Raw genomic sequence first — 72,089 nt, 5'->3', positions numbered from 1 at the left:
CACAGGAGCAAGCCGAGGTAATGGCCAGGTTGAGAGAGTTATGAGTACCTTGAAAAAATTTATTAACAGCTGTTGAAATGAGTTCTCGATCGTGGCAAGAGGCATGGGTGACGTGCAATTAGCTATTAATTGTACTGCTAATAAGATAACAAAAGCGAGTCCATTATTATTATTAATGGGAAAGGTTGCTCGACCTTTAGGCCTTGTTCCCATTCATGAACCAGAAACTGAAATAGATCTGACTAAGATAAGAACCCAAGCTTTAGAGAATATAGAAAGATCAGGAAAGTATGAGAAGAAAGATTTGATAAAGGCAGAGCTAAGATAGTAAATTCAGTGTTGGAGATTTTGTGTTGCTAAATAATAGTGAGAGAACCAGACTAAGTTAGATGCTAAATATAGAGGACCATTTGAGATTATTGAGGTATTGGATAATGACAGATATACTTTAAAGATTTGAAAAGTAATAGGCGGTATAAGTATGCGCATGAGAGATTAAGAAGATTGCGAGATGGGCAGGTGCCAAGCGAGCTGGAGATCGATGTTAGCCCGCCAGGTGAAACTGTTGAAAGAGACAGTAGTGATGTTGATGAAAGAGATGAAATGTAAACTGTTGAAAGAGACAGTAGTGATGTTGATGAAAGAGATGATATGTAAACTGTTGAAAGAGACAGTAAGAGAAGTTGTTGAAAGAAATGGTATGGAAACTGTTGAAAGAGACAGTAGGCGGAAGGTTTATGGAAGTACACAGTTTATCGATAGCTACGTGGCGGTACCTGACCCTGAGTGGTAAAATGATAATGTTGTTAGAAAATGAGAAAAGAAAATGAGAGAAGAAATAAGAGACGAAAATGAGAAAAGAAAATGAGAGAAGAAAATAAGAGACGAAAATGAGAAAATAGAATAAGTAAAGACGAGATGAAAGAAGGAAAATTAATAAAATTTTGATTTGAAAAGAAATTGCTTAAATGAACGAAATAGTCAAGAAATTGAAGAATTCTAAGAAATGAATAATTAATGTTAAAGATTAAGATAAAAAATTCAAAGTTGTTAATGAATAGGATTGTCACATTAAAAGTACAACTGAAGGTTGAAGGTTGATTATTGCAGAGGGTAGCTCATACACGAGGGCGTGTAATTTATCAGAATGGCCGTGTCGGAGAAGGGAATGATATTTTAAAATAGGCGCCCTATCGATGGTCAACTGTTCACGAGACTTATCGATAGGACGAGTTGTAATCGATTGTGAGATTTCAATAACATTGAGATCGAGTGTGGCCCTGATAGTAGTGTGTCGCTTCACAATTTGGATTAAATCTACGCTACGTCATACTTAAATCAGCAGCTGCTTTCACCCTGGAAAAAAGAAGCATGGATTATATCGAACTGCACTAGGCGGCGACACACTCACCAACAGCAGCAACAACAACAACTGCGGCAGCAGTAGCAGGAAAAGATCTCACCGCAAAATCCAATTGGCACTTTCCGAATTTCGTACTTCTCGCCTGGCCCCTGGCCAGTAACAGGAGCTAGCGCGATGGAGATGACGACGATGATCTGCCATATGGACGGTCTCAAGATGGAATCGGCCCTGTAATGCACACCTGATCTGTGCCAGGATAGCAGCAACGGCAGCGGACCATGGATGCAAGAGGCGGCACTGGCGACTGTCCTCAGTTATGCGAGTTGGCGGGGTGTAGGCGCAGAAATCAACGGCAGCAACAGTGGCGGCAGCAACAGCGAATGTCGCTGAATGGCAATTTCCTGTCAAGTTGAAATGGACCTGCAAATGTTTAAAAGAAACAACCATTAGACTCGGCTCAAATTGGAACATCAGCCAGACTGTACTCACGCATACACTCAGACAAACCTAAGCCTATAGACGACGCGGACTGCGGCCACGCCGGCTGATGCTTGCTGCATACCGGCATCTCCGCAGCATCGACTCTTCCAGCACCACTAAAAGCAGAAACAGAAATATTACAATAGGAAATAGCACGCAATTTTTCTGCTTCGTTTCCGCTTGGAGAAGTGAGACCCTTTTCCCTATATGCCATTACACTGACAAACGCGAGTAACTACGGAGAAATACTGGAATCCCAAAAATACTAACTCGAACAATTCTAGTATTTCTGCCCGATAGGCGATAGACTGGCGGCAAAATAATAGCCGATAAGCCCGCCAAAAAAGGCGCGAAGTTTCGATAACGAGCTGGCAAGAAAATAGCTAGCATATCGACCATCCGCCGTGCCTTTGAGCTATCGAAAAGCCCACCTACGCGCCTAGCCCAAATTTGCAAGTCAGTTGAGATTATAAAACCGACAGAGGCGCGCGCGCAACAGTAACCAAAAGTGAAGCCAGCAGCAACAACAACAACTAATGGACGGCCAGAACGTGAACCAAAGCGGAGGATGGGCATCGGTTTTATCCATCTCATCGGACGATAGCAACTGCTCATCCTCGCCGTCATCAGCTATAGTCTCATCGCTGGATTCCAAATCATCGTTAAGCTATATTTTAAATTACTTACCATAACTATTTTCTCCTATTCCATAAGCTATTTCCTAAGTAACGTAATTTTCAAATCTAAATTCCACACTAGAACCATGGCGCGCAAAACTGCCGCCAAGTAATTTCAAAAATGTCTCCCGCAAATTTTAATCATAAATTTTTACTTTAACTATGGCACGCATATCTACAGCCAAAAAAATCCGAAAATTTAATTTGCCACAAATTGTCACTATATATTTTTAAGCAAAAATCAGAGGACAATAAAAGGTCAGCGTCATTTGACGTTGAAAATATATAAAAAAAAAAAAAAAAAATCAGCAGCAACTGCAGCGACGCAGTCACCACCAACAGCAACAACAGTAACGACGCAGCCGCCACCGGCAGCAGCAACAGCGGCGACGCAGTCACCACCATCAGCAGCAACAGCAGCGACGCACTCACCACCATCAGCGACGCAGTCACCACCAGCAGCAACAACAGCAGCGACGCGGACGCCACCAGCAGCGGCAACAGCAGCGACGCAGCCACCACCATCAGCAGCAACAGCAGCGACGCACTCACCACCATCAGCGACGCAGTTACCACCAGCAGCAACAACAGCAGCGACGCGGTCGCCACCAGCAGCGGCAACAGCAGCGACGCAGCCACCACCATCAGCAGCAACAGCAGCGACGCAGTCACCACCAGCAACAACAACAGCAGCGACGCAGTCACCACCAGCAGCAACAGCGGCGGCGACGCAGTCACCACCATAAGCAACAACAGCAGGGGCGGCAGCGACAGCAGTAGCAGGGAATGTTTCTGCCGCAGTCGCATTCCTTGCCAATCGGCTTGCCGTACGATGTATGAGACGTCGATTATCCTGCGGACAAATCCTTCTTTCTGAGTATTATGGCGAGTCTGCTGATCATTGCTTTTCCGACTCCTTACCTGACCACTGGACAATCATCTCCTGGATAACAATCACCGACGCTTAAAATCTGGAAGAAAGAAATCTGGATCAGTCTTTTTCCCTTCAGATTTGAATGAAACTGCATTCCTGGCAAACCGGTGCGTTTCCTGCAGACGACGCTGGACTGCGGCGCATTTTCCACCCGCCACAGACTGGACGCTTGCATCAGGCCTGACGGGCCAGATTGGCCGATGCCTGGTACACGAAGCAAGATATCGGTAACGTTTCTGGCGGGAAAAATGCCAGAACATCGATTACCAGCTATGTTGCCTTTTACCTCCGATTTATCGAAGCCCAGGAATAGTGAGACCAGCTACTGATAATGACCAATAACATCGGCCAACGCGAAGCGAGATATCGGTAACAATTCTGGCGGGAAAATCGATAGAACACCGATTACTAGCCGTGCTTTTTTCCCTCCGATTATCGAAGTCCAAAAGCCCGCCTAGGCTTCCCGACCAGAAAGGCGCGTCAGTGGTGATTAAAAATCCGGCAGTGGCGCCAGTGCAACAGCTACCCAAACTGAACAAGACGGAACGCAACATAGAAAATGGACGGACATAATGGAGACCAAAGTGAAGGATGGGCAACAGTGCTATCTATCTCCTCGGATGATAGCAAGTGCTCGTCGTCGCCGCCATCAGCTAGAGTCTCATCGCTGGAATCCTATGCCACAACAATTCAGTTTTAGAATGTACATCCACTCAAAATCTTTCCCCATAATACTACAAATTTTCTTCTTACTATAACTTAAAACTACTACCAAAACTGCTACTACCTATAAAAATTGTAACTACCATAAGCTAAGGCTAACTTAACGTAAAATCCTAAATCGTAGATTCCAATTCAAATCATGGCGCGTATAACTGCTGCCAAGCTTATCAAAATTTTCCTCGAAATTGAATTTTTTAAATAACTCTTATAACCATGGCGCGCACAATTGCCGCCGATCCAAAACTTTAAAATGCCATAAATTGTAACTATATATTTTAAAAACAAAATCAGAGTACAATAAAATGACAGCACCAACAGGCGCTGAAAATATAAAAATAAGTCAATGTTGGCGCCAAAAGCAGCATCTCGAAGGGGAAATCGCCTTCTTCTCATCCATTCTCTACACAAATACACAAGGGAAATTCACTCCCCACAACGACTCAAACAAATACAGCCGCACTTACAAACACCGACGCTACTCAAAGAGAGTTTTTATCCACCACAGCGACCTGCACTAATGCAGCCGCAGCCACTAATACGGACACAGAATTAAGAGGCGCCAAACCGAGCGACGCTATGGGAAATTTCCCCTCTCTCCCACACACCGACAGCGCAGAGAAAAATCCCAGCTCATCCACCAAAATCGGACCTAATGCTTCCTCCCCTCCTTCTTATACACACACGCAAATAAATAAAGCCACCGAAACAAATTTAGAAAGCTGATCTAGATCTCCCGCGCTTGCCAATTCAGAAACTCAACTCAACAAAGTCAATGATATTGACAGTGGGGAAATTGCTCCACCACTTAAACAAATTAACGAAAGCAAGCAGCAGGAACGACCTAGTACAACTGTCAAAGCTTTTTGGTCAATTTTTAACCACAAGCCGTTTGCTTCTAAACTTAGTTTAAGCAAGAATCCAACCAATCGCTCCGTAAATACTGGGAAAAGAAGCATTTCCCTTCATCAAAGGAATGCTTCTTTACGCCCTTAGTCGGCCTGCTGCCAAACGGGACTTATTCAAATCACCGTCCAGGAGCCCAGACGAGCAGCTCATGAGTTTCTCGGAAATGGTTGCTGGAACTGGTCCAATCTTGGTGGCACCCACAGTTCCGGCTCCTCTAACGAAAACTCCGGCCAAGAGGACAAATGACGACATGGACTGCTCCAGTTTCAAGACGCCAAATAAACGATTATGCGTGACCAGCAATTTCAAATCTCCCAGCATTTTTCCACCCCTCACCACACCCGTTTTCCAAAGCAAGGCATCCAAATCTGTATATAGGAATCCAAAACCAGGAATCGACACACCAGCCGTTACCCTGCAGCACCAATGCTCCTGCACGCAGCGCAACGTCGCCACCCCCTCAAAATACAGATTCTGAGCTGCCACCTTGGAAACTTGTGCCACTAAGCTGCAGAGCACCACCCATACTCGTCGACGACGTCAAAGAAATTGTCCCGCTCCTGGAAAAGCTAAACTATACAGCAGGAGTCTCCAGCTACACTACAGGGCAATTGAAGGGAACGGGGTCAGGATCGAGACCAGGGACATGACCGCCTACCACAAAATCAAAGATGTCCTTATAGCAAACGGCTTTCCCCTATTCACCAACCAGCCAAAGTCCGAGAGGGGCTTCCGAGTAGTAATCAGACATCTCCACCACTCCACTCCATGCTCGTGGATTGTCAAGGAGTTGCTGACGCTCGGATTCACAGCGCGCTTCGTCAGAAATATGACGAACCCGGCTACAGGTGGCCCCATGCGCATGTTTGAAGTGGAGATCGTCATGGCCAAGGACGGCAGAGATCCATAAGGCGGCGACACATTCCTGCAGCAGCAGGAAGATTTCATTGCCACAGTAGCCAAATAGCATGCATCCTACGACTCGTCTCATGGTTTGACCCTAGGCTGATCTCCATATACTTGTCGGAGAAGGGATATTTTGAAATAGGCGCCCTATCGATGGTCAACTGTTCACGAGACTTATCGATAGGACGAGTTGTAATCGATTGTGAGATTTCAATAACATTGAGATCGAGTGTGTCCCTGATAGTAGTGTGGCCGTGCGTGGCTATCGAGAAGAGAACGAGGAAAAGCACACACACGCAGCGGCAAGAATCAAAAAGAGGAAAACTTCAGGGACTCGCTTCACAATTTGGATTAAATCTACGCTCCGTCATCAGAAGTGGGATTGTGCCTTCGTCTGCACACCATGGAGGACCAACTGCGCATCTTGATGGAGCACCAAAACCAAAGTTTCTTGGAATTGGCAAAAACACTGCAAGCGTCTGTGCGAGAACCGGCACAAAATGGCGTCGTCACATTGCCAAAGTTTAACGCCGACATTCCAGGCGCCGACGCTACTCAATGGTGCTCTACGGTTGATATTATTGTGGCTGAAAAACCTCTGGAAGGCAGTGCATTAATATTGGCCTTAACAAAATCGCTGGAAGGAAGTGCGTACCAATGGCTGTCAGAAGTGTGATATGCTGGTGTGACATGGTTGGAATTTAAGCAGTTATTCCAACAACGCTATGCAAATGCAGAGACGCCAGCCGCCATGTTTTTACAGTTACTGAACAGTCGCCCAGGCAACAGTGAATGCCTTGCCATATATGCTAGTCGTATGGTGACGTCACTCGTTTGCAAATGGAAGGGCTTGGATACCGAGAAGAGAGCTGAGCTGTGCGTGGTGGATGAACCAAAGACAAGTATGCTGCTACGAGGTGAGAACTTTCCAATTATCTTTGACTCTGGAGCAGAGTGCTCTTTGATTAAAGAGAGTTTTGCTAAAAACATAAGCGGTAAAATAATAAATAACGTAGTAAGCCTGAAAGGTATTGGAAATGCAAATGTTTGCAGTACAATTCAAATCGATAACAATATTCTCATTAATGGAAACAGTTTAAATGTAATATTTCATGTAGTACCAGATGATTGTATGTCAAATAATATCGTACTAGGACGAGAAGTATTAGCTCAGGGATATGCTGCTGTAGTGTCTTGTAAAGGAGTAGAAATAATTAAGAATGAAACAAAAACTGTTAATTCGTGCTTTAAGTTCATAGAAAACTCATTCGAAATAATAGAAAACAATGTATGCGGTGAAAACAAAAATGAAATAACAACATTGTTGAAATCCTACTCAGATTCTTTTATACAGGGGACGCCTCAGACTCGCGTAAATTCGGGAGAAATGAAAATTCGATTGATTGATGAGACAAAAACGGTACAGAGAAGATCATATAGATTGAGCCCCAGTGAGAGAGATGTGGTTCGAAACAAAGTTCAAGAATTATTAGATTGCAAAGTTATCAGACCGAGTAGCTCCCCTTTTGCGAGCCCTGTTCTATTGGTGAAGAAGAAGAATGGATCAGCTAGGCTTTGTGTGGATTATAGAGAATTGAATTCGAATACAGTAGCTGACAAGTTTCCGTTGCCTTTAATATCTGATCAGATAGCCAGGTTGCGTGGTGCAAAGTTCTTTACCTGCTTGGACATGGCAAGTGGCTATTATCAGGTTCCTATGCATCCGAACTCTGTCGAGTACACGGCATTTGTCACCCCTGACGGCCAATATGAGTTCCTGTCGATGCCATTTGGACTTAAGAATGCGCCATCAGTCTTTCAAAGAGCAATTATAAAGGCATTAGGCGAGGTCGCTTATTCGTATGTCATTGTGTATATGGACGACATAATGATTGCAGCTCCAACCAAGGAAACGGCACTCGAAAGGTTAAAGATTGTTTTGGATATTTTATCAAAGGCAGGATTTTCGTTCAATGTTGAAAAATGCTTCTTTCTGAGGACTTCTGTCCAATATTTAGGATTCGAAGTACGAGCAGGTGAGATTAGTCCAAATACTCGCAAAGTTGAATGCCTTGCCACCTCCTAGGTCAGTGACAACATTGAGACAGTTCATTGGGTTAGCATCGTACTTTCGTCAGTTTGTTCCAGGATTTTCACAGCTAATGAAGCCTTTATATTTTCTCACCTCAGAGAAAAATAAATTTGAGTGGAATATAGAACATGAGGAAATTCGTAGAAAAACTATTCACATTCTTACTAATAAACCAGTTTTGATTATCTTTGACCCGCAATATCCAATAGAGTTACACACCGATGCGAGTGCAATCGGATATGGTGCTATACTCTTGCACAGAATTGAAAATAAACCGTATGTAGTGGAATACTACAGTAAGACAACAAGTGTATGCGAATCTAAATATACTTCGTATGAGTTGGAAACTCTTGCGGTGGTAAATGCAGTCAAGCATTTCCGGCACTACTTACATGGCAGAAAGTTTGTAATGTTCACTGATTGTAATTCTTTAAAATCATCACGAAATAAGATTGAGTTGTTGCCTAGAGTCTATCGCTGGTGGGCTTATTTACAGACATTCGATTTTGACATACAGTATAGAGAAGGCAAGCGTATGGCTCATGCTGATTTCTTTTCCAGAAATCCACTTCCTCCGGAAAATTCCCCTGAATATGCGAAAGTTGTTGAAAAGCGAATCGACTTAACTGAAGTATCTGAGGATTGGATTTGTGCAGAGCAACAGAAAGATCAAGATATCGTAGAAATCGTTGCCAAGCTGAACAATGATGAATGTCCATTCGATTTGGCTAAGACATATGATTTGAGAGCTGGAGTTTTGTATAGAATCATACAAAGAAATGGCAAGACCCTATGTTTGCCAGTGGTGCCTCGTGGATTTAGATGGTCAGTTATTAACCAAGTACATGAATCCATAATGCATATGGGCTGGGAGAAAACACTTGACAAGGTTTACGATTACTATTGGTTTGAGGGCATGGCCAAATACGTTCGAAGATTTGTTGAAAATTGTATAACCTGCCGAGTGTCCAAATCATCTTCTGGAAAATTACAAATGGAATTACATCCTATTCCCAAAGTAAACATTCCGTGGTATACTGTTCACATAGACATATCAAGCAAGCTTAGTGGTAAAAGCGATCGTAAAGAATATGTTATTGTACAGATAGATGCATTTACCAAGTGTGTTTATCTCTACCACACGTTCACATTAAGTGCAGAAAGCTGTGTAATGGCGTTAAAATCAGCAATTTCGTTGTTCGGAGTCCCTATTCGTATTGTGGCTGATCAGGGAAGAAGTTTTACAGGTGCTGTTCGTTGAATTTTGCTCTTCACAAAAGATAAAATTACATTTGATAGCAACAGGAGCAAGCCGAGGTAATGGCCAGGTTGAGAGAGTTATGAGTACCTTGAAAAATTTATTAACAGCTGTTGAAATGAGTTCTCGATCGTGGCAAGAGGCATTGGGTGACGTGCACTTAGCTATTAATTGTACTGCTAATAAGATAACAAAAGCGAGTCCATTAGAATTATTAATGGGAAAGGTTGCTCGACCTTTAGGCCTTGTTCCCATTCATGAACCAGAAACTGAAATAGATCTGACTAAGATAAGAACCCAAGCTTTAGAGAATATAGAAAGATCAGGAAAGTATGAGAAGGAAAGATTTGATAAAGGCAGAGCTAAGATAGTAAAATTCAGTGTTGGAGATTTTGTGTTGCTAAATAATAGTGAGAGAAACCAGACTAAGTTAGATGCTAAATATAGAGGACCATTTGAGATTATTGAGGTATTGGATAAAGACAGATATACTTTAAAGAGTTTGAAAAGTAATAGGCGGTATAAGTATGCGCATGAGAGATTAAGAAGATTGCCAGATGGGCAGGTGCCAAGCGAGCTCGATGGAGATCGATGTTAGCCCGCCAGGTGAAACTGTTGAAAGAGACAGTAGTGATGTTGATGAAAGAGATGAAATGTAAACGGTTGAAAGAGACAGTAGTGATGTTGATGAAAGAGATGATATGTAAACTGTTGAAAGAGACAGTAAGAGAAGTTGTTGAAAGAAATGGTATGGAAACTGTTGAAAGAGACAGTAGGCGGAAGGTGTATGGAAGTACACAGTTTATCGATGGCTACTTGGCGGTACCTGACCCTGAGTGGTAAAATGATAATGTTGTTAGAAAATGAGAAAAGAAAATGAGAGAAGAAAATAAGAGACGAAAATGAGAAAAGAAAATGAGAGAAGAAAATAAGAGACGAAAATGAGAAAAGAAAATGAGAAAATAGAATAAGTAAAGACGAGATGAAAGAAGGAAAATTAATAAAATTTTGATTTGAAAAGAAATTGCTTAAATGAACGAAATAGTCAAGAAATTGAAGAATTCTAAGAAATGAATAATGAATGTTAAAGATTAAGTTAACAAATTCAAAGTTGTTAATGAATAGGATTGTCACATTAAAAGTACAACTGAAGGTTGAAGGTTGATTATTGCAGAGGGTAGCTCATACACGAGGGCGTGTAATTTATCAGAATGGCCGTGTCGGAGAAGGGAATGATATTTTGAAATAGGCGCCCTATCGATGGTCAACTGTTCACGAGACTTATCGATAGGACGAGTTGTAATCAATTGTGAGATTTCAATAACATTGAGATCGAGTGTGGCCCTGATAGTAGAGTGGCCGTGCGTGGCTATCGAGAAGAGAACGAGGAAAAGCACACACACGCAGCGGTAAGAATCAAAAAGAGGAAACTTACAGGGACTCGCTTCACAATTTGGATTAAATCTACGCTCCGTCATACTTAAATCGGCAGCTGCTTTCACCCTGGAAAAAAGAAGCATGGATTATATCGAACTGCACTAGGCGGCGACACACTCACCAACAGCAGCAACAAAAACAACTGCGGCAGCAGTAGCAGGAAAAGATCTCACCGCAAAATCCAATTGGCACTTTCCGAATTTCGTACTTCTCGCCTGGCCCCTGGCCAGTAACAGGAGCTAGCGCGATGGAGATGACGACGATGATCTGCCATATGGACGGTCTCAAGATGGAATCGGCCCTGTAATGCACACCTGATCTGTGCCAGGATAGCAGCAACGGCAGCGGACCATGGATGCAAGAGGCGGCACTGGCGACGGTCCTCAGTTATGCGAGTTGGCGGGGCGTAGGCGCAGAAATCAACGGCAGCAACAGTGGCGGCAGCAACAGCGAATGTTTATCTGCAGTCGCTGAATGGCAATTTCCTGTCAAGTTGAAATGGACCTGCAAATGTTTAAAAGAAACAACCATTAGACTCGGCTCAAATTGGAACATCAGCCAGACTGTACTCACGCATACACTCAGACAAACCTAAGCCTATAGACGACGCGGACTGCGGCACACTTTTTTCTCCACAAAAGTTGTGCGTGCACCAAAGTTGACAGGCCACGCCGGCTGATGCTTGCTGCATACCGGCATCTCCGCAGCATCGACGCTTCCAGCACCACTAAAAGCAGAAACAGAAACATTACAATAGGAAATAGCACGCAATTTTTCTGCTTCGTTTCCGCTTGGAAAAGTGAGACCCTTTTCCTATATGCCATTACACTGACAAACGCGAGTAACTACGGAAGAAATACTGGAATCCCAAAAATACTAACTCGAACAATTCTAGTATTTCTGCCCGATAGGCGATAGACTGGCGGCAAAATAATAGCCGATAAGCCCGCCAAAAAAGGCGCGAAGTATCGATAACGAGCTGGCAAGAAAATAACTAGCATATCGACCATCCGCCGTGCCTTTGAGCGAAAAGCCCACCTACGCGCCTAGCCCAAATTTGCAAGTCAGTTGAGATTATAAAACCGACAGAGGCGCGCGCGCAACAGTAACCAAAAGTGAAGCCAGCAGCAACAACAACAACTAATGGACGGCCAGAACGTGAACCAAAGCGGAGGATGGGCATCGGTTTTATCCATCTCATCGGACGATAGCAACTGCTCATCCTCGCCGTCATCAGCTGGATTCCAAATCATCATTAAGCAATATTTTAAATTACTTACCATAACTATTTTCTCCTATTCCATAAGCTATTTCCTAAGTAACGTAATTTTCAAATCTAAATTCCACACTAGAACCATGGCGCGCAAAACTGCCGCCAAGTAATTTCAAAAATGTCTCCCGCAAATTTTAATCATAAATTTTTATTTTAACTATGGCACGCATATCTACAGCCAAAAAATCAGAAAATGTAATTTGCCACAAATTGTCACTATATATTTTTAAGCAAAAATCAGAGGACAATAAAAGGTCAGCGTCATTTGACGTTGAAAATATATAAAAAAAAAAAAAAAAAAAATCAGCAGCAACTGCAGCGACGCAGTCACCACCAACAGCAACAACAGCAGCGACGCACTCACCACCATCAGCGACGCAGTCACCACCAGCAGCAACAACAGCAGCGACGCGGTTGCCACCAGCAGCGGCAACAGCAGCGACGCAGCCACCACCATCAGCAGCAACAGCAGCGACGCAGTCACCACCAGCAACAACAACAGCAGCGACGCAGTCACCACCAGCAGCAACAGCGGCGGCGACGCAGTCACCACCATAAGCAACAACAGCAGGGGCGGCAGCGACAGCAGTAGCAGGGAATGTTTCTGCCGCAGTCGCATTCCTTGCCAATCGGCTTGCCGTACGATGTATGAGACGTCGATTATCCTGCGGACAAATCCTTCTTTCCGGACGTCTGAGTATTATGGCGAGCCTGCTGATCATTGCTTTTCCGACTCCTTACCTGACCACTGGACAATCATCCTGGATAACAATCACCGGCGCTTCAAATCTGGAAGAAAGAAATCTGGATCAGTCTTTTTCCCTTCAGATTTGAATGAAACTGCATTCCTGGCAAACCGGAGCGTTGCCTGCAGACGACGCTGGACTGCGGCGCATTTTCCACCCGCCACAGACTGGACGCTTGCATCAGGCCTGACGGGCCAGATTGGCCGATGCCTGGTACACGATGGCATCTCCGCGGTGGTGCGATGGGCAGCGACGCTGAAAGCAATAATAATATTTTATTTTGCGGCACCAAAAAGGGGAAAACTACATCACAATTTACAACAAAGCTAACATATGATAACTTTTTCCTTTTTCCTAGTAGTAGTGAGACCAGCTACCGAGAATGACCAGGAATACCGGCTAATGCGAAGCAGGATATCGATAACGTTTCTGGCGGGAAAAATGCCAGAACATCGATTACCAGCTATGTTGCCTTTTACCTCCGATTTATCGAAGCCCAGGAATAGTGAGACCAGCTACTGATAATGACCAATAACATCGGCCAACGCGAAGCGAGATATCGGTAACAATTCTGGCGGGAAAATCGATAGAACACCGATTACTAGCCGTGCTTTTTTCCCTCCGATTATCGAAGTCCAATAGCCCGCCTAGGCTTCCCGACCAGAAAGGCGCGTCGGTGGTGATTAAAAATCCGGCAGAGGCGCCAGTGCAACAGCTACCCAAAGTGAACAAGACGGAACGCAACATAGAAAATGGACGGACATAATGGAGACCAAAGTGAAGGATGGGCAACAGTGCTATCTATCTCCTCGGATGATAGCAACTGCTCGTCGTCGCCGCCATCAGCTAGAGTCTCATCGCTGGAATCCTATGCCACAACAATTCAGTTTTAGAATATACATCCACTCAAAATCTTTCCCCATAATACTACAAATTTTCTTCTTACTATAACTTAAAACTACTACCAAAACTACTACTACCTATAAAAATTGTAACTACCATAAGCTAAGGCTAACTTAACGTAAAATCCTAAATCGTAGATTCCAATTCAAATCATGGCGCGTATAACTGCTGCCAAGCAAATCAAAATTTTCTTCGAAATTGAATTTTTTAAATAACTCTTATAACCATGGCGCGCACAATTGCCGCCGATCCAAAACTGTAAAATGCCATAAATTGTAACTATATATTTTAAAAACAAAATCAGCGCCAACAGGCGCTGAAAATATAAAAATAAGTCAATGTTGGCGCCAAAAGCAGCATCTCGAAGGGGAAATCGCCTTCTTCTCCTCCATTCTCTTCACAAATACACAAGGGAAATTCACTCCCCACAACGACTCAAACAAATACAGCCGCACTTACAAACACCGACGCTACTCAAAGAGAGTTTTTATCCACCACAGCGACCTGCACTAATGCAGCCGCAGCCACTAATACGGACACAGAATTAAGAGGCGCCAAACCGAGCGACGCTATGGGAAATTTCCCCTCTCTCCCACACACCGACAGCGCAGAGAAAAATCCCAGCTCATCCACCAAAATCGGACCTAATGCTTCTTCCCCTCCTTCTTATATACACACGCAAATAAATAAAGCCACCGAAACAAATTTAGAAAGCTGATCTAGATCTCCCGCGCTTGCCAATTCAGAAACTCAACTCAACAAAGCCAATGATATTGACAGTGGGGAAATTGCTCCACCACTTAAACAAATTAACGAAAGCAAGCAGGAGGAAAGACCTAGTACAACTGTCAAAGCTTTTTGGTCAATTTTTAACCACAAGCCGGTTGCTTCTAAACTTAGTTTAAGCAAGAATCCAACCAATCGCTCCGTAAATACTGGGAAAAGAAGCATTTCCCCTCTTTAAAGGAATGCTTCTTTACGCCCTGATGCTCAGGGTGATTTAAAATTAAAACCCAACAATAGCGCCATGCCCACTGTGGGGAACTCAACAACAGCCCACACCCTTAGTCGGCCTGCTGCCAAACGGGACTTATTCAACTCACCGTCCAGGAGCCCAGACGAGCAGCTCATGAGTTTCTCGGAAATGGTTGCTGGAACTGGTCCAATCTTTGTGGCACCCACAGTTCCGGCTCCTCTAACGAAAACTCCGACCAAGAGGACAAATGACGACTTGGACTGCTCCAGTTTCAAGACGCCAAATAAACGATTATGCGTGACCACCAATTTCAAATCTCCCAGCATTTTTCCACCCCTCACCACACCCGTTTTCCAAAGCAAGGCAGCCAAATCTGTATATGAGGAATCCAAAACCAGGAATCGACACACACACCAGCCGTTACCCTGCAGCACCAATGCTCCTGCACGCAGCGCAACGTCGCCACCCCCTCAAAATACAGATTCTGAGCTGCCACCTTGGAAACTTGTGCCACTAAGCTGCAGAGCACCACCCATACTCGTCGACGACGTCAAAGAAATTGTCCCGCTCCTGGAAAAGCTAAACTATACAGCAGGAGTCTCCAGCTACACTACCAGGGCAATTGAAGGGAACGGGGTCAGGATCCAGGCCAAGGACATGACCGCCTACCACAAAATCAAAGATGTCCTTATAGCAAACGGCTTTCCCCTATTCACCAACCAGCCAAAGTCCGAGAGGGGCTTCCGAGTAGTAATCAGACATCTCCACCACTCCACTCCATGCTCGTGGATTGTCAAGGAGTTGCTGACGCTCGGATTCACAGCGCGCTTCGTCAGAAATATGACGAACCCGGCTACAGGTGGCCCCATGCGCATGTTTGAAGTGGAGATCGTCATGGCCAAGGACGGCAGTCATGACAAATTATCTCACTTAAACAAATTGGTGGGCAACGGGAGCCGGTCCAGTGCTACAGATGCCAGGGCTACAGGCATGCCAAAAACTCATGTATGAGGCCACCAAGATGCATGAAATGCGCTGGCGATCACCTGTCATCCTGTTGCACCAAGCCAAGAACCAGGGCGATTTGCCCTGGAAGAAAGAAAGAAGCATGGACTAGTTTTTTCCCCTTCAGCTAGTGTATTAAATCGCTTTCCTGGACAACCGGCGTATTCCTGTAGATGACGCTGGACAGCGGCGCATGCTCTCCCTCCCGCCACTGATGAGATGAGCGCATCAGGGCTGACGGGACAGACGACAGGACAGACTCAGGAAGTCCTGAGTTAGGATACTGGAGCGCCGAGAACTAGAGTAGCCGCCAGCGGATGCTTATGCAGCGGCGAGGCGTCGGAAATCTGATGGACGGAGCAGCATGTTGGGTTTTCTCGCCCCAGTAGCAGCAGATGGGGGCAGCAAAGGCAGCGGTAGCAGTGTCAGCGCTCCTGGCAAACCGGCTTTTTTCCTTTTGAAGACGCGGGACTGGCAACTGGCGCCTCACCAGCGCTCCTCCCTGAAAGAAGAAAACATTAGAATGAGCATGAGACCAACAACAGCCTTAGCTTACCATGGCAGCGGCAACAGCAGCAGCAAGACCAGAAACAGCAACAACAGAAGCCCGGCAACTTTCTGATAACATGCAGCTCAGAATAGCGATTGGAACAGCATTTGCCGCATGCTCCCAAAGCAACGGCGCATGCAACTCTCGACACAACAGCGGCAGCGGCAGCAGCAGGAAGATTTCATTGCCACAGTAGCCAAATAGCATGCATCCTACGACTCGACTCATGGTTTGACCCTAGGCTGATCTCCATATACTTAAATCGGCGGCTGCTTTCACCCTGGAAAAAAGAAGCATGGATTATATCGAACTGCACTAGGCGGCGACACACTCACCAACAGCAGCAACAACAACAACTGCGGCAGCAGTAGCAGGAAAAGATCTCACCGCAAAATCCAATTGGCACTTTCCGAATTCCGTACTTCTCGCCTGGACCCTGGCCAGTAACAGGAGCTAGCGCGATGGAGATGACGACGATGATCTGCCATATGGACGGTCTCAAGATGGAATCGGCCCTGTAATGCACACCTGATCTGTGCCAGGATAGCAGCAACGGCAGCGGACCATGGATGCAAGAGGCGGCACTGGCGACGGTCCTCAGTTATGCGAGTTGGCGGGGCGTAGGCGCAGAAATCAACGGCAGCAACAGTGGCGGCAGCAACAGCGAATGTTTATCTGCAGTCGCTGAATGGCAATTTCCTGTCAAGTTGAAATGGACCTGCAAATGTTTAAAAGAAACAACCATTAGACTCGGCTCAAATTGGAACATCAGCCAGACTGTACTCACGCATACACTCAGACAAACCTAAGCCTATAGACGACGCGGACTGCGGCACACTTTTTTCTCCACAAAAGTTGTGCGTGCTGCTGCATACCGGCATCTCCGCAGCATCGACGCTTCCAGCACCACTAAAAGCAGAAACAGAAATATTACAATAGGAAATAGCACGCAATTTTTCTGCTTCGTTTCCGCTTGGAGAAGTGAGACCCTTTTCCCTATATGCCATTACACTGACAAACGCGAGTAACTACGGGAGAAATACTGGAATCCCAAAAATACTAACTCGAACAATTCTAGTATTTCTGCCCGATAGGCGATAGACTGGCGGCAAAATAATAGCCGATAAGCCCGCCAAAAAAGGCGCGAAGTATCGATAACGAGCTGGCAAGAAAATAGCTAGCATATCGACCATCCGCCGTGCTTTGAGCTATCGAAAAGCCCACCTACGCGCCTAGCCCAAATTTGCAAGTCAGTTGAGATTATAAAACCGACAGAGGCGCGCGCGAGTTACCAGTCGTGGGTTAGGGTAACTATGTTTCCTAGTAGTATTGGTTATGGAATGTTTAAACTGTTCTAATTAAACACGTCTTCGTTGGTTGAAGTGAACAAAACGAATGTTTTTTAATAGTGATAATTGTGCTGCTCACAGGCAGCTCTTATATATATATGTGTGTGTTTTGCTACATAGTTCCGCAAGTAGATCGCTCTGTCTCTGTCTCGCATACTTCTGTAAGTTGTGTGTGTTGGTGCTGCTCATAGTCCCGGTTGATGGCATAGGCGTAGTACGGGAAGTCTGCAGGGGAACACTGAAAGTGGTAACTCTCTGTCCCTGTCTCGCATACTTCTGTAAGTTGTGTGTGTTGGTGCTGCTCAGAGTCCCGGTTGATGCATAGGCGTAGTACGGGAAGTCTGCAGGGTAACACTGAAAGTGGTAACTCCTCCCCCCTAGAATGTCGTGACGGCCAGCGAGATGGAATGCTTGACGGAACGACTTGCGGTGTAGCTAGTGTACTTATAATTAACATTAATATTGTAGTGCTTATATGTATATATGTTCGTGTGTGTTTTTTGTAATAAATATTATTATTATTTACATTAATAATGCTTATCGTGTTGTGTGTTCTATTTGCTTCTTGCAACAGGGTGATGTGTTTTTTTTTTTTTTTTTTTTTTTTTTTTTTTTTTTTTTTTTTTTTTTGTATTTTATATCTTTATTTATTTATTTTATTTTTATAGAACTGTTTGTCTATCTTTAAATTTTCTTTTTATTTTTTCTTTATGAACTTTTTGTCCTTTTTTCGTTTCAAAAGTTATTCCGTGGTCTGTTCTAACTATATGCTTAGAAAATCTTGGCGTTATCTTATTTCTTCTATTTTCTTTTCTAAATACTATATCTTCTGCTGTTAGTGGTAGTGGGTCTGTCCTTGTTTCATTCTGTTTCTGATTTCTCTCTATGGCCTTTGCTGTCATTTTCTGTTTGAACTTGGGTGTATAATTTTGTCTTAAATTCGTTAAGTTTCTGTAAATAATCGTGTTGATCTGAATACTCTACTGTTCTATTGAATACATGGTCTTTCCTGTAAATAATTCGAATGGTGTCAATTTGTTGCCGAATGTATTGCATTGTTGTAGGTTATAAGGTTTCGGTTAGTATTTTCGTGGTCACAGTTTATTTTATGGTCTTTTTTACTTTGTAAATTATTCTGTACGTTTCCGTCAGAGTGGAATGTAGTCTTTCTACTGTGGAATTACTACTAGACTGCTGGAATGAAGTAAAATGAAGTTGCATGTTATTTTGTTTACAAAAATCTTTGAATAGTTTAGAGTTAAATTCTGCCCCTGATCACAAATAATTAGTTGAGGTATCCATAATTTAAAACGAATTTTTCAATTCCGTAATAATAGTAATGGTATTTCTATTCTGGATTGTGTATGCTGCTGCAAACTTAGAAAACTTGTCTATGATTGTTAACATAATTGCCGCTGTTAATAAAATACAAATCTATGTGAACTATCTGTAGCGGTAATGCTGGTATTTGAGGTACTTGAAATTAAGTTTCTGAGGTTTCTGTCGTATTTCATAGTCTGACAATGTCACAATTATTAATTATTTTTGTTACAACTCTTTACTCTTGGGAAATAATACAATCTTCTACATGCAATATGGTCTCATCTATTCCCTGTGATTACTATTTTCGTGATCTTGTATTAATATGGAATTTTGTTCTTCAGGGTTTAACACCTCTTTGAGGAACAGTTCGCACGAATGATTTTACAACCCTTTTTTTAAAGTAATCCTTATATATCATAAATATTCTGTGAATATATCGTTGCTTGTCATAACGCACAAAGCCTTCCTGATTTAAGGTGTCCTTAAGTATTTTTAATATATTGTCGTCCGTATATTGTGGCTGTACGAATGTTATCCTTATTTTGTTTTTAAAAGGTGTTTCAGTTATCTTGTCTACAATTTCTCCTATTTTCAAAATTAATTGCATCTTAAAATCGTTTATTGGTTTTTCCGTTATTTTCGCGATTTCTCCTGAATCCCAGGGTCATCCCCGTTGACTGCTTCTACTGACTCACTTTCATTTACAAATGTTTCGACTTGCATTCTACTTAATGCATCTGCGTTAGTATTAAATTTGCTTCTTATAAACGATATCATATTCGTACTCCGTTAACTGTAGTCTCCACCTTATTAGTTTAGCGTTATTTTTTATATTATTTAAATAATTAAGGGCTGGTGATCTGTATAAATCGTAAACTTTGTCCCGTATAAGTATTGTCGAAATTGTTTAACCGCCCAGACTATGGCTAGCATTTCTTTTTCTGAAGCGGAATAATTAACTTCAGCCCTATTTAGCGTCCGACTTGCATATGCTACTGGTTTGTCATTTCCTACTTTTCCTTGTGACAACACTGCTCCTAGTGCGTAGTTACTAGCGTCTGTCGTTAGTAAGAACGGTTTGTCATAATCTGGATATTGTAAAATCGGGTCGTTGCATAGTAATGTTTTTTGCGTACTGAAAAGCTTCTCTAAATTCTTGGGTTATCTCCACCGCTTTGTTTTTTTTTTAGTTGTACAGTCAAAGGTTTTATTATTTTTTGCTAAGTCTTTTATAAATTTCCTATAGTAATCAACAGCCTATAATGATTTTATTTGTCTCCTAGTTGTCGGTAAGACAAATTTGTATTGCCTATTTTTTTTTGGATTAGGTTTTGTACCTCGGGTGTCACTATGTGTCCCAAGAATCTAACTCTTTCTTTAAAAACTCTGATTTATCTTGTTGTATTTTAAGATTAGCTGATTTTAATTTATTGAACACAACTTTTAAATCCTGCATATGTTGCTGCAACGATGCTGAATAAACGATGATATCGTCCATATATACTAAGCAACTTTTTCCTATGATTTCGCCTAATAACTTGTTCATGATCTTTGGAAGGTGGCTGGGGCATTGGTTAGTCCGAAGGCATTCTTATAAACTCATAGTGCCCCCCTACCGCTGTGAACGCTGTTTTTGGGATATCTTCCGGGTTCATTTTTATCTGGTGATACCCGCTCTTTAAGTCTAATGAAGAAAAGTATTTAGCTTTGCCTAAAGAATCTAATACTCACTGATAAGTGGTAAGGGATACTTATCCTTAATAGTTTTCTCATTGATTTTTTCTGAAGTCTACAACTAATCTACATTTTCTTTCTCCGGAAGCGTCTTCCTTTTTAGGCACTAGCCATACAGGTGCACTCCATGGTGAATAACTATTTTTTATAATATCCTGGTCTAATAGGTCTGTAATCTGTCTTTTGAATTTCTTGATTTTCTTTCAGCGAATATCTAAAGGGTCTTACATAAATTGGGTTTTCGTCCGTTAGTTTTATTGTATGGTTGGCCGCTTTGTTACTGTTAATTTGTCCCCTTTTTGGTAAAATAATTCCTATATTGTTTGCATAGTTTTATCACCGCGAATTTTTCTTCTTTATTTAGGTGTTCTATTCTTAATTTTAACTTGGTTGCTTTTTCTGTATTTACTCCTTTTCAGTTATCTCATTTATAAATAAAAACTCACAGAAGTTTTCACTGTCATACCGGTGTGCACTATTGGTTTATTAATTGTGATTGTCAAATCTTGTTCGGATGCGTTAATTATTTCGACTTTTGCCTTGTAGTTTTTTGCTCTATAAATTCCTTCCGTAATGGACAATCCGTCTTGTATATATATTTCGTTTATGTATATATCTCCTTCTTTATTTATCACTGGTATTTCTGTCAAGGTTTTTGTTTGACCCTGTATTAACGTCGACGATTGTGATTTCTTCTCCTTTTTAAATAACTTAATCGTTGCGTTTATCGTTTCTAACTTTTCTTCCTCAATATCGATTTTAGCTCTACTTTCGTTAGGAAATCCATTCTAATATTCCGTCAAAAAATGGATGAAATTTAAATATAAGAATGTAAGTCTCCCTCTTGTTTAAATTCATTAAAAATCTTATACGTAATTCTATTATGAATATCGTGTGTATTCAGTACTGTTCGAATTTGTACTGGGTTTCTAAGTGATTGTTGAGTACCTTTCTGAACGAATTCGGGGCTAATTATAGATATAGTGGATCCCGTATCAATCAAGAATCTCACCTGTCTACCAAATGGTGAATTTATCTGGACATAAAGGAGTTCCTTTCCGAATCTTGATTGTTCGGTATAGTCTGTGGTTCCGAGGCATTTACTGAAAAATTTTCAGTTTGATTAGTGTTGCTAGCTTCTGTGTGAAACATATTGTTGTGTCCACTACTGCCAGATTGTTGGCTCCTGTCAGAATTAGTACCATTTCCAGATCTAGTTGATCCTTGATAATTCCGTCCTCTGTCCGAAGAACCTGAAAACCTTCCTCTCTTTTGGTGTTGTCCTCTGTTACTATTACTATCGTCATTTGACCTGTCCCGTCCTCTCTTGTAATTATTGTTTCGTTGTTCATCGTTATTAGTTGTGTTATGTATTGTTGTTGTTCTGAATTATATCTATAACTATTATTATATTGTCCTCGTCCACGTCCCCGTCCTCCAGGGTTGTGGTACTCATCTCTATTTCTGTCTCTTATGTAGTCATCTCTCAACTCCTTTGCTATTTCGTTAGCCTGTCTGAGAGTCTTAGGGTTTTGTGCCTTTACTGTCCATCTCAATGGATTCTTTAAGCGATGAATTTTTGTATGTAAGTTTTTTCATACGAACTTTCTTTTATTTTTCTTATTTCAATATTAGTTTCATCTCTCTCTAAAACTTCTAACATTGCGACTCTTATTCCTGCAATCTCCTGATATAGATTCTTAATAGCTAGTTTTTTATAAGGAATCTCGCGGAGATCATCCATTAAATTTTCCTCGCTTCTCGATTCCCCAAAATTATCCGTTAAGGCTTGTTTAATGTCATCCCAGTTTAACGGCACTCTCTCTCGAATTAATATTTTGTCTGCATGTCCAATAACTTTGTCTCTAATTACTCCTAATAGTAATTCCCCATATGCTGTCTTGTCTATATTCGTGATCAACTTCAATACTCGTTCTACACTTGTAATGAATTTGTTTAGTAATTCTTTGTCTCCGTCATAAGTGGGTAATAGTTTTATTGCGTCGGGTATTTGTAGTTCGTCCATCACGTCTCTATTGGTTCTTTGTGTCATAGTGGTTTGGTTTATTAGGGATAAATTGTTTTCTTCTTCCTCTTGTTCTGTAAGTTGCAAGTTTCTAATTGCTCTTTCTCTTTCTGCTGCCCTAACTTGGTTTCTCGTTAAAGGTATGGTTCTTCCTTGTTTAGCTGACATGTATTACTATATGAGATTGATAAAAGTAGATATCGTAATGCGGATGTAGTGAAATATTATATATGTGTATGTGTGTGGATATATATGTGTGTATGTATATGTTTTTCAAATAAATGTGTATGTGTTTAGTGTACTATGCTTAATATAATATTTGTATCTATATATGTGCGTTAAATTTATATGTATGTATGTGTATACATGTGGATATATATATATGAGTATATTTAGGGATTTATATATATGGGATTATATATATATATATATATATATATATATAGATTTATGCGTGTGCTTATTTTTATAATATATATATATTTTTGTGTGTGACGAGTAAATGTATATCTTTATTAAAATAAAAAAATTATTAATTTTTGTCTGAATATTTGTACACTGATTGCTATTACCTTTTCACGAATATGGTATATTTTGATTTTAACTTATTGTAATATGGTTTGTTGTTTGGTTGTGATAAATGGCGAAGAATTTTGTATCGATTTTACGATTTAGTTTCTTTGTGCACTTTGTTTCACTGTTAGCGTAAACACTTAAATGCATTTACAAATGTCACTTTCACGTCTTTTGCGTATAGATGTTTGTGTCACAATTAATGTTACTATATATTTTTATATTTGATTTGCGTTTTTTGCATACAAAATTGATATTTTCACAACGATCTTGCTTCACTGGAGGACAACTCTTGAATGATCTAAAGAATTTTAATATTGCCTTACCATAGCTGTGGTCTGTGGCAGCGACGTAGACGACGCTGGCTTAGGCGCCATAGATGTCGCGCCAAAATTTTTTATTATATATATTTTTTTTTTTTAATTTTTTCCGTTACAAACCCTGTGGTAGTAGTTGTGTAATACCCGTGATCGGACGACATTTACCGTTTCTCGGCTTAGCTGTATTTAGCTGTTAGTCGTGAGTCGGCGGGGCGACTCGCAACGCCAGCCAGGCGACGTCGTCGACGCTAGGTAGGCGCCGGAGTCGTCGCGCAGAACTGCCGAATTGATATACATGCTTATATGTGTATGTATGTATTATATGTGTGTTTGTATATATGTATTTTTTTGTACGTTTTGTATGTATGTTCACATCAGCTACTGTAATGTAAGCGAACTATTCGACCGATATGAATTCGGCACCTCACACTGCCATATAGAGGATAGCGTGTGAACAAATAGAACACGGCTAACGAATACACTTGCTGATTGAACATTTCGTTGCGGATGGGCATAGGCGCCTGTTTCATCCGTGAGCCTAGGTGGCCCTTTGTTGATCGTTGCGAGTGGGCATAGGCGCCTGTTTCACTCGGGAACCTAGTTGGTTCTTATGCGATGCACTTAACTTGTATACATTTTGCTAATAATATTATTCCAATCTGCATTGCGTGGGGTCTTCGTCCTCGGCTCTTCTTCTAGTCCAATGACGAGTCCGACTGCGCCAGTTACCAGTCGTGGGTTAGGGTAACTATGTTTCCTAGTAGTATTGGTTATGGAATGTTTAAACTGTTCTAATTAAACACGTCTTCGTTGGTTGAAGTGAACAAAACGAATGTTTTTTAATAGTGATAATTGTGCTGCTCACAGGCAGCTCTTATATATATATGTGTGTGTTTTGCTACATAGTTCCGCAAGTAGATCGCTCTGTCTCTGTCTCGCATACTTCTGTAAGTTGTGTGTGTTGGTGCTGCTCATAGTCCCGGTTGATGGCATAGGCGTAGTACGGGAAGTCTGCAGGGAAACACTGAAAGTGGTAACTCTCTGTCCCTGTCTCGCATACTTCTGTAAGTTGTGTGTGTTGGTGCTGCTCAGAGTCCCGGTTGATGGCATAGGCGTAGTACGGGAAGTCTGCAGGGTAACACTGAAAGTGGTAACTCGCGCAACCAGTAACCAAAAGTGAAGCCAGCAGCAACAACAACAACTAATGGACGGCCAGAACGTGAACCAAAGCGGAGGATGGGCATCGGTTTTAATCCATCTCATCGGACGATAGCAACTGCTCATCCTCGCCGTCATCAGCTATAGTCTCATCGCTGGATTCAAATCATCGTTAAGCTATATTTTAAATTACTTACCACAACTATTTTCTCCTATTCCATAAGCTATTTCCTAAGTAACGTAATTTTCAAATTTAAATTCCACACTAGACCATGGCGCGCAAAACTGCGCCAAGTAATTTCAAAAATGTCTCCCGCAAATTTTAATCATAAATTTTTACTTTAACTATGGCACGCATATCTACAGCCAAAAAAATCCGAAAATTAATTTGCCAAAATTGTCACTATATATTTTTAAGCAAAAATCAGAGGACAATAAAAGGTCAGCGTCATTTGACCGTTGAAAATATATTAAAAAAAAAAAAATCAAGGCAAGCAACTGCAAGCCGACGCAGTCACAAAACACTGAGCACATCATCCTGGGAGTGAACAATCGACCGGCGGCTTAAAATCTGGAAGAAAGAAATCCTGCTGATGCGAGGTCTTTTTTTTCCCTTCAGAGTATTGGAATAAAACTGCATTCCTGGCAAACCGGAGCGTTTCCTGCAGACGACGCTGGACTGCGGCGCATTTTCCACCCGCCCACAGACTGGACGCTTGCGTCAGGGCCCTGACGGGCACCTGATTGGCGCCGTATATAGAAAGCAGGATATCTATAACGTTTCTGGCGGGAAAAATGCCAGAACATCGATTACCAGCTATGTTGCCTTTTACCTCCGATTTATCGAAGCCCAGGAATAGTGAGACCAGCTACTGATAATGACCAATAACATCGGCCAACGCGAAGCGAGATATCGGTAACAATTCTGGCGGATAATCGATAGAACACCGTTTACTAGCCGTGCTTTTTTCCCTCCGATTATCGAAGTCCAATAGCCCGCCTAGGCTTCCCGACCAGAAAGGCGCGTCAGTGGTGATTAAAAATCCGGCAGAGGCGCCAGTGCAACAGCTACCCAAAGTGAACAAGACGGAACGCAACATAGAAAATGGACGGACATAATGGAGACCAAAGTGAAGGATGGGCAACAGTGCTATCTATCTCCTCGGATGATAGAAACTGCTCGTCGTCGCCGCCATCAGCTAGAGTCTCATCGCTGGAATCCTATGCCACAACAATTCAGTTTTAGAATATACATCCACTCAAAATCTTTCCCCATAATACTACAAATTTTCTTCTTACTATAACTTAAAACTACTACCTAAACTACTACTACCTATAAAAATTGTAACTACCATAAGCTAAGGCTAACTTAACGTAAAATCCTAAATCGTAGATTCCAATTCAAATCATGGCGCGTATAACTGCTGCCAAGCAAATCAAAATTTTCGTCGAAATTTAATTTTTTAAATAACTCTTATAACCATGGCGCGCACAATTGCCGCCGATCCAAAACTGTAAAATGCCATAAATTGTAACTATATATTTTAAAAACAAAATCAGAGTACAATAAAATAACAGCACCAACAGGCGCTGAAATATAAAAATAAGCAATAAAAATAATGTTGGCGCCAAAAGCAGCATCTCGAAGGGGAAATCGCCTTCTTCTCCTCCATTCTCTTCACAAATACGCAAGGGAAATTCACTCCCACAACGACTCAAACAAATACAGCCGCACTTACAAACACCGACGCTACTCAAAGAGTTTTTATCCACCACAGCGACCTGCACTAATGCAGCCGCAGCCACTAATACGGACACAGAATTAAGAGGCGCCAAACCGAGCGACGCTATGGGAAATTTCCCCTCTCTCCCACACACCGACAGCGCAGAGAAAAATCCCAGCTCATCCACCAAAATCGGACCTAATGCTTCTTCCCTCCTTCTTATACACACACGCAAATAAATAAAGCCACCGAAACAAATTTAGAAAGCTGATCTAGATCTCCGCGCTTGCCAATTCAGAAACTCAACTCAACAAAGCTAATGATATTGACAGTGGGGAAATTGCTCCACCACTTAAACAAATTAACGAAAGCAAGCAGGAGGAAACCCCTAGTACAACTGTCAAAGCTTTTTGGTCAATTTTTAACCACAAGCCGGTTGCTTCTAAACTTAGTTTAAGCAAGAATCCAACCAATCGCTCCGTAAATACTGGGAAAAGAAGCATTTCCCTTCATCAAAGGAATGCTTCTTTACGCCCTTAGTCGGCCTGCTGCCAAACGGGACTTATTCAAATCACAGTCCAGGAGCCCAGACGAGCAGCTCATGAGTTTCTCGGAAATGGTTGCTGGAACTGGTCCAATCTTTGTGGCACCCACAGTTCCGGCTCCTCTAACGAAAACTCCGGCCAAGAGGACAAATGACGACTTGGACTGCTCCAGTTTCAAGACGCCAAGTAAACGATTATGCGTTTCACCCCCTCACCACCACACCCGTTTTCCAAAGCAAGGCAGCCAAATCTGTATATGAGGAATCCAAAACCAGGAATCGACACACACACCAGCCGTTACCCGGCAGCACCAATGCTCCTGCACGCAGCGCAACGTCGCCACCCCCTCAAAATACAGATTCTGAGCTGCCACCTTGGAAACTTGTCCCACTAAGCTGCAGAGCACCACCCATACTCGTCGACGACGTCAAAGAAATTTCCCGCTCCTGGAAAAGCTAAACTATACAGCAGGAGTCTCCAGCTACACTACCAGGGCAATTGAAGGGAACGGGGTCAGGATCCAGGCCAAGGACATGACCGCCTACCACAAAATCAAAGATGTCCTTATAGCAAACGGCTTTCCCCTATTCACCAACCAGCCAAAGTCCGAGAGGGGCTTCCGATTAGTAATCAGACATCTCCACCACTCCACTCCATGCTCGTGGATTGTCAAGGAGTTGCTGACGCTCGGATTCACAGCGCGCTTCGTCAGAAATATGACGAACCCGGCTACAGGTGGCCCCATGCGCATGTTTGAAGTGGAGATCGTCATGGCCAAGGACGGCAGTCATGACAAAATTATCTCACTTAAACAAATTGGTGGGCAAAGGGTAGACATTGAAAGAAAAAACAGGACACGGGAGCCGGTCCAGTGCTACAGATGCCAAGGCTACAGGCATGCCAAAAACTCATGTATGAGGCCACCAAGATGCATGAAATGCGCTGGCGATCACCTGTCATCCTGTTGCACCAAGCCAAGAACCAAGTCGATTTGCCCTGGAAGAAAGAAAGAAGCATGGACTAGTTTTTTTCCCCTTCAGCTAGTGTGTTAAATCGCTTTCCTGGACAACCAGCGTATTCCTGTAAATGACGCTGGACAGCGGTGCATGCTCTCCCTCCCGCCACTGATGAGATGAGCGCATCAGGGCTGACGGGACAGACGACAGGACAGACTCAGGAAGTCCTGAGTTAGGATACTGGAGCGCCGAGAACTAGAGTAGCCGCCAGCGGATGCTTATGCAGCGGCGAGGCGTCGGAAATCTGATGGACGGAGCAGCATGTTGGGTTTTCTCGCCCCAGTAGCAGCAGATGGGGGCAGCAAAGGCAGCGGTAGCAGTGTCAGCGCTCCTGGCAAACCGGCTTTTTTCCTTTTGAAGACGCGGGACTGGCATCTGGCGCCTCACCAGCGATCCTCCCTGAAAGAAGAAAACATTAGAATGAGCATGAGACCAACAACAGCCTTAGCTTACCATGGCAGCGGCAACAGCAGCAGCAAGACCAGAAACAGCAACAACAGAAGCCCGGCAACTTTCTGATAACATGCAGCCCAGAAGAGCGATTGGAACAGCATTTGCCGCATGCTCCCAAAGCAACGGCGCATGCAACTCTCGACACAGCAGCAGCAACAGAGATCCTTAAAGCGGCGACACATCCACCAGCAGCAGCGTTAACAGCGGCAGCAGCAGGAAGATTTCATTGCCACAGTAGCCAAATAGCATGCATCCTACGACTCGACTCATGGTTTGACCCTAGGCTGATCTCCATATACTTAAATCGGAGCTGCTTTCACCCTGGAAAAAAGAAGCATGGATTATATCGAACTGCACTAGGCGGCGACACACTCACCAACAGCAGCAACAACAACAACAGCGGCAGCAGTAGCAGGAAAAGATCTCACCGCAAAATCCAATTGGCACTTTCCGAATTTCGTACTTCTCGCCTGGCCCCTGGCCAGTAACAGGAGCTAGCGCGATGGAGATGACGACGATGATCTGCCATATGGACGGTCTCAAGATGGAATCGGCCCTGTAATGCACACCTGATCTGTGCCAGGATAGCAGCAACGGCAGCGGACCATGGATGCAACAGGCGGCACTGGCGACGGTCCTCAGTTATGTGAGTTGGCGGGGCGTAGGCGCAGAAATCAACGGCAGCAACAGTGGCGGCAGCAACAGCGAATGTTTATCTGCAGTCGCTGAATGGCAATTTCCTGTCAAGTTGAAATGGACCTGCAAATGTTTAAAAGAAACAACCATTAGACTCGGCTCAAATTGGAACTTAAGCCAGACTGTACTCACGCATACACTCAGACAAACCTAAGCCTATAGACGACAAACAAAAGTTGTGCGTGCACCAAAGTTGACAGGCCACGCCGGCTGATGCTTGCTGCATACCGGCATCTCCGCAGCATCGACGCTTCCAGCACCACTAAAAGCAGAAACAGAAATGTTACAATAGGAAATAGCACGCAATTTTACTGCTTCGTTTCCGCTTGGAGAAGTGAGACCCTTTTCCCTATATGCCATTACACTGACAAACGCGAGTAACTACGGGAGAAATACTGGAATCCCAAAAATACTAACTCGAACAATTCTAGAATTTCTGCCCGATAGGCGATAGACTGGCGGCAAAATAATAGCCGATAAGCCCGCCAAAAAAGGCGCGAAGTATCGATAACGAGCTGGCAAGAAAATAGCTAGCATATCGACCATCCGCCGTGCCTTTGAGCTATCGAAAAGCCCCAAAGCCCAAATTTGCAAGTCAGTTGAGATTATAAAACCGACAGAGGCGCGCGCGCAACAGTAACCAAAAGTGAAGCCAGCAGCAACAACAACAACTAATGGACGGCCAGAACGTGAACCAAAGCGGAGGATGGGCATCGGTTTTATCCATCTCATCGGACGATAGCAACTGCTCATCCTCGCCGTCATCAGCTATAGTCTCATCGCTGGATTCCAAATCATCGTTAAGCTATATTTTAAATTACTTACCACAACTATTTCTCCTATTCCATAAGCTATTTCCTAAGTAACGTAATTTTGAAATTTAAATTCCACACTAGAACCATGGCGCGCAAAACTGCCGCCAAGTAATTTCAAAAATGTCTCCCGCAAATTTTAATCATAAATTTTTACTTTAACTATGGCACGCATATCTACAGCCAAAAAAATCCGAAAATGTAATTTGCCAAAAATTGTCACTATATATTTTTAAGCAAAAATCAGAGGACAATAAAAGGTCAGCGTCATTTGACGTTGAAAATATATTAAAAAAAAAAAAATCAGCAGCAACTGCAGCGACGCAGTCACCACTGGACAATCATCCTGGATGACAATCACCGGCGCTTAAAATCTGGAAGAAAGAAATCTGGATCAGTCTTTTTCCCTTCAGATTTGAATAAAACTGCATTCCTGGCAAACCGGAGCGTTTCCTGCAGACGACGCTGGACTGCGGCGCATTTTCCACCCGCCACAGACTGGACGCTTGCATCAGGCCTGACGGGCCTGATTGGCCCGTTATAGAAGCAGGATATCTATAACGTTTCTGGCGGGAAAAATGCCAGAACATCGATTACCAGCTATGTTGCCTTTTACCTCCGATTTATCGAAGCCCAGGAATAGTGAGACCAGCTACTGATAATGACCAATAACATCGGCCAACGCGAAGCGAGATATCGGTAACAATTCTGGCGGATAATCGATAGAACACCGTTTACTAGCCGTGCTTTTTTCCCTCCGATTATCGAAGTCCAATAGCCCGCCTAGGCTTCCCGACCAGAAAGGCGCGTCAGTGGTGATTAAAAATCCGGCAGAGGCGCCAGTGCAACAGCTACCCAAAGTGAACAAGACGGAACGCAACATAGAAAATGGACGGACATAATGGAGACCAAAGTGAAGGATGGGCAACAGTGCTATCTATCTCCTCGGATGATAGAAACTGCTCGTCGTCGCCGCCATCAGCTAGAGTCTCATCGCTGGAATCCTATGCCACAACAATTCAGTTTTAGAATATACATCCACTCAAAATCTTTCCCCATAATACTACAAATTTTCTTCTTACTATAACTTAAAACTACTACCTAAACTACTACTACCTATAAAAATTGTAACTACCATAAGCTAAGGCTAACTTAACGTAAAATCTAATCGTAGATTCCAATTCAAATCATGGCGCGTATAACTGCTGCCAAGCAAATCAAAATTTTCTCGAAATTGAATTTTTTAAATAACTCTTATAACCATGGCGCGCACAATTGCCGCCGATCCAAAACTGTAAAATGCCATAAATTGTAACTATATATTTTAAAAACAAAATCAGAGTACAATAAAATAACAGCACCAACAGGCGCTGAAAATATAAAAATAAGCAATAAAAATAATGTTGGCGCCAAAAGCAGCATCTCGAAGGGGAAATCGCCTTCTTCTCCTCCATTCTCTTCACAAATACGCAAGGGAAATTCACTCCCCACAACGACTCAAACAAATACAGCCGCACTTACAAACACCGACGCTACTCAAAGAGAGTTTTTATCCACCACAGCGACCTGCACTAATGCAGCCGCAGCCACTAATACGGACACAGAATTAAGAGGCGCCAAACCGAGCGACGCTATGGGAAATTTCCCCTCTCTCCCACACACCGACAGCGCAGAGAAAAATCCCAGCTCATCCACCAAAATCGGACCTAATGCTTCTTCCCCTCCTTCTTATACACACACGCAAATAAATAAAGCCACCGAAACAAATTTAGAAAGCTGATCTAGATCTCCCGCGCTTGCCAATTCAGAAACTCAACTCAACAAAGCTAATGATATTGATAGTGGGGAAATTGCTCCACCACTTAAACAAATTAACGAAAGCAAGCAGGAGGAAACCCCTAGTACAACTGTCAAAGCTTTTTGGTCAATTTTTAACCACAAGCCGGTTGCTTCTAAACTTAGTTTAAGCAAGAATCCAACCAATCGCTCCGTAAATACTGGGAAAAGAAGCATTTCCCTTCATCAAAGGAATGCTTCTTTACGCCCTTAGTCGGCCTGCTGCCAAACGGGACTTATTCAAATCACCGTCCAGGAGCCCAGACGAGCAGCTCATGAGTTTCTCGGAAATGGTTGCTGGAACTGGTCCAATCTTTGTGGCACCCACAGTTCCGGCTCCTCTAACGAAAACTCCGGCCAAGAGGACAAATGACGACTTGGACTGCTCCAGTTTCAAGACGCCAAGTAAACGATTATGCGTTTCATCCCCACCCCCTCACCACACCCGTTTTCCAAAGCAAGGCAGCCAAATCTGTATATGAGGAATCCAAAACCAGGAATCGACACACACACCAGCCGTTACCCGGCAGCACCAATGCTCCTGCACGCAGCGCAACGTCGCCACCCCCTCAAAATACAGATTCTGAGCTGCCACCTTGGAAACTTGTCCCACTAAGCTGCAGAGCACCACCCATACTCGTCGACGACGTCAAAGAAATTGTCCCGCTCCTGGAAAAGCTAAACTATACAGCAGGAGTCTCCAGCTACACTACCAGGGCAATTGAAGGGAACGGGGTCAGGATCCAGGCCAAGGACATGACCGCCTACCACAAAATCAAAGATGTCCTTATAGCAAACGGCTTTCCCCTATTCACCAACCAGCCAAAGTCCGAGAGGGGCTTCCGATTAGTAATCAGACATCTCCACCACTCCACTCCATGCTCGTGGATTGTCAAGGAGTTGCTGACGCTCGGATTCACAGCGCGCTTCGTCAGAAATATGACGAACCCGGCTACAGGTGGCCCCATGCGCATGTTTGAAGTGGAGATCGTCATGGCCAAGGACGGCAGTCATGACAAAATTATCTCACTTAAACAAATTGGTGGGCAAAGGGTAGACATTGAAAGAAAAAACAGGACACGGGAGCCGGTCCAGTGCTACAGATGCCAAGGCTACAGGCATGCCAAAAACTCATGTATGAGGCCACCAAGATGCATGAAATGCGCTGGCGATCACCTGTCATCCTGTTGCACCAAGCCAAGAACCAAGTCGATTTGCCCTGGAAGAAAGAAAGAAGCATGGACTAGTTTTTTCCCCTTCAGCTAGTGTGTTAAATCGCTTTCCTGGACAACCACGTATTCCTGTAAATGACGCTGGACAGCGGTGCATGCTCTCCCTCCCGCCACTGATGAGATGAGCGCATCAGGGCTGACGGGACAGACGACAGGACAGACTCAGGAAGTCCTGAGTTAGGATACTGGAGCGCCGAGAACTAGAGTAGCCGCCAGCGGATGCTTATGCAGCGGCGAGGCGTCGGAAATCTGATGGACGGAGCAGCATGTTGGGTTTTCTCGCCCCAGTAGCAGCAGATGGGGGCAGCAAAGGCAGCGGTAGCAGTGTCAGCGCTCCTGGCAAACCGGCTTTTTTCCTTTTGAAGACGCGGGACTGGCATCTGGCGCCTCACCAGCGCTCCTCCCTGAAAGAAGAAAACATTAGAATGAGCATGAGACCAACAACAGCCTTAGCTTACCATGGCAGCGGCAACAGCAGCAGCAAGACCAGAAACAGCAACAACAGAAGCCCGGCAACTTTCTGATAACATGCAGCCCAGAAGAGCGATTGGAACAGCATTTGCCGCATGCTCCCAAAGCAACGGCGCATGCAACTCTCGACACAGCAGCAGCAACAGAGATCCTTAAAGCGGCGACACATCCACCAGCAGCAGCGTTAACAGCGGCAGCAGCAGGAAGATTTCATTGCCACAGTAGCCAAATAGCATGCATCCTACGACTCGACTCATGGTTTGACCCTAGGCTGATCTCCATATACTTAAATCGGAGGCTGCTTTCACCCTGGAAAAAAGAAGCATGGATTATATCGAACTGCACTAGGCGGCGACACACTCACCAACAGCAGCAACAACAACAACAGCGGCAGCAGTAGCAGGAAAAGATCTCACCGCAAAATCCAATTGGCACTTTCCGAATTTCGTACTTCTCGCCTGGCCCCTGGCCAGTAACAGGAGCTAGCGCGATGGAGATGACGACGATGATCTGCCATATGGACGGTCTCAAGATGGAATCGGCCCTGTAATGCACACCTGATCTGTGCCAGGATAGCAGCAACGGCAGCGGACCATGGATGCAACAGGCGGCACTGGCGACGGTCCTCAGTTATGTGAGTTGGCGGGGCGTAGGCGCAGAAATCAACGGCAGCAACAGTGGCGGCAGCAACAGCGAATGTTTATCTGCAGTCGCTGAATGGCAATTTCCTGTCAAGTTGAAATGGACCTGCAAATGTTTAAAAGAAACAACCATTAGACTCGGCTCAAATTGGAACTTAAGCCAGACTGTACTCACGCATACACTCAGACAAACCTAAGCCTATAGACGACAAACAAAAGTTGTGCGTGCACCAAAGTTGACAGGCCACGCCGGCTGATGCTTGCTGCATACCGGCATCTCCGCAGCATCGACGCTTCCAGCACCACTAAAAGCAGAAACAGAAATGTTACAATAGGAAATAGCACGCAATTTTACTGCTTCGTTTCCGCTTGGAGAAGTGAGACCCTTTTCCCTAAATGCCATTACACTGACAAACGCGAGTAACTACGGGAGAAATACTGGAATCCCAAAAATACTAACTCGAACAATTCTAGAATTTCTGCCCGATAGGCGATAGACTGGCGGCAAAATAATAGCCGATAAGCCCGCCAAAAAAGGCGCGAAGTATCGATAACGAGCTGGCAAGAAAATAGCTAGCATATCGACCATCCGCCGTGCCTTTGAGCTATCGAAAAGCCCCAAAGCCCAAATTTGCAAGTCAGTTGAGATTATAAAACCGACAGAGGCGCGCGCGCAACAGTAACCAAAAGTGAAGCCAGCAGCAACAACAACAACTAATGGACGGCCAGAACGTGAACCAAAGCGGAGGATGGGCATCGGTTTTATCCATCTCATCGGACGATAGCAACTGCTCATCCTCGCCGTCATCAGCTATAGTCTCATCGCTGGATTCCAAATCATCGTTAAGCTATATTTTAAATTACTTACCACAACTATTTTCTCCTATTCCATAAGCTATTTCCTAAGTAACGTAATTTTGAAATTTAAATTCCACACTAGAACCATGGCGCGCAAAACTGCCGCCAAGTAATTTCAAAAATGTCTCCCGCAAATTTTAATCATAAATTTTTACTTTAACTATGGCACGCATATCTACAGCCAAAAAAATCCGAAAATGTAATTTGCCAAAAATTGTCACTATATATTTTTAAGCAAAAATCAGAGGACAATAAAAGGTCAGCGTCATTTGACGTTGAAAATATATTAAAAAAAAAAAAATCAGCAGCAACTGCAGCGACGCAGTCACCACTGGACAATCATCCTGGATGACAATCACCGGCGCTTAAAATCTGGAAGAAAGAAATCTGGATCAGTCTTTTTCCCTTCAGATTTGAATAAAACTGCATTCCTGGCAAACCGGAGCGTTTCCTGCAGACGACGCTGGACTGCGGCGCATTTTCCACCCGCCACAGACTGGACGCTTGCATCAGGCCTGACGGGCCTGATTGGCCCGTTATAGAAGCAGGATATCTATAACGTTTCTGGCGGGAAAAATGCCAGAACATCGATTACCAGCTATGTTGCCTTTTACCTCCGATTTATCGAAGCCCAGGAATAGTGAGACCAGCTACTGATAATGACCAATAACATCGGCCAACGCGAAGCGAGATATCGGTAACAATTCTGGCGGATAATCGATAGAACACCGTTTACTAGCCGTGCTTTTTTCCCTCCGATTATCGAAGTCCAATAGCCCGCCTAGGCTTCCCGACCAGAAAGGCGCGTCAGTGGTGATTAAAAATCCGGCAGAGGCGCCAGTGCAACAGCTACCCAAAGTGAACAAGACGGAACGCAACATAGAAAATGGACGGACATAATGGAGACCAAAGTGAAGGATGGGCAACAGTGCTATCTATCTCCTCGGATGATAGAAACTGCTCGTCGTCGCCGCCATCAGCTAGAGTCTCATCGCTGCAATCCTATGCCACAACAATTAAGTTTTAGAATATACATCCACTCAAAATCTTTCCCCATAATACTACAAATTTTCTTCTTACTATAACTTAAAACTACTACCTAAACTACTACTACCTATAAAAATTGTAACTACCATAAGCTAAGGCTAACTTAACGTAAAATCCTAAATCGTAGATTCCAATTCAAATCATGGCGCGTATAACTGCTGCCAAGCAAATCAAAATTTTCGTCGAAATTTAATTTTTTAAATAACTCTTATAACCATGGCGCGCACAATTGCCGCCGATCCAAAACTGTAAAATGCCATAAATTGTAACTATATATTTTAAAAACAAAATCAGAGTACAATAAAATAACAGCACCAACAGGCGCTGAAAATATAAAAATAAGCAATAAAAATAATGTTGGCGCCAAAAGCAGCATCTCGAAGGGGAAATCGCCTTCTTCTCCTCCATTCTCTTCACAAATACGCAAGGGAAATTCACTCCCCACAACGACTCAAACAAATACAGCCGCACTTACAAACACCGACGCTACTCAAAGAGAGTTTTTATCCACCACAGCGACCTGCACTAATGCAGCCGCAGCCACTAATACGGACACAGAATTAAGAGGCGCCAAACCGAGCGACGCTATGGGAAATTTCCCCTCTCTCCCACACACCGACAGCGCAGAGAAAAATCCCAGCTCATCCACCAAAATTGGACCTAATGCTTCTTCCCCTCCTTCTTATACACACACGCAAATAAATAAAGCCACCGAAACAAATTTAGAAAGCTGATCTAGATCTCCCGCGCTTGCCAATTCAGAAACTCAACTCAACAAAGCCAATGATATTGACAGTGGGGAAATTGCTCCACCACTTAAACAAATTAACGAAAGCAAGCAGGAGGAAACCCCTAGTACAACTGTCAAAGCTTTTTGGTCAATTTTTAACCACAAGCCGGTTGCTTCTAAACTTAGTTTAAGCAAGAATCCAACCAATCGCTCCGTAAATACTGGGAAAAGAAGCATTTCCCTTCATCAAAGGAATGCTTCTTTACGCCCTTAGTCGGCCTGCTGCCAAACGGGACTTATTCCAATCACCGTCCAGGAGCCCAGACGAGCAGCTCATGAGTTTCTCGGAAATGGTTGCTGGAACTGGTCCAATCTTTGTGGCACCCACAGTTCCGGCTCCTCTAACGAAAACTCCGGCCAAGAGGACAAATGACGACTTGGACTGCTCCAGTTTCAAGACGCCAAATAAACGATTATGCGTGACCACCAATTTCAAATCTCCCAGCATTTTTCCACCCCTCACCACACCCGTTTTCCAAAGCAAGGCAGCCAAATCTGTATATGAGGAATCCAAAACCAGGAATCGACACACACACCAGCCGTTACCCTGCAACACCAATGCTCCTGCACGCAGCGCAACGTCGCCACCCCCTCAAAATACAGATTCTGAGCTGCCACCTTGGAAACTTGTCCCACTAAGCTGCAGAGCACCACCCATACTCGTCGACGACGTCAAAGAAATTGTCCCGCTCCTGGAAAAGCTAAACTATACAGCAGGAGTCTCCAGCTACACTACCAGGGCAATTGAAGGGAACGGGGTCAGGATCCAGGCCAAGGACATGACCGCCTACCACAAAATCAAAGATGTCCTTATAGCAAACGGCTTTCCCCTATTCACCAACCAGCCAAAGTCCGAGAGGGGCTTCCGATTAGTAATCAGACATCTCCACCACTCCACTCCATGCTCGTGGATTGTCAAGGAGTTGCTGACGCTCGGATTCACAGCGCGCTTCGTCAGAAATATGACGAACCCGGCTACAGGTGGCCCCATGCGCATGTTTGAAGTGGAGATCGTCATGGCCAAGGACGGCAGTCATGACAAAATTATCTCACTTAAACAAATTGGTGGGCAAAGGGTAGACATTGAAAGAAAAAACAGGACACGGGAGCCGGTCCAGTACTACAGATGCCAAGGCTACAGGCATGCCAAAAACTCATGTATGAGGCCACCAAGATGCATGAAATGCGCTGGCGATCACCTGTCATCCTGTTGCACCAAGCCAAGAACCAAGTCGATTTGCCCTGGAAGAAAGAAAGAAGCATGGACTAGTTTTTTTCCCCTTCAGCTAGTGTGTTAAATCGCTTTCCTGGACAACCACCGTATTCATGTAAATGACGCTGGACAGCGGTGCATGCTCTCCCTCCCGCCACTGATGAGATGAGCGCATCAGGGCTGACGGGACAGACGACAGGACAGACTCAGGAAGTCCTGAGTTAGGATACTGGAGCGCCGAGAACTAGAGTAGCCGCCAGCGGATGCTTATGCAGCGGCGAGGCGTCGGAAATCTGATGGACGGATCAGCATGTTGGGTTTTCTCGCCCCAGTAGCAGCAGATGGGGGCAGGAAAGGCAGCGGTAGCAGTGTCAGCGCTCCTGGCAAACCGGCTTTTTTCCTTTTGAAGGCGCGGGACTGGCATCTGGCGCCTCACCAGCGCTCCTCCCTGAAAGAAGAAAACATTAGAATGAGCATGAGACCAACAACAGCCTTAGCTTACCATGGCAGCGGCAACAGCAGCAGCAAGACCAGAAACAGCAACAACAGAAGCCCGGCAACTTTCTGATAACATGCAGCCCAGAAGAGCGATTGGAACAGCATTTGCCGCATGCTCCCAAAGCAACGGCGCATGCAACTCTCGACACAGCAGCAGCAACAGAGATCCTTAAAGCGGCGACACATCCACCAGCAGCAGCGTTAACAGCGGCAGCAGCAGGAAGATTTCATTGCCACAGTAGCCAAATAGCATGCATCCTACGACTCGACTCATGGTTTGACCCTAGGCTGATCTCCATATACTTAAATCGGCGGCTGCTTTCACCCTGAAAAAAGAAGCATGGATTATATCGAACTGCACTAGGCGGCGACACACTCACCAACAGCAGCAACAACAACAACAGCGGCAGCAGTAGCAGGAAAAGATCTCACCGCAAAATCCAATTGGCACTTTCCGAATTTCGTACTTCTCGCCTGGCCCCTGGCCAGTAACAGGAGCTAGCGCGATGGAGATGACGACGATGATCTGCCATATGGACGGTCTCAAGATGGAATCGGCCCTGTAATGCACACCGGATCTGTGCCAGGATAGCAGCAACGGCAGCGGACCATGGATGCAACAGGCGGCACTGGCGACGGTCCTCAGTTATGCGAGTTGGCGGGGCGTAGGCGCAGAAATCAACGGCAGCAACAGTGGCGGCAGCAACAGCGAATGTTTATCTGCAGTCGCTGAATGGCAATTTCCTGTCAAGTTGAAATGGACCTGCAAATGTTTAAAAGAAACAACCATTAGACTCGGCTCAAATTGGAACTTAAGCCTGACTGTACTCACGCATACACTCAGACAAACCTAAGCCTATAGACGACGCGGACTGCGGCACACTTTTTTCTCCACAAAAGTTGTGCGTGCACCAAAGTTGACAGGCCACGCCGGCTGATGCTTGCTGCATACCGGCATCTCCGCAGCATCGACGCTTCCAGCACCACTAAAAGCAGAAACAGAAATGTTACAATAGGAAATAGCACGCAATTTTACTGCTTCGTTTCCGCTTGGAGAAGTGAGACCCTTTTCCCTATATGCCATTACACTGACAAACGCGAGTAACTACGGGAGAAATACTGGAATCCCAAAAATACTAACTCGAACAATTCTAGAATTTCTGCCCGATAGGCGATAGACTGGCGGCAAAATAATAGCCGATAAGCCCGCCAAAAAAGGCGCGAAGTATCGATAACGAGCTGGCAAGAAAATAGCTAGCATATCGACCATCCGCCGTGCCTTTGAGCTATCGAAAAGCCCCAAAGCCCAAATTTCAAGTCAGTTGAGATTATAAAACCGACAGAGGCGCGCGCGCAACAGTAACCAAAAGTGAAGCCAGCAGCAACAACAACAACTAATGGACGGCCAGAACGTGCACCAAAGCGGAGGATGGGCATCGGTTTTATCCATCTCATCGGACGATAGCAACTGCTCATCCTCGCCGTCATCAGCTATAGTCTCATCGCTGGATTCCAAATCATCGTTAAGCTATATTTTAAATTACTTACCACAACTATTTTCTCCTATTCCATAAGCTATTTCCTAAGTAACGTAATTTTGAAATTTAAATTCCACACTAGAACCATGGCGCGCAAAACTGCCGCCAAGTAATTTCAAAAATGTCTCCCGCAAATTTTAATCATAAATTTTTACTTTAACTATGGCACGCATATCTACAGCCAAAAAAATCCGAAAATGTAATTTGCCAAAAATTGTCACAATATATTTTTAAGCAAAAATCAGAGGACAATAAAAGGTCAGCGACATTTGACGTTGAAAATATATTAAAAAAAAAAATCAGCAGCAACTGCAGCGACGCAGTCACCACTGGACAATCATCCTGGATGACAATCACCGGCGCTTAAAATCTGGAAGAAAGAAATCTGGATCAGTCTTTTTCCCTTCAGATTTGAATAAAACTGCATTCCTGGCAAACCGGAGCGTTTCCTGCAGACGACGCTGGACTGCGGCGCATTTTCCACCCGCCACAGACTGGACGCTTGCATCAGGCCTGACGGGCCAGATTGGCCGATGCCTGGTACACGATGGCATCTCCGCGGTGGCGCGATGGGCAGCGACGCTGAAAGCAATAATATTTTATTTTGCGGCACCAAAAAGGAGAAAACTACATCACAATTTACAACAAAGCTAACATATGATAACTTTTTCCTTTTTCCAAGTAGTAGTGAGACCAGCTACCGAGAATGACCAGGAATACCGGCTAATGCGAAGCAGGATATCGATAACGTTTCTGGCGGGAAAAATGCCAGAACATCGATTACCAGCTATGTTGCCTTTTACCTCCGATTTATCGAAGCCCAGGAATAGTGAGACCAGCTACTGATAATGACCAATAACATCGGCCAACGCGAAGCGAGATATCGGTAACAATTCTGGCGGGAAAATCGATAGAACACCGATTACTAGCCGTGCTTTTTTCCCTCCGATTATCGAAGTCCAATAGCCCGCCTAGGCTTCCCGACCAGAAAGGCGCGTCAGTGGTGATTAAAAATCCGGCAGAGGCGCCAGTGCAACAGCTACCCAAAGTGAACAAGACGGAACGCAACATAGAAAATGGACGGACATAATGGAGACCAAAGTGAAGGATGGGCAACAGTGCTATCTATCTCCTCGGATGATAGCAACTGCTCGTCGTCGCCGCCATCAGCTAGAGTCTCATCGCTGGAATCCTATGCCACAACAATTCAGTTTTAGAATATACATCCACTCAAAATCTTTCCCCATAATACTACAAATTTTCTTCTTACTATAACTTACAACTACTACCTAAACTACTACTACCTATAAAAATTGTAACTACAATTGTAACTGTTAGCTAAGGCTAACTTACCGTAAAATCCTAAATCGTTGATTCCAATTCAAATTATGGCGCGTATAACTGCTGCCAAGCAAATCAAAATTTTCCTCGAAATTGAATTTTTTAAATAACTCTTATAACCATGGCGCGCACAATTGCCGCCGATCCAAAACTGTAAAATGCCATAAATTGTAACTATATATTTTAAAAACAAAATCAGAGTACAATAAAATGACACCAACAGGCGCTGAAAATATAAAAATGGCGCCAAAAGCAGCATCTCGAAGGGGATGCCTTATTCTCCTCCATTCTCTTCACAAATACACAAGGGAAATTCACTCCCCACAACGACTCAAACAAATACAGCCGCACTTACAAACACCGACGCTACTCAAAGAGAGTTTTTATCCACCACAGCGACCTGCACTAATGCAGCCGCAGCCACTAATACGGACACAGAATTAAGAGGCGCCAAACCGAGCGACGCTATGGGAAATTTCCCCTCTCTCCCACACACCGACAGCGCAGAGAAAAATCCCAGCTCATCCACCAAAATCGGACCTAATGCTTCTTCCCCTCCTTCTTATACACACACGCAAATAAATAAAGCCACCGAAAAAAATTTAGAAAGCTGATCTAGATCTCCCGCGCTTGCCAATTCAGAAACTCAACTCAACAAAGCCAATGATATTGACAGTGGGGAAATTGCTCCACCACTTAAACAAATTAACGAAAGCAAGCAGGAGGAAAGACCTAGTACAACTGTCAAAGCTTTTTGGTCAATTTTTAACCACAAGCCGGTTTCTTCTAAACTTAGTTTAAGCAAGAATCCAACCAATCGCTCCGTAAATACTGGGAAAAGAAGCATTTCCCTTCATCAAAGGAATGCTTCTTTACGCCCTTAGTCGGCCTGCTGCCAAACGGGACTTATTCAAATCACCGTCCAGGAGCCCAGACGAGCAGCTCATGAGTTTCTCGGAAATGGTTGCTGGAACTGGTCCAATCTTTGTGGCACCCACAGTTCCGGCTCCTCTAACGAAAACTCCGGCCAAGAGGACAAATGACGACTTGGACTGCTCCAGTTTCAAGACGCCAAATAAACGATTATGCGTGACCACCAATTTCAAATCTCCCAGCATTTTTCCACCCCTCACCACACCCGTTTTCCAAAGCAAGGCAGCCAAATCTGTATATGAGGAATCCAAAACCAGGAATCGACACACACACCAGCCGTTACCCTGCAGCACCAATGCTCCTGCACGCAGCGCAACGTCGCCACCCCCTCAAAATACAGATTCTGAGCTGCCACCTTGGAAACTTGTGCCACTAAGCTGCAGAGCACCACCCATACTCGTCGACGACGTCAAAGAAATTGTCTCGCTTCTGGAAAAGCTAAACTATACAGCAGGAGTCTCCAGCTACACTACCAGGGCAATTGAAGGGAACGGGGTCAGTATCCAGGCCAAGGACATGATCGCCTACCACAAAATCAAAGATGTCCTTATAGCAAACGGCTTTCCCCTATTCACCAACCAGCCAAAGTCCGAGAGGGGCTTCCGAGTAGTAATCAGACATCTCCACCACTCCACTCCATGCTCGTGGATTGTCAAGGAGTTGCTGACGCTCGGATTCACAGCGCGCTTCGTCAGAAATATGACGAACCCGGCTACAAGTGGCCCCATGCGCATGTTTGAAGTGGAGATCGTCATGGCCAAGGACGGCAGTCATGACAAAATTATCTCACTTAAACAAATTGGTGGGCAAAGGGTAGACATTGAAAGAAAAAACAGGACACGGGAGCCGGTCCAGTGCTACAGATGCCAGGGCTACAGGCATGCCAAAAACTCATGTATGAGGCCACCAAGATGCATGAAATGCGCTGGCGATCACCTGTCATCCTGTTGCACCAAGCCAAGAACCAAGTCGATTTGCCCTGGAAGAAAGAAAGAAGCATGGACTAGTTTTTTTCCCCTTCAGCTAGTGTGTTAAATCGCTTTCCTGGACAACCAGCGTATTCCTGTAAATGACGCTGGACAGCGGTGCATGCTCTCCCTCCCGCCACTGATGAGATGAGCGCATCAGGGCTGACGGGACAGACGACAGGACAGACTCAGGAAGTCCTGAGTTAGGATACTGGAGCGCCGAGAACTAGAGTAGCCGCCAGCGGATGCTTATGCAGCGGCGAGGCGTCGGAAATCTGATGGACGGAGCAGCATGTTGGGTTTTCTCGCCCCAGTAGCAGCAGATGGGGGCAGCAAAGGCAGCGGTAGCAGTGTCAGCGCTCCTGGCAAACCGGCTTTTTTCCTTTTGAAGACGCCGGACTGGCATCTGGCGCCTCACCAGCGCTCCTACCTGAAAGAAGAAAACATTAGAATGAGCATGAGACCAACAACAGCCTTAGCTTACCATGGCAGCGGCAACAGCAGCAGCAAGACCAGAAACAGCAACAACAGAAGCCCGGCAACTTTCTGATAACATGCAGCCCAGAAGAGCGATTGGAACAGCATTTGCCGCATGCTCCTAAAGCAACGGCGCATGCAACTCTCGACACAGCAGCAGCAACAGAGATCCATAAGGCGGCGACACATTCCTGCAGCAGCAGAAAGATTTCATTGCCACAGTAGCCAAATAGCATGCATCCTACGACTCGACTCATGGTTTGACCCTAGGCTGATCTCCATATACTTAAATCGGCAACTGCTTTCACCCTGGAAAAAAGAAGCATGGATTATATCGAACTGCACTAGGAGGCGACACACTCAGCAACAGCAGCAACAACAACAACAGCGGCAGCAGTAGCAGGAAAAGATCTCACCGCAAAATCCAATTGGCACTTTCCGAATTTCGTACTTCTCGCCTGGCCCCTGGCCAGTAACAGGAGCTAGCGCGATGGAGATGACGACGATGATCTGCCATATGGACGGTCTCACGATGGAATCGGCCCTGTAATGCACACCTGATCTGTGCCAGGATAGCAGCAACGGCAGCGGACCATGGATGCAAGAGGCGGCACTGGCGACGGTCCTCAGTTATGCGAGTTGGCGGGGCGTAGGCGCAGAAATCAACGGCAGCAACAGTGGCGGCAGCAGCAGCGAATGTTTATGTGCAGTCGCTGAGTGGCACTTTCCTGTAAAGTTGAAATGGACCTGCAAATGTTTAAAAGAAACAACCATTAGACTCGGCTCAAATTTGAACATCAGCCAGACTGTACTCACGCATACACTCAGACAAACCTAAGCCTATAGACGACGCGGACTGCGGCACACTTTTTTCTCCACAAAAGTTGTGCGTGCACCAAAGTTGACAGGCCACGCCGGCTGATGCTTGCTGCATACCGGCATCTCCGCAGCATCGACGCTTCCAGCACCACTAAAAGCAGAAACAGAAATATTATAATAGGAATTAGCACGCAATTTTTCTGCTTCGTTTCCGCTTGGAGAAGTGAGACCCTATTCCCTATATGCCATTACACTGACAAACGCGAGTAACTACGGGAGAAATACTGGAATCCCAAAAATACTAACTCGAACAATTCTAGTATTTCTGCCCGATAGGCGATAGACTGGCGGCAAAATAATAGCCGATAAGCCCGCCAAAAAAGGCGCGAAGTTTCGATAACGAGCTGGCAAGAAAATAGCTAGCATATCGACCATCCGCCGTGCCTTTGAGCTATCGAAAAGCCCACCGACGCGCCCAAATTTGCAAGTCAGTTGAGATTATAAAACCGACAGAGGCGCGCGCGCAACAGTAACCAAAAGTGAAGCCAGCAGCAACAACAACAACTAATGGACGGCCAGAACGTGAACCAAAGCGGAGGATGGGCATCGGTTTTATCCATCTCATCGGACGATAGCAACTGCTCATCCTCGCCGTCATCAGCTATAGTCTCATCGCTGGATTCCAAATCATCGTTAAGCTATATTTTAAATTACTTACCACAACTATTTTCTCCTATTCCATAAGCTATTTCCTAAGTAACGTAATTTTCAAATTTAAATTCCACACTAGAACCATGGCGCGCAAAACTGCCGCCAAGTAATTTCAAAAATGTCTCCCGCAAATTTTAATCATAAATTTTTACTTTAACTATGGCACGCATATCTACAGCCAAAAAAATCCGAAAATGTAATTTGCCACAAATTGTCACTATATATTTTTAAGCAAAAATCAGAGGACAATAAAATGTCAGCGTCATTTGACGTTGAAAATATATAAAAAAAAAAAAAAAAAAATCAGCAGCAACTGCAGCGACGCAGTCACCACTGAGTATTATGGCGAGCCTGCTGATCATTGCTTTTCCGACTCCTTACCTGTCCACTGGACAATCATCCTGGATAACAATCACCGGCGCTTAAAATCTGGAAGAAAGAAATCTGGATCAGTCTTTTTCCCTTCAGATTTGAATGAAACTGCATTCCTGGCAAACCGGAGCGTTTCCTGCAGACGACGCTGGACTGCGGCGCATTTTCCACCCGCCACAGACTGGACGCTTGCATCAGGCCTGACGGGCCAGATTGGCCGATGCCTGGTACACGATGGCATCTCCGCGGTGGCGCGATGGGCAGCGACGCTGAAAGCAATAATATTTTATTTTGCGGCACCAAAAAGGAGAAAACTACATCACAATTTACAACAAAGCTAACATATGATAACTTTTTCCTTTTTCCTAGTAGTAGTGAGACCAGCTACCGAGAATGACCAGGAATACCGGCTAATGCGAAGCAGGATATCGATAACGTTTCTGGCGGGAAAAATGCCAGAACATCGATTACCAGCTATGTTGCCTTTTACCTCCGATTTATCAAAGCCCAGGAATAGTGAGACCAGCTACTGATAATGACCAATAACATCGGCCAACGCGAAGCGAGATATCGGTAACAATTCTGGCGGGAAAATCGATAGAACACCGATTACTAGCCGTGCTTTTTTCCCTCCGATTATCGAAGTCCAATAGCCCGCCTAGGCTTCCCGACCAGAAAGGCGCGTCAGTGGTGATTAAAGATCCGGCAGAGGCGCCAGTGCAACAGCTACCCAAAGTGAACAAGACGGAACGCAACATAGAAAATGGACGGACATAATGGAGACCAAAGTGAAGGATGGGCAACAGTGCTCTCTATCTCCTCGGATGATAGCAACTGCTCGTCGTCGCCGCCATCAGCTAGAGTCTCATCGCTGGAATCCTATGCCACAACAATTCAGTTTTAGAATATACATCCACTCAAAATCTTTCCCCATAATACTACAAATTTTCTTCGTACTATAACTTAAAACTACTACCTAAACTACTACTACCTATAAAAATTGTAACTACCATAAGCTAAGGCTAACTTAACGTAAAATCCTAAATCGTAGATTCCAATTCAAATCATGGCGCGTATAACTGCTGCCAAGCAAATCAAAATTTTCTTCGAAATTGAATTTTTTAAATAACTCTTATAACCATGGCGCGCACAATTGCCGCCGATCCAAAACTGTAAAATGTCATAAATTGTAATTATATATTTTAAAAACAAAATCAGAGTACAATAAAATGACAGCACCAACAGGCGCTGAGAATATAAAAATAGGTCAATTTTGGCGCCAAAAGCAGCATCTCGAAGGGGAAATCGCCTTCTTCTCCTCCATTCTCTTCACAAATACACAAGGGAAATTCACTCCCCACAACGACTCAAACAAATACAGCCGCACTTACAAACACCGACGCTACTCAAAGAGAGTTTTTATCCACCACAGCGACCTGCACTAATGCAGCCGCAACCACTAATACGGACACAGAATTAAGAGGCGCCAAACCGAGCGACGCTATGGGAAATTTCCCCTCTCTCCCACACACCGACAGCGCAGAGAAAAATCCCAGCTCATCCACCAAAATCGGACCTAATGCTTCTTCCCCTCCTTATACACACACGCAAATAAATAAAACCACCGAAACAAATTTAGAAAGCTGATCTAGATCTCCCGCGCTTGCCAATTCAGAAACTCAACTCAACAAAGCCAATGATATTGACAGTGGGGAAATTGCTCCACCACTTAAACAAATTAACGAAAGCAAGCAGGAGGAAAGACCTAGTACAACTGTCAAAGCTTTTTGGTCAATTTTTAACCACAAGCCGGTTGCTTCTAAACTTAGTTTAAGCAAGAATCCAACCAATCGCTCCGTAAATACTGGGAAAAGAAGCATTTCCCTTCATCAAAGGAATGCTTCTTTACGCCCTTAGTCGGCCTGCTGCCAAACGGGACTTATTCAAATCACCGTCCAGGAGCCCAGACGAGCAGCTCATGAGTTTCTCGGAAATGGTTGCTGGAACTGGTCCAATCTTTGTGGCACCCACAGTTCCGGCTCCTCTAACGAAAACTCCGGCCAAGAGGACAAATGACGACTTGGACTGCTCCAGTTTCAAGACGCCAAATAAACGATTATGCGTGACCACCAATTTCAAATCTCCCAGCATTTTTCCACCCCTCACCACACCCGTTTTCCAAAGCAAGGCAGCCAAATCTGTATATGAGGAATCCAAAACCAGGAATCGACACACCAGCCGTTACCCTGCAGCACCAATGCTCCTGCACGCAGCGCAACGTCGCCACCCCCTCAAAATACAGATTCTGAGCTGCCACCTTGGAAACTTGTGCCACTAAGCTGCAGAGCACCACCCATACTCGTCGACGACGTCAAAGAAATTGTCCCGCTCCTGGAAAAGCTAAACTATACAGCAGGAGACTCCAGCTACACTACCAGGGCAATTGAAGGGAACGGGGTCAGGATCCAGGCCAAGGACATGACCGCCTACCACAAAATCAAAGATGTCCTTATAGCAAACGGCTTTCCCCTATTCACCAACCAGCCAAAGTCCGAGAGGGGCTTCCGAGTAGTAATCAGACATCTCCACCACTCCACTCCACGCTCGTGGATTGTCAAGGAGTTGCCTTGATCGGATTCACAGCGCGCTTCGTCAGAAATATGACGAACCCGGCTACAGGTGGCCCCATGCGCATGTTTGAAGTGGAGATCGTCATGGCCAAGGACGGCAATCATGACAAAATTATCTCACTTAAACAAATTGGTGGGCAAAGGGTAGACATTGAAAGAAAAAACAGGACACGGGAGCCGGTCCAGTTCTACAGATGCCAGGGCTACAGGCATGCCAAAAACTCATGTATGAGGCCACCAAGATGCATGAAATGCGCTGGCGATCACCTGTCATCCTGTTGCACCAAGCCAAGAACCAAGTCGATTTGCCCTGGAAGAAAGAAAGAAGCATGGACTAGTTTTTTCCCCTTCAGCTAGTGTGTTAAATCGCTTTCCTGGACAACCAGCGTATTCCTGTAAATGACGCTGGACAGCGGTGCATGCTCTCCCTCCCGCCACTGATGAGATGAGCGCATCAGGGCTGACAGGACAGACGACAGGACAGACTCAGGAAGTCCTGAGTTAGGATACTGGAGCGCCGAGAACTAGAGTAGCCGCCAGCGGATGCTTATGCAGCGGCGAGGCGTCGGAAATCTGATGTACGGAGCAGCATGTTGGGTTTTCTCGCCCCAGTACTGATGAGATGAGCGCATCAGGGCTGACGGGACAGACGACAGGACAGACTCAGGAAGTCCTGAGTTAGGATACTGGAGCGCCGAGAACTAGAGTAGCCGCCAGAGGATGCTTATGCAGCGGCGAGGCGTCGGAAATCTGATGGACGGAGCAGCATGTTGGGTTTTCTCGCCCCAGTAGCAGCAGATGGGGGCAGCAAAGGCAGCGGTAGCAGTGTCAGCGCTCCTGGCAAACCGGCTTTTTTCCTTTTGAAGACGCGGGACTGGCATCTGGCGCCTCACCAGCGCTCCTACCTGAAAGAAGAAAACATTAGAATGAGCATGAGACCAACAACAGCCTTAGCTTACCATGGCAGCGGCAACAGCAGCAGCAAGACCAGAAACAGCAACAACAGAAGCCCGGCAACTTTCTGATAACATGCAGCCCAGAAGAGCGATTGGAACAGCATTTGCCGCATGCTCCTAAAGCAACGGCGCATACAACTCTCGACACAGCAGCAGCAACAGAGATCCATAAGGCGGCGACACATTCCTGCAGCAGCAGGAAGATTTCATTGCCACAGTAGCCAAATAGCATGCATCCTACGACTCGACTCATGGTTTGACCCTAGGCTGATCTCCATATACTTAAATCGGCAGCTGCTTTCACCCTGGAAAAAAGAAGCATGGATTATATCGAACTGCACTAGGCGGCGACACACTCACCAACAGCAGCAACAACAACAGCGGCAGCAGTAGCAGGAAAAGATCTCACCGCAAAATCCAATTGGCACTTTCCGAATTTCGTACTTCTCGCCTGGCCCCTGGCCAGTAACAGGAGCTAGCGCGATGGAGATGACGACGATGATCTGCCATATGGACGGTCTCAAGATGGAATCGGCCCTGCACACCTGATCTGTGCCAGGATAGCAGCAACGGCAGCGGACCATGGATGCAAGAGGCGGCACTGGCGACGGTCCTCAGTTATGCGAGTTTGCGGGGCGTAGGCGCAGAAATCAACGGCAGCAACAGTGGCGGCAGCAACAGCGAATGTTTATCTGCAGTCGCTGAATGGCAATTTCCTGTCAAGTTGAAATGGACCTGCAAATGTTTAAAAGAAACAACCATTAGACTCGGCTCAAATTGGAACATCAGCCAGACTGTACTCACGCATACACTCAGACAAACCTAAGCCTATAGACGACGCGGACTGCGGCACACTTTTTTCTCCACAAAAGTTGTGCGTGCACCAAAGTTGACAGGCCACGCCGGCTGATGCTTGCTGCATACCGGCATCTCCGCAGCATCGACGCTTCTAGCACCACTAAAAGCAGAAACAGAAATATTACAATAGGAAATAGCACGCAATTTTTCTGCTTCGTTTCCGCTTGGAGAAGTGAGACCCTTTTCCCATTATGCCATTACACTGACAAACGCGAGTAACTACGGGAGAAATACTGGAATCCCAAAAATACTAACTCGAACAATTCTAGTATTTCTGCCCGATAGGCGATAGACTGGCGGCAAAATAATAGCCGATAAGCCCGCCAAAAAAGGCGCGAAGTATCGATAACGAGCTGGCAAGAAAATAGCTAGCATATCGACCATCCGCCGTGCCTTTGAGCTATCGAAAAGCCCACCTACGCGCCTAGCCCAAATTTGCAAGTCAGTTGAGATTATAAAACCGACAGAGGCGCGCGCAACAGTAACCAAAAGTGAAGCCAGCAGCAACAACAACAACTAATGGACGGCCAGAACGTGAACCAAAGCGAAGGATGGGCATCGGTTTTATCCATCTCATCGGACGATAGCAACTGCTCATCCTCGCCGTCATCAGCTATAGTCTCATCGCTGGATTCCAAATCATCGTTAAGCTATATTTTAAATTACTTACCATAACTATTTTCTCCTATTCCATAAGCTATTTCCTAAGTAACGTAATTTTCAAATTTAAATTCCACACTAGAACCAAAGAGACTAGAATAACAAGATGCGTAACGGCCATACAAATTTTTGGCACGCGATTTTTTGGCCGTGGCTCTAGAGGTGGCTCAAGGCTCTCTTGAGTTTTTGTTCGAGAGAGAAAGAGCGGAGAGCGCTACAGCAAACAGCTCTTTTCTACGCATACAGCGATAGCATACAACTACGTATGTGTGCACACGTATGCTCATGTATTGTAAATTTGACAAAATATGCCCTTCACCTTAGAAGTTCGTTGACTTTAAATCTATATTATTTTTTATCAATTGGCACCATGCGAAAAATTCTTGTTTTGCATTGCCTCAACGTTATTATTATTTAAATAAAGCTTAGAAATAGTAATAGACGAATCTATATGTACATCACAAAATAAATTTCGAAAATGACTTTATATTAGAATACTTGTCATTAGGGTATTCAGCTTGCGGCGTGAGAAAAATTAATAAGGCAATGATTGTTGAGTGCTTGTGTCCGCACTTCGTGCCTGACGATTTGACTTTTGCAACGAACTGTTTTCATATTTTTATTTATTTTATTAATTTTTATTTTCTACTACGTATTATTATTTTTTATGAAATATTATTATGAAAAATTATTATTTTTATTATTTATTAATAAAATTATTATTTTTATTATTTATTAATAAAATTATTATTTTTATTATTTATTTATAAATTATTATTTTTTTATTAAATTAAAAAATAATTATTATTTTTATGAAATATTTATTTCTCAATGTTATGTCTTCTTTTTGGAAAATTTATGTTTCAAATTACAGTAGTTATAATAATTTCCTTTGTATTTGCTTTAATTATTTAGTATACTTATTAAGTCATTTGACTTAATATGATGTATGTAAATGAACCATTTTTATTATTTAAGATGCGCATTATATTCAGCTTTCAGTTTAATTTTTTTTTTTTTTGGTATATTCCAATTTGATATTTTTAAAAAGCGCGCACTTTTGGGTGGGAAGAATAGCGCGCCAAATTTTTTGTTTTTCCTTTTAATTTCTCTTAGCCCGTTTGCTTAAAGTTGACTATACGCAGAGGGCCTAATTAATATAGGACCCCATTACAATTCTAATGGCCTCCCCGTGGTGTTCCCTGGGTACCGAATATTACATATATTACAAATAATTAATTAACATAACATAATATAAATAAAATAAGAATAAAATATAAATATGTAAACGGTAGCTAATTCGAGCGGCGATTTTAACAAACGAATATAAAAAACTTTAAAATTATAATAGTCAGGGAATTTTTATTTTATTTCATCATATTGCTACGAAATTGGCCACAACTCCAAATATGTAAATTCGTTTCTTCGATCAGAATTGATTTCGGCCCGAAAATCGTCTTCTAGCACAACACGCACACATATACGCGTTCTCGTCTCTTGTTTTTACTCACACAAGCAAGCAAATTCTATTTTTACATTTCTTACGCGTGAGCGAGCGGAAAGAGAGCAAATTTGGCCTTCACCAAAAAAGTGGCTGCATAGTGCCAAACGAATGTATGGCCGTTACGCATCTTGTTATTCTAGTGTGTTTGCTAGAACCATGGCGCGCAAAACTGCCGCCAAGTAATTTCAAAAATGTCTCCCGAAAATTTTAAATTTTACTTTAAATTTAAATTTTTACTTTAACTATGGCACGCATATCTACAGCCAAAAAAATCCGAAAATGTAATTTGCCACAAATTGTCACTATATATTTTTAAGCAAAAATCAGAGGACAATAAAAGGTCAGCGTCATTTGACGTTGAAAATATATAAAAAAAAAAAAAAAAAAAATTAGCAGCAACTGCAGCGACGCAGTCACCACCAACAGCAACAACAGTAACGACGCAGCCGCCACCGGCAGCAGCAACAGCAGCGACGCAGTCACCACCAGCAGCAACAGCGGCGGCGACGCAGTCACCACCATAAGCAACAACAGCAGGGGCGGCAGCGACAGCAGTAGCAGGGAATGTTTCTGCCGCAGTCGCATTCCTTGCCAATTGGCTTGCCGTACGATGTATGAGACGTCGATTATCCTGCGGACAAATCCTTCTTTCCGGACGTGTGAGTATTATGGCGAGCCTGCTGATCATTGCTTTTCCGACTCCTTACCTGACCACTGGACAATCATCCTGGATAACAATCACCGGCGCTTCAAATCTGGAAGAAAGAAATCTGGATCAGTCTTTTTCCCTTCAGATTTGAATGAAACTGCATTCCTGGCAAACCGGAGCGTTTCCTGCAGACGACGCTGGACTGCGGCGCATTTTCCACCCGCCACAGACTGGACGCTTGCATCAGGCCTGACGGGCCAGATTGGCCGATGCCTGGTACACGATGGCATCTCCGCGGTGGCGCGATGGGCAGCGACGCTGAAAGCAATAATAATATTTTATTTTGCGGCACCAAAAAGGAGAAAACTACATCACAATTTACAACACAGCTAACATATGATAACTTTTTCCTTTTTCCTAGTAGTAGTGAGACCAGCTACCGAGAATGACCAGGAATACCGGCTAATGCGAAGCAGGATATCGATAACGTTTCTGGCGGGAAAAATGCCAGAACATCGATTACCAGCTATGTTGCCTTTTACCTCCGATTTATCGAAGCCCAGGAATAGTGAGACCAGCTACTGATAATGACCAATAGCATCGGCCAACGCGAAGCGAGATATCGGTAACAATTCTGGCGGGAAAATCGATAGAACACCGATTACTAGCCGTGCTTTTTTCCCTCAGATTATCGAAGTCCAATAGCCCGCCTAGGCTTCCCGACCAGAAAGGCGCGTCAGTGGTGATTAAAAATCCGGCAGAGGCGCCAGTGCAACAGCTACCCAAAGTGAACAAGACGGAACGCAGCATAGAAAATGGACGGACATAATGGAGACCAAAGTGAAGGATGGGCAACAGTGCTATCTATCTACTCGGATGATAGCAACTGCTCGTCGTCGCCGCCATCAGCTAGAGTCCCATCGCTGGAATCCTATGCCACAACAATTCAGTTTTAGAATATACATCCACTCAAAATCTTTCCCCAAAATACTACAAATTTTCTTCTTACTATAACTTAAAACTACTACCTAAACTACTACTACCTATAAAAATTGTAACTACCATAAGCTAAGGCTAACTTAACGTAAAATCCTAAATCGTAGATTCCAATTCAAATCATGGCGCTGCCAAGCAAATCAAAATTTTCTTCGAAATTGAATTTTTTAAATAACTCTTATAACCATGGCGCGCACAATTGCCGCCGATCCTAAACTGTAAAATGCCATAAATTGTAATTATATATTTTAAAAACAAAATCAGAGTACAATAAAATGACAGCACCAACAGGCGCTGAAAATATAAAAATAAGTCAATGTTGGCGCCAAAAGCAGCATCTCGAAGGGGAAATCGCCTTCTTCTCATCCATTCTCTTCACAAATACACAAGGGAAATTCACTCCCCACAACGACTCAAACAAATACAGCCGCACTTACAAACACCGACGCTACTCAAAGAGAGTTTTTATCCACCACAGCGACCTGCACTAATGCAGCCGCAGCCACTAATACGGACACAGAATTAAGAGGCTCCAAACCGAGCGACGCTATGGGAAATTTCCCCTCTCTCCCACACACCGACAGCGCAGAGAAAAATCCCAGCTCATCCACCAAAATCGGACCTAATGCTTCTTCCCCTCCTTATACACACACGCAAATAAATAAAACCACCGAAACAAATTTAGAAAGCTGATCTAGATCTCCCGCGCTTGCCAATTCAGAAACTCAACTCAACAAAGCCAATGATATTGACAGTGGGGAAATTGCTCCACCACTTAAACAAATTAACGAAAGCAAGCAGGAGGAAAGACCTAGTACAACCGTCAAAGCTTTTTGGTCAATTTTTAACCACAAGCCGGTTGCTTCTAAACTTAGTTTAAGCAAGAATCCAACCAATCGCTCCGTAAATACTGGGAAAAGAAGCATTTCCCTTCATCAAAGGAATGCTTCTTTACGCCCTTAGTCGGCCTGCTGCCAAACGGGACTTATTCAAATCACCGTCCAGGAGCCCAGACGAGCAGTTCATGAGTTTCTCGGAAATGGTTGCTGGAACTGGTCCAATCTTTGTGGCACGGAGGAGGCACGGCCAAGAGGACAAATGACGACATGGACTGCTCCAGTTTCAAGACGCCAAATAAACGATTATGCGTGACCACCAATTTCAAATCTCCCAGCATTTTTCCACCCCTCACCAAACCCGTTTTCCAAAGCAAGGCAGCCAAATCTGTATATGAGGAATCCAAAACCAGGAATCGACACACCAGCCGTTACCCTGCAGCACCAATGCTCCTGCACGCAGCGCAACGTCGCCACCCCCTCAAAATACAGATTCTGAGCTGCCACCTTGGAAACTTGTGCCACTAAGCTGCAGAGCACCACCCATACTCGTCGACGACGTCAAAGAAATTGTCCCGCTCCTGGAAAAGCTAAACTATACAGCAGGAGTCTCCAGCTACACTACCAGGGCAATTGAAGGGAACGGGGTCAGGATCCAGGCCAAGGACATGACCGCCTACCACAAAATCAAAGATTTCCTTATAGCAAACGGCTTTCCCCTATTCACCAACCAGCCAAAGTCCGAGAGGGGCTTCCGAGTAGTAATCAGACATCTCCACCACTCCACTCCATGCTCGTGGATTGTCAAGGAGTTGCTGACGCTCGGATTCACAGCGCGCTTCGTCAGAAATATGACGAACCCGGCTACAGGTGGCCCCATGCGCATGTTTGAAGTGGAGATCGTCATGGCCAAGGACGGCAGTCATGACAAAATTATCTCACTTAAACAAATTGGTGGGAAACGGGAGCCGGTCTAGTGCTACAGATGCCAGGGCTACAGGCATGCCAAAAACTCATGTATGAGGCCACCAAGATGCATGAAATGCGCTGGCGATCACCTGTCATCCTGTTGCACCAAGCCAAGAACCAGGGCGATTTGCCCTGGAAGAAAGAAAGAAGCATGGACTAGTTTTTTCCCCTTCAGCTAGTGTATTAAATCGCTTTCCTGGACAACCGGCGTATTCCTGTAGATGACGCTGGACAGCGGCGCATGCTCTCCCTCCCGCCACTGATGAGATGAGCGCATCAGGGCTGACGGGACAGACGACAGGACAGACTCAGGAATTCCTGAGTTAGGATACTGGAGCGCCGAGAACTAGAGTAGCCGCCAGCGGATGCTTATGCAGCGGCGAGGCGTCGGAAATCTTATGGACGGAGCAGCATGTTGGGTTTTCTCGCCCCAGTAGCAGCAGATGGGGGCAGCAAAGGCAGCGGTAGCAGTGTCAGCGCTCCTGGCAAACCGGCTTTTTTCCTTTTGAAGACGCGGGACTGGCAACTGGCGCCTCACCAGCGCTCCTCCCTGAAAGAAGAAAACATTAGAATGAGCATGAGACCAACAACAGCCTTAGCTTACCATGGCAGCGGCAACAGCAGCAGCAAGACCAGAAACAGCAACAACAGAAGCCCGGCAACTTTCTGATAACATGCAGCCCAGAAGAGCGATTGGAACAGCATTTGCCGCATGCTCCTAAAGCAACGGCGCATGCAACTCTCGACACAGCAGCAGCAACAGAGATCCATAAGGCGGCGAAAAGCACACACACGCAGCGGCAAGAATCAAAAAGAGGAAAACTACAGGGACTCGCTTCACAATTTGGATTAAATCTACGCTCCATCATCAGAAGTGGGATTGTGCCTTCGTCTGCACACCATGGAGGACCAACTGCGTATCTTGATGGAGCACCAAAACCAAAGTTTCTTGGAATTGGCAAAAACACTGCAAGCGTCTGTGCGAGAACCGGCACAAAATGGCGTCGTCACATTGCCAAAGTTTAACGCCGACATTCCAGGCGCCGACGCTACTCAATGGTGCTCTACGGTTGATATTATTGTGGCTGAAAAACCTCTGGAAGGCAGTGCATTAATATTGGCCTTAACAAAATCGCTGGAAGGAAGTGCGTCCCAATGGCTGTCAGAAGTGTGCTATGCTGGTGTGACATGGTTGGAATTTAAGCAGTTATTCCAACAACGCTATGCAAATGCAGAGACGCCAGCCGCCATGTTTTTACAGTTACTGAACAGTCGCCCAGGCAACAGTGAATGCCTTGCCATATATGCTAGTCGTATGGTGACGTCACTCGTTTGCAAATGGAAGGGCTTGGATACCGAGAAGAGAGCTGAGCTGTGCGTGGTGGATGAACCAAAGACAAGTATGCTGCTACGAGGTGAGAACTTTCCAATTATCTTTGACTCTGGAGCAGAGTGCTCTTTGATTAAAGAGAGTTTTGCTAAAAACATAAGCGGTAAAATAATAAATAACGTAGTAAGCCTGAAAGGTATTGGAAATGCAAATGTTTGTAGTACAATTCAAATCGATAACAATATTCTCATTAATGGAAACAGTTTAAATGTAATATTTCATGTAGTACCAGATGATTGTATGTCAAATAATATCGTACTAGGACGAGAAGTATTAGCTCAGGGATATGCTGCAATTAAGAATGAAACAAAAACTGTTAATTCGTGCTCTAAGTTCATAGAAAACTCATTCGAAATAATAGAAAACAATGTATGCGGTGAAAACAAAAATGAAATAACAACATTGTTGAAATCCTACTCAGATTCTTTTATACAGGGGACGCCTCAGACTCGCGTAAATTCGGGAGAAATGAAAATTCGATTGATTGATGAGACAAAAACGGTACAGAGAAGACCATATAGATTGAGCCCCAGTGAGAGAGATGTGGTTCGAAACAAAGTTCAAGAATTATTAGATTGCAAAGTTATCAGACCGAGTAGCTCCCCTTTTGCGAGCCCTGTTCTATTGGTGAAGAAGAAGAATGGATCAGCTAGGCTTTGTGTGGATTATAGAGAATTGAATTCGAATACAGTAGCTGACAAGTTTCCGTTGCCTTTAATATCTGATCAGATAGCCAGGTTGCGTGGTGCACAGTTCTTTACCTGCTTGGACATGGCAAGTGGCTATTATCAGGTTCCTATGCATCCGAACTCTGTCGAGTACACGGCATTTGTCACCCCTGACGGCCAATATGAGTTCCTGTCGATGCCATTTGGACTTAAGAATGCGCCATCAGTCTTTCAAAGAGCAGTTATAAAGGCATTAGGCGAGGTCGCTTATTCGTATGTCATTGTGTATATGGACGACATAATGATTGCAGCTCCAACCAAGGAAACGGCACTCGAAAGGTTAAAGATTGTTTTGGATATTTTATCAAAGGCAGGATTTTCATTCAATGTTGAAAAATGTTTCTTTCTGAGGACTTCTGTCCAATATTTAGGATTCGAAGTACGAGCAGGTGAGATTAGTCCAAATAAATGAAGCCTTTATATTTTCTCACCTCAGAGAAAAATAAATTTGAGTGGAATATAGAACATGAGGAAATTCGTAGAAAAACTATTCACATTCTTACTAATAAACCAGTTTTGATTATCTTTGACCCGCAATATCCAATGGAGTTACACACCGATGCGAGTGCAATCGGATATGGTGCTATACTCTTGCACAGAATTGAAAATAAACCGTATGTAGTGGAATACTACAGTAAAACAACAACAAGTGTATGCGAATCTAAATATACTTCGTATGAGTTGGAAACTCTTGCGGTGGTAAATGCAGTCAAGCATTTCCGGCACTACTTACATGGCAGAAAGTTTGTAATGTTCACTGATTGTAATTCTTTAAAATCATCACGAAATAAGATTGAGTTGTTGCCTAGAGTCTATCGCTGGTGGGCTTATTTACAGACATTCGATTTTGACATACAGTATAGAGAAGGCAAGCGTATGGCTCATGCTGATTTCTTTTCCAGAAATCCACTTCCTCCGGAAAATTCCCCTGAATATGCGAAAGTTGTTGAAAAGCGAATCGACTTAACTGAAGTATCTGAGGATTGGATTTGTGCAGAGCAACAGAAAGATCAAGATATCGTAGAAATCGTTGCCAAGCTGAACAATGATGAATGTCCATTCGATTTGGCTAAGACATATGATTTGAGAGCTGGAGTTTTGTATAGAATCATACAAAGAAATGGCAAGACCCTATGTTTGCCAGTGGTGCCTCGTGGATTTAGATGGTCAGTTATTAACCAAGTACATGAATCCATAATGCATCTGGGCTGGGAGAAAACACTTGACAAGGTTTACGATTACTATTGGTTTGAGGGCATGGCCAAATAAGTTCGAAGATTTGTTGAAAATTGTATAACCTGCCGAGTGTCCAAATCATCTTCTGGAAAATTACAAATGGAATTACGTCCTATTCCCAAAGTAAACATTCCGAGGCATACTGTTCACATAGACATTAGCTTAGTGGTAAAAGCGATCGTAAAGAATATGTTATTGTACAGATAGATGCATTTACCAAGTATGTTTATCTCTACCACACGTTCACATTAAGTGCAGAAAGCTGTGTAATGGCGATAAAATCAGCAATTTCGTTGTTCGGAGTCCCTATTCGTATTGTGGCTGATCAGGGAAGAAGTTTTACAGGTGCTAAGTTCGTTGAATTTTGCTCTTCACAAAAGATAAAATTACATTTGATAGCAACAGGAGCAAGCCGAGGTAATGGCCAGGTTGAGAGAGTTATGAGTACCTTGAAAAATTTATTAACAGCTGTTGAAATGAGTTCTCGATCGTGGCAAGAGGCATTGGGTGACGTGCACTTAGCTATTAATTGTACTGCTAATAAGATAACAAAAGCGAGTCCATTAGAATTATTAATGGGAAAGGTTGCTCGACCTTTAGGCCTTGTTCCCATTCATGAACCAGAAACTGAAATAGATCTGACTAAGATAAGAACCCAAGCTTTAGAGAATATAGAAAGATCAGGAAAGTATGAGAAGGAAAGATTTGATAAAGGCAGAGCTAAGATAGTAAAATTCAGTGTTGGAGATTTTGTGTTGCTAAATAATAGTGAGAGAAACCAGACTAAGTTAGATGCTAAATATAGAGGACCATTTGAGATTATTGAGGTATTGGATAATGACAGATATACTTTAAAGAGTTTGAAAAGTAATAGGCGGTATAAGTATGCGCATGAGAGATTAAGAAGATTGCCAGATGGGCAGGTGCCAAGCGAGCTGGATCACCGCCAGGTGAAACTGTTGAAAGAGACAGTAGTGATGTTGATGAAAGAGATGAAATGTAAACTGTTGAAAGAGACAGTAGTGATGTTGATGAAAGAGATGATATGTAAACTGTTGAAAGAGACAGTAAGAGAAGTTGTTGAAAGAAATGGTATGGAAACTGTTGAAAGAGACAGTAGGCGGGAGGTTTATGGAAGTACACAGTTTATCGATGGCTACGTGGCGGTACCTGACCCTGAATGGTAAAATGATAATGTTGTTAGAAAATGAGAAAAGAAAATGAGAGAAGAAAATAAGAGACGAAAATGAGAAAAGAAAATGAGAGAAGAAAATAAGAGACGAAAATGAGAAAATAGAATAAGTAAAGACGAGATGAAAGAAGGAAAATTAATAAAATTTTGATTTGAAAAGAAATTGCTTAAATGAACGAAATAGTCAAGAAATTGAAGAATTCTAAGAAATGAATAATTAATGTTAAAGATTAAGATAAAAAATTCAAAGTTGTTAATGAATAGGATTGTCACATTAAAAGTACAACTGAAGGTTGAAGGTTGATTATTGCAGAGGGTAGCTCATACACGAGGGCGTGTAATTTATCAGAATGGCCGTGTCGGAGAAGGGAATGATATTTTAAAATAGGCGCCCTATCGATGGTCAACTGTTCACGAGACTTATCGATAGGACGAGTTGTAATCGATTGTGAGATTTCAATAACATTGAGATCGAGTGTGGCCCTGATAGTAGTGTGTCGCTTCACAATTTGGATTAAATCTACGCTCCGTCATACTTAAATCGGCAGCTGCTTTCACCCTGGAAAAAAGAAGCATGGATTATATCGAACTGCACTAGGCGGCGACACACTCACCAACAGCAGCAACAACAACAACTGCGGCAGCAGTAGCAGGAAAAGATCTCACCGCAAAATCCAATTGGCACTTTCCGAATTTCGTACTTCTCGCCTGGCCCCTGGCCAGTAACAGGAGCTAGCGCGATGGAGATGACGACGATGATCTGCCATATGGACGGTCTCAAGATGGAATCGGCCCTGTAATGCACACCTGATCTGTGCCAGGATAGCAGCAACGGCAGCGGACCATGGATGCAAGAGGCGGCACTGGCGACTGTCCTCAGTTATGCGAGTTGGCGGGGTGTAGGCGCAGAAATCAACGGCAGCAACAGTGGCGGCAGCAACAGCGAATGTCGCTGAATGGCAATTTCCTGTCAAGTTGAAATGGACCTGCAAATGTTTAAAAGAAACAACCATTAGACTCGGCTCAAATTGGAACATCAGCCAGACTGTACTCACGCATACACTCAGACAAACCTAAGCCTATAGACGACGCGGACTGCGGCACACTTTTTTCTCCACAAAAGTTGTGCGTGCACCAAAGTTGACAGGCCACGCCGGCTGATGCTTGCTGCATACCGGCATCTCCGCAGCATCGACTCTTCCAGCACCACTAAAAGCAGAAACAGAAATATTACAATAGGAAATAGCACGCAATTTTTCTGCTTCGTTTCCGCTTGGAGAAGTGAGACCCTTTTCCCTATATGCCATTACACTGACAAACGCGAGTAACTACGGGAGAAATACTGGAATCCCAAAAATACTAACTCGAACAATTCTAGTATTTCTGCCCGATAGGCGATAGACTGGCGGCAAAATAATAGCCGATAAGCCCGCCAAAAAGGCGCGAAGTTTCGATAACGAGCTGGCAAGAAAATAGCTAGCATATCGACCATCCGCCGTGCCTTTGAGCTATCGAAAAGCCCACCTACGCGCCTAGCCCAAATTTGCAAGTCAGTTGAGATTATAAAACCGACAGAGGCGCGCGCGCAACAGTAACCAAAAGTGAAGCCAGCAGCAACAACAACAACTAATGGACGGCCAGAACGTGAACCAAAGCGGAGGATGGGCATCGGTTTTATCCATCTCATCGGACGATAGCAACTGCTCATCCTCGCCGTCATCAGCTATAGTCTCATCGCTGGATTCCAAATCATCGTTAAGCTATATTTTAAATTACTTACCATAACTATTTTCTCCTATTCCATAAGCTATTTCCTAAGTAACGTAATTTTCAAATCTAAATTCCACACTAGAACCATGGCGCGCAAAACTGCCGCCAAGTAATTTCAAAAATGTCTCCCGCAAATTTTAATCATAAATTTTTACTTTAACTATGGCACGCATATCTACAGCCAAAAAAATCCGAAAATGTAATTTGCCACAAATTGTCACTATATATTTTTAAGCAAAAATCAGAGGACAATAAAAGGTCAGCGTCATTTGACGTTGAAAATATATAAAAAAAAAAAAAAAAAATCAGCAGCAACTGCAGCGACGCAGTCACCACCAACAGCAACAACAGTAACGACGCAGCCGCCACCGGCAGCAGCAACAGCGGCGACGCAGTCACCACCATCAGCAGCAACAGCAGCGACGCACTCACCACCATCAGCGACGCAGTTACCACCAGCAGCAACAACAGCAGCGACGCGGTCGCCACCAGCAGCGGCAACAGCAGCGACGCAGCCACCACCATCAGCAGCAACAGCAGCGACGCAGTCACCACCAGCAGCAACAACAGCAGAGACGCGGACGCCACCAGCAGCGGCAACAGCAGCCACGCAGCCACCACCATCAGCAGCAACAGCAGCGACGCACTCACCACCATCAGCGACGCAGTTACCACCAGCAGCAACAACAGCAGCGACGCGGTCGCCACCAGCAGCGGCAACAGCAGCGACGCAGCCACCACCATCAGCAGCAACAGCAGCGACGCAGTCACCACCAGCAACAACAACAGCAGCGACGCAGTCACCACCAGAAGCAACAGCGGCGGCGACGCAGTCACCACCATAAGCAACAACAGCAGGGGCGGCAGCGACAGCAGTAGCAGGGAATGTTTCTGCCGCAGTCGCATTCCTTGCCAATCGGCTTGCCGTACGATGTATGAGACGTCGATTATCCTGCGGACAAATCCTTCTTTCTGAGTATTATGGCGAGTCTGCTGATCATTGCTTTTCCGACTCCTTACCTGACCACTGGACAATCATCCTGGATAACAATCACCGACGCTTAAAATCTGGAAGAAAGAAATCTGGATCAGTCTTTTTCCCTTCAGATTTGAATGAAACTGCATTCCTGGCAAACCGGTGCGTTTCCTGCAGACGACGCTGGACTGCGGCGCATTTTCCACCCGCCACAGACTGGACGGTTGCATCAGGCCTGACGGGCCAGATTGGCCGATGCCTGGTACACGAAGCAAGATATCGGTAACGTTTCTGGCGGGAAAAATGCCAGAACATCGATTACCAGCTATGTTGCCTTTTACCTCCGATTTATCGAAGCCCAGGAATAGTGAGACCAGTTACTGATAATGACCAATAACATCGGCCAACGCGAAGCGAGATATCGGTAACAATTCTGGCGGGAAAATCGATAGAACACCGATTACTAGCCGTGCTTTTTTCCCTCCGATTATCGAAGTCCAAAAGCCCGCCTAGGCTTCCCGACCAGAAAGGCGCGTCAGTGGTGATTAAAAATCCGGCAGTGGCGCCAGTGCAACAGCTACCCAAAGTGAACAAGACGGAACGCAACATAGAAAATGGACGGACATAATGGAGACCAAAGTGAAGGATGGGCAACAGTGCTATCTATCTCCTCGGATGATAGCAACTGCTCGTCGTCGCCGCCATCAGCTAGAGTCTCATCGCTGGAATCCTATGCCACAACAATTCAGTTTTAGAATGTACATCCACTCAAAATCTTTCCCCATAATACTACAAATTTTCTTCTTACTATAACTTAAAACTACTACCAAAACTGCTACTACCTATAAAAATTGTAACTACCATAAGCTAAGGCTAACTTAACGTAAAATCCTAAATCGTAGATTCCAATTCAAATCATGGCGCGTATAACTGCTGCCAAGCTTATCAAAATTTTCCTCGAAATTGAATTTTTTAAATAACTCTTATAACCATGGCGCGCACAATTGCCGCCGATCCAAAACTGTAAAATGCCATAAATTGTAACTATATATTTTAAAAACAAAATCAGAGTACAATAAAATGACAGCACCAACAGGCGCTGAAAATATAAAAATAAGTCAATGTTGGCGCCAAAAGCAGCATCTCGAAGGGGAAATCGCCTTCTTCTCATCCATTCTCTTCACAAATACACAAGGGAAATTCACTCCCCACAACGACTCAAACAAATACAGCCGCACTTACAAACACCGACGCTACTCAAAGAGAGTTTTTATCCACCACAGCGACCTGCACTAATGCAGCCGCAGCCACTAATACGGACACAGAATTAAGAGGCGCCAAACCGAGCGACGCTATGGGAAATTTCCCCTCTCTCCCACACACCGACAGCGCAGAGAAAAATCCCAGCTCATCCACCAAAATCGGACCTAATGCTTCCTCCCCTCCTTCTTATACACACACGCAAATAAATAAAGCCACCGAAACAAATTTAGAAAGCTGATCTAGATCTCCCGCGCTTGCCAATTCAGAAACTCAACTCAACAAAGCCAATGATATTGACAGTGGGGAAATTGCTCCACCACTTAAACAAATTAACGAAAGCAAGCAGCAGGAACGACCTAGTACAACTGTCAAAGCTTTTTGGTCAATTTTTAACCACAAGCCGTTTGCTTCTAAACTTAGTTTAAGCAAGAATCCAACCAATCGCTCCGTAAATACTGGGAAAAGAAGCATTTCCCTTCATCAAAGGAATGCTTCTTTACGCCCTTAGTCGGCCTGCTGCCAAACGGGACTTATTCAAATCACCGTCCAGGAGCCCAGACGAGCAGCTCATGAGTTTCTCGGAAATGGTTGCTGGAACTGGTCCAATCTTTGTGGCACCCACAGTTCCGGCTCCTCTAACGAAAACTCCGGCCAAGAGGACAAATGACGACATGGACTGCTCCAGTTTCAAGACGCCAAATAAACGATTATGCGTGACCACCAATTTCAAATCTCCCAGCATTTTTCCACCCCTCACCACACCCGTTTTCCAAAGCAAGGCAGCCAAATCTGTATATGAGGAATCCAAAACCAGGAATCGACACACCAGCCGTTACCCTGCAGCACCAATGCTCCTGCACGCAGCGCAACGTCGCCACCCCCTCAAAATACAGATTCTGAGCTGCCACCTTGGAAACTTGTGCCACTAAGCTGCAGAGCACCACCCATACTCGTCGACGACGTCAAAGAAATTGTCCCGCTCCTGGAAAAGCTAAACTATACAGCAGGAGTCTCCAGCTACACTACAGGGCAATTGAAGGGAACGGGGTCAGGATCGAGACCAGGGACATGACCGCCTACCACAAAATCAAAGATGTCCTTATAGCAAACGGCTTTCCCCTATTCACCAACCAGCCAAAGTCCGAGAGGGGCTTCCGAGTAGTAATCAGACATCTCCACCACTCCACTCCATGCTCGTGGATTGTCAAGGAGTTGCTGACGCTCGGATTCACAGCGCGCTTCGTCAGAAATATGACGAACCCGGCTACAGGTGGCCCCATGCGCATGTTTGAAGTGGAGATCGTCATGGCCAAGGACGGCAGAGATCCATAAGGCGGCGACACATTCCTGCAGCAGCAGGAAGATTTCATTGCCACAGTAGCCAAATAGCATGCATCCTACGACTCGTCTCATGGTTTGACCCTAGGCTGATCTCCATATACTTGTCGGAGAAGGGATATTTTGAAATAGGCGCCCTATCGATTGTCAACTGTTCACGAGACTTATCGATAGGACGAGTTGTAATCGATTGTGAGATTTCAATAACATTGAGATCGAGTGTGTCCCTGATAGTAGTGTGGCCGTGCGTGGCTATCGAGAAGAGAACGAGGAAAAGCACACACACGCAGCGGTAAGAATCAAAAAGAGGAAACTTACAGGGACTCGCTTCACAATTTGGATTAAATCTACGCTCCGTCATACTTAAATCGGCAGCTGCTTTCACCCTGGAAAAAAGAAGCATGGATTATATCGAACTGCACTAGGCGGCGACACACTCACCAACAGCAGCAACAAAAACAACTGCGGCAGCAGTAGCAGGAAAAGATCTCACCGCAAAATCCAATTGGCACTTTCCGAATTTCGTACTTCTCGCCTGGCCCCTGGCCAGTAACAGGAGCTAGCGCGATGGAGATGACGACGATGATCTGCCATATGGACGGTCTCAAGATGGAATCGGCCCTGTAATGCACACCTGATCTGTGCCAGGATAGCAGCAACGGCAGCGGACCATGGATGCAAGAGGCGGCACGTTGGCGGGGCGTAGGCGCAGAAATCAACGGCAGCAACAGTGGCGGCAGCAACAGCGAATGTTTATCTGCAGTCGCTGAATGGCAATTTCCTGTCAAGTTGAAATGGACCTGCAAATGTTTAAAAGAAACAACCATTAGACTCGGCTCAAATTGGAACATCAGCCAGACTGTACTCACGCATACACTCAGACAAACCTAAGCCTATAGACGACGCGGACTGCGGCACACTTTTTTCTCCACAAAAGTTGTGCGTGCACCAAAGTTGACAGGCCACGCCGGCTGATGCTTGCTGCATACCGGCATCTCCGCAGCATCGACGCTTCCAGCACCACTAAAAGCAGAAACAGAAACATTACAATAGGAAATAGCACGCAATTTTTCTGCTTCGTTTCCGCTTGGAAAAGTGAGACCCTTTTCCTATATGCCATTACACTGACAAACGCGAGTAACTACGGAAGAAATACTGGAATCCCAAAAATACTAACTCGAACAATTCTAGTATTTCTGCCCGATAGGCGATAGACTGGCGGCAAAATAATAGCCGATAAGCCCGCCAAAAAAGGCGCGAAGTATCGATAACGAGCTGGCAAGAAAATAGCTAGCATATCGACCATCCGCCGTGCCTTTGAGCGAAAAGCCCACCTACGCGCCTAGCCCAAATTTGCAAGTCAGTTGAGATTATAAAACCGACAGAGGCGCGCGCGCAACAGTAACCAAAAGTGAAGCCAGCAGCAACAACAACAACTAATGGACGGCCAGAACGTGAACCAAAGCGGAGGATGGGCATCGGTTTTATCCATCTCATCGGACGATAGCAACTGCTCATCCTCGCCGTCATCAGCTGGATTCCAAATCATCATTAAGCTATATTTTAAATTACTTACCATAACTATTTTCTCCTATTCCATAAGCTATTTCCTAAGTAACGTAATTTTCAAATTTAAATTCCACACTAGAACCATGGCACGCAAAACTGCCGCCAAGTAATTTCAAAAATGTCTCCCGCAAATTTTAATCATAAATTTTTACTTTAACTATGGCACGCATATCTACAGCCAAAAAATCAGAAAATGTAATTTGCCACAAATTGTCACTATATATTTTTAAGCAAAAATCAGAGGACAATAAAAGGTCAGCGTCATTTGACGTTGAAAATATATAAAAAAAAAAAAAAAAAAAAAATCAGCAGCAACTGCAGCGACGCAGTCACCACCAACAGCAACAACAGCAGCGACGCACTCACCACCATCAGCGACGCAGTCACCACCAGCAGCAACAACAGCAGCGACGCGGTTGCCACCAGCAGCGGCATCAGCAGCGACGCAGCCACCACCATCAGCAGCAACAGCAGCGACGCAGTCACCACCAGCAACAACAACAGCAGCGACGCAGTCACCACCAGCAGCAACAGCGGCGGCGACGCAGTCACCACCATAAGCAACAACAGCAGGGGCGGCAGCGACAGCAGTAGCAGGGAATGTTTCTGCCGCAGTCGCATTCCTTGCCAATCGGCTTGCCGTACGATGTATGAGACGTCGATTATCCTGCGGACAAATCCTTCTTTCCGGACGTCTGAGTATTATGGCGAGCCTGCTGATCATTGCTTTTCCGACTCCTTACCTGACCACTGGACAATCATCCTGGATAACAATCACCGGCGCTTCAAATCTGGAAGAAAGAAATCTGGATCAGTCTTTTTCCCTTCAGATTTGAATGAAACTGCATTCCTGGCAAACCGGAGCGTTGCCTGCAGACGACGCTGGACTGCGGCGCATTTTCCACCCGCCACAGACTGGACGCTTGCATCAGGCCTGACGGGCCAGATTGGCCGATGCCTGGTACACGATGGCATCTCCGCGGTGGTGCGATGGGCAGCGACGCTGAAAGCAATAATAATATTTTATTTTGCGGCACCAAAAAGGGGAAAACTACATCACAATTTACAACAAAGCTAACATATGATAACTTTTTCCTTTTTCCTAGTAGTAGTGAGACCAGCTACAGAGAATGACCAGGAATACCGGCTAATGCGAAGCAGGATATCGATAACGTTTCTGGCGGGAAAAATGCCAGAACATCGATTACCAGCTATGTTGCCTTTTACCTCCGATTTATCGAAGCCCAGGAATAGTGAGACCAGCTACTGATAATGACCAATAACATCGGCCAACGCGAAGCGAGATATCGGTAACAATTCTGGCGGGAAAATCGATAGAACACCGATTACTAGCCGTGCTTTTTTCCCTCCGATTATCGAAGTCCAATAGCCCGCCTAGGCTTCCCGACCAGAAAGGCGCGTCGGTGGTGATTAAAAATCCGGCAGAGGCGCCAGTGCAACAGCTACCCAAAGTGAACAAGACGGAACGCAACATAGAAAATGGACGGACATAATGGAGACCAAAGTGAAGGATGGGCAACAGTGCTATCTATCTCCTCGGATGATAGCAACTGCTCGTCGTCGCCGCCATCAGCTAGAGTCTCATCGCTGGAATCCTATGCCACAACAATTCAGTTTTAGAATATACATTCACTCAAAATCTTTCCCCATAATACTACAAATTTTCTTCTTACTATAACTTAAAACTACTACCAAAACTACTACTACCTATAAAAATTGTAACTACCATAAGCTAAGGCTAACTTAACGTAAAATCCTAAATCGTAGATTCCAATTCAAATCATGGCGCGTATAACTGCTGCCAAGCAAATCAAAATTTTCTTCGAAATTGAATTTTTTAAATAACTCTTATAACCATGGCGCGCACAATTGCCGCCGATCCAAAACTGTAAAATGCCATAAATTGTAACTATATATTTTAAAAACAAAATCAGAGTACAATAAAATGACAGCACCAACAGGCGCTGAAAATATAAAAATAAGTCAATGTTGGCGCCAAAAGCAGCATCTCGAAGGGGAAATCGCCTTCTTCTCCTCCATTCTCTTCACAAATACACAAGGGAAATTCACTCCCCACAACGACTCAAACAAATACAGCCGCACTTACAAACACCGACGCTACTCAAAGAGAGTTTTTATCCACCACAGCGACCTGCACTAATGCAGCCGCAGCCACTAATACGGACACAGAATTAAGAGGCGCCAAACCGAGCGACGCTATGGGAAATTTCCCCTCTCTCCCACACACCGACAGCGCAGAGAAAAATCCCAGCTCATCCACCAAAATCGGATCTAATGCTTCTTCCCCTCCTTCTTATATACACACGCAAATAAATAAAGCCACCGAAACAAATTTAGAAAGCTGATCTAGATCTCCCGCGCTTGCCAATTCAGAAACTCAACTCAACAAAGCCAATGATATTGACAGTGGGGAAATTGCTCCACCACTTAAACAAATTAACGAAAGCAAGCAGGAGGAAAGACCTAGTACAACTGTCAAAGCTTTTTGGTCAATTTTTAACCACAAGCCGGTTGCTTCTAAACTTAGTTTAAGCAAGAATCCAACCAATCGCTCCGTAAATACTGGGAAAAGAAGCATTTCCCCTCATCAAAGGAATGCTTCTTTACGCCCTGATGCTCAGCGTGATTTAAAATTAAAACCCAACAATAGCGCCATGCCCACTGTGGGGAACTCAACAACAGCCCACACCCTTAGTCGGCCTGCTGCCAAACGGGACTTATTCAACTCACCGTCCAGGAGCCCAGACGAGCAGCTCATGAGTTTCTCGGAAATGGTTGCTGGAACTGGTCCAATCTTTGTGGCACCCACAGTTCCGGCTCCTCTAACGAAAACTCCGACCAAGAGGACAAATGACGACTTGGACTGCTCCAGTTTCAAGACGCCAAATAAAGGATTATGCGTGACCACCAATTTCAAATCTCCCAGCATTTTTCCACCCCTCACCACACCCGTTTTCCAAAGCAAGGCAGCCAAATCTGTATATGAGGAATCCAAAACCAGGAATCGACACACACACCAGCCGTTACCCTGCAGCACCAATGCTCCTGCACGCAGCGCAACGTCGCCACCCCCTCAAAATACAGATTCTGAGCTGCCACCTTGGAAACTTGTGCCACTAAGCTGCAGAGCACCACCCATACTCGTCGACGACGTCAAAGAAATTGTCCCGCTCCTGGAAAAGCTAAACTATACAGCAGGAGTCTCCAGCTACACTACCAGGGCAATTGAAGGGAACGGGGTCAGGATCCAGGCCAAGGACATGACCGCCTACCACAAAATCAAAGATGTCCTTATAGCAAACGGCTTTCCCCTATTCACCAACCAGCCAAAGTCCGAGAGGGGCTTCCGAGTAGTAATCAGACATCTCCACCACTCCACTCCATGCTCGTGGATTGTCAAGGAGTTGCTGACGCTCGGATTCACAGCGCGCTTCGTCAGAAATATGACGAACCCGGCTACAGGTGGCCCCATGCGCATGTTTGAAGTGGAGATCGTCATGGCCAAGGACGGCAGTCATGACAAAATTATCTCACTTAAAAAAATTGGTGGGCAACGGGAGCCGGTCCAGTGCTACAGATGCCAGGGCTACAGGCATGCCAAAAACTCATGTATGAGGCCACCAAGATGCATGAAATGCGCTGGCGATCACCTGTCATCCTGTTGCACCAAGCCAAGAACCAGGGCGATTTGCCCTGGAAGAAAGAAAGAAGCATGGACTAGTTTTTTCCCCTTCAGCTAGTGTATTAAATCGCTTTCCTGGACAACCGGCGTATTCCTGTAGATGACGCTGGACAGCGGCGCATGCTCTCCCTCCCGCCACTGATGAGATGAGCGCATCAGGGCTGACGGGACAGACGACAGGACAGACTCAGGAAGTCCTGAGTTAGGATACTGGAGCGCCGAGAACTAGAGTAGCCGCCAGCGGATGCTTATGCAGCGGCGAGGCGTCGGAAATCTGATGGACGGAGCAGCATGTTGGGTTTTCTCGCCCCAGTAGCAGCAGATGGGGGCAGGAAAGGCAGCGGTAGCAGTGTCAGCGCTCCTGGCAAACCGGCTTTTTTCCTTTTCAAGACGCGGGACTGGCATCTGGCGCCTCACCAGCGCTCCTCCCTGAAAGAAGAAAACATTAGAATGAGCATGAGACCAACAACAGCCTTAGCTTACCATGGCAGCGGCAGCAGCAGCAGCAAGACCAGAAACAGCAACAACAGAAGCCCGGCAACTTTCTGATAACATGCAGCTCAGAATAGCGATTGGAACAGCATTTGCCGCATGCTCCCAAAGCAACGGCGCATGCAACTCTCGACACAACAGCGGCAGCGGCAGCAGCAGGAAGATTTCATTGCCACAGTAGCCAAATAGCATGCATCCTACGACTCGACTCATGGTTTGACCCTAGGCTGATCTCCTTATACTTAAATCGGCGGCTGCTTTCACCCTGGAAAAAAGAAGCATGGATTATATCGAACTGCACTAGGCGGCGACACACTCACCAACAGCAGCAACAACAACAACAGCGGCAGCAGTAGCAGGAAAAGATCTCACCACAAAATCCAATTGGCACTTTCCGAATTCCGTACTTCTCGCCTGGACCCTGGCCAGTAACAGGAGCTAGCGCGATGGAGATGACGACGATGATCTGCCATATGGACGGTCTCAAGATGGAATCGGCCCTGTAATGCACACCTGATCTGTGCCAGGATAGCAGCAACGGCAGCGGACCATGGATGCAAGAGGCGGCACTGGCGACGGTCCTCAGTTATGCGAGTTGGCGGGGCGTAGGCGCAGAAATCAACGGCAGCAACAGTGGCGGCAGCAACAGC

General features: G+C 44.8%; 1 long non-coding RNA gene across 1 annotated transcript; it reads right to left on the bottom strand.

Annotated features, from left to right (window-relative positions):
• Positions 1-23,967: 23,967 nt before the first annotated feature.
• Positions 23,968-24,654, bottom strand: LOC117149741. Its single transcript, XR_004460488.1, has 2 exons — positions 24,615-24,654; positions 23,968-24,311 (listed from the first exon to the last, which is right to left on the bottom strand). It is a non-coding gene; the product is annotated as an uncharacterized LOC117149741 (long non-coding RNA).
• Positions 24,655-72,089: the final 47,435 nt, after the last annotated feature.

The sequence above is a fragment of the Drosophila mauritiana genome, unplaced genomic scaffold (assembly GCF_004382145.1).
Source record: "Drosophila mauritiana strain mau12 unplaced genomic scaffold, ASM438214v1 U_308, whole genome shotgun sequence".
In the NCBI taxonomy this organism is placed as follows: Eukaryota; Metazoa; Arthropoda; class Insecta; order Diptera; family Drosophilidae; genus Drosophila; species Drosophila mauritiana.
Note: the sequence above shows the minus strand (reverse complement) of the source record. Positions and strands in the feature narration are given on the sequence as shown.